The following is a 72,089-nucleotide window of genomic DNA, read 5'->3' as shown; positions in this document are numbered from 1 at the left end:
TGGCAAAATTTATTCAGAGAGAAAGTCTTTCTCTTCCTCTGAGGCTGAGAGAGCATCACTTTCCCAAGGTTTCCCCATGGGTTTCCTTGGCTGAGTAGGGATTTGAACCCTGGGATTTGAAAATCAGGGATGTGAGAAATGTTGCTATGCTCTCATTCTTGGCTAAGGCAGGCGGTCTCCAGATAGTAGGACAGCCAAGAACTCTCTTATCCCCACTAGGCACCTCTCAAAATGTTGTGGTTTATGCAATTTGCACATACACAAAAAAAAAGTATCTGGTATATTTTCTCTTTCAGAATCTAAGCATAAAAATAGAGCAGGCACAAAAGGATAGACAGCTTCCAAAAGCACAAACAATGCAACTCCATTTGAGTATTCCACGCAACAAAGCAGCAATTAACTTTTATGCATTCACAGAAATGTGCAAAAATCAATCTCACAAATGTCCAAATTCTCTCTGAGATCATCATCAACAGTAACAACAAATCTGCATCTAATAGACAAGGAGAATCTTTGCATGTAAGAATAAGATAAGAGAGCATTTACACTCCACATTGAAATATAGGGAACTAGGGAAACAAGGACCTGGGACAGACCTCCGAGAAATGGTGGCCTGCCGGCTCCCGTTTTTCCTCCACAGGGATGGCACAGCCCCCAAATGGAGCACCGTCACCTTGGAATTAAAAAGAACCTGGTATTTCCTAATGGACAAGTGAGAAGAGGGAGTAGAGAGACCCCCAACCGCATGGCTGGCACTGGAGGGCAGTCTATACATGGGCAAGCATGTTGAGTGTCCTGCTCCTGTAGATAAGGAAGTGGCAGTATAACTCAGGGAAGAGGTTACCTCCTTTCCCGGTGCTGCTTAGGGAAAGCACATGGGGAAGGGGGATGATGTGATGCCTGGTGTGTGAACATCTGGCTTGGCCTGACTTGCATGCCACAAAATTCCACACTCACCCTAGGATTTGGGTAAAATGCCAGGGATTTCCTTGGCTTTTCCAGCTCCAGGGCAATGTTGGATTAATGGGGAAAACCCACAGTATTCTGCTGAAAGTTGGTGAGCATCATCCAAACAGGTGGCACTGGCCTTGATATGAGGACACATTTTTTTTACCCATGCAAACAACCCCTTTATTTTTATCTGTGAAATGCTGAAAGCTCAGCTAATCTGTATGAACCTTCACTACACAATATGATGCACATCATCACTAGGAAAATTAACTTTAGTAACTTCAAATAACAACAACAACGATACATGATCCCTGTATATGGATCATGTTGAGCTCCAGGTGATTCTTTTTCTGAAGGCATTGTTACAGTCTGGTTTTATCATTAAAAACAAAACAAAATAAAAATAGCTTGACACGTTTTCAGTTTTGGAGTAAGCACATTTTACCGATATTTGCTTTTCCCTCTCCAGCCTTTTCCAGAGGAAAGGATTTTTTTAAAAAAAGATATGATAGAAAACACAAAGAAGAAATTCTTATGGCAGGGGTAGAGCATACTCCCTCTGCAAATGATTTTTACCCAGCATTTTCATGTTATGTACTAGATATTCTCTGCTCCAAGTATTTATCCATGGTTAACTCATGTTTCCCTCTGGCTATACAGCAAAATGGTGAGGACTGGGGATTTCTTTAACAAAAATATAACAGGAAAGTAAACCATTATCCTATACTGATGAATTTTCCTGCAGCAAAATACAAATGTAATGTCCTTGAAAAGATTATATTTTGTACTCTTGCACTACAGATGATATGTTGTCAGACACCTATGATTCAAGGGGGAGCATTTGGTACAGTTCCCCTGAGATAACAGATCTTCAGAACCCAGACCTAAAATTACATGATTTTTGCCTCTTTCTTGGCATTTTCAAAAATACTAGAGATAATATGTAAAAGGATAAAATAAATACAATACCTCATTCAGCATCAATTGAACATTATCCAGCACTGTGTGTATATGTATGGGCCTTAATTCAACATTAAAATTAAATCTTGACAATGAATACGTCAGAAACCTAAAAACTTTTTTAAAGGAAGAAGGTAGAAGCAGTAGACAAAAACCAAGAAGTCTGATGTAAGGAATAATGAAGAAATAGCTAATTAAATATTGTATGGCATGGTTTCCACCATTCCCTGGCAGGTTTCCTAAATTAAAAAGAATCTATTGGCCAGAAACCACATCATATATATAAGAGTTTGCTGCCATAATTTGAGGAGAAAGCAAGTAAAATTATTAGGATAAAGTACGAAAAAGTACTAAAGGTGTAAGGGTAGAGTGGTGTAATGGTTTGAATGTTGAACCTATTATTATTATTATTATTATTATTATTATTATTATTATTATTATTCCCACCTCTCCTCAAGGTCCAAGGCTCAATACAGTTTTTTTGTGGTTTTTTTGGGCTATGTGGCCATGTTCTAGAAGGGTTTATTCCTGATGTTTCACCAGCACCTGTGCTGGAGAAACGTCAGGAATAAACTCTTCTAGAACATGGTCACATAGCCCAAAAAAACCACAAAAAATATGGATGCCAACCATGAAAGCCTTCGCCTTCTCAATACAGATTGCTAGAATGCAAAATACAATTTAGAAATGATAAAACAGTTAAAATACAATATTATAAAACTAGTATAAAACAATAGTATTAGACTAGGATACTGGGAGACAAGGGTTTGAATACTGTCTCAGCCATGGAAATCCACTGGGTGACCCTGGGCAAGTCACACCCTTTCAGCCTTAGAGGATGGCAGTGGCAACCCTCTCTGAAGAAACCTGACAAGGAAACCCAATGATAGGTCCACCTTAAGGTCATTGTAAGTTGGAAATGACTTGAAGGCACTCAACAACAAAACAAAAAACTAAAGGTGTATACTGCCCCAAGACCATTTTGAGACATCCAGGCCTCCTAAAGTCCTCCCAAGATGAATTTCTGTTCACTTCCTCATTACAAACATTTCCCCTTGGACAAGAATGCCCAGTGGATCCCAACATGTAGACAGGGGAGAAGTTTTCTTCACATTTCCCTCCAAAAATAAACAAAAATCAAGAGCAGAGAGTCATGGGGGAATGTTGCCCTCTGGGGTCATAGGGGTGTGTGTGTGTCAATGTAGCTGTCAATGCAAGGCCATTTCCCACTGTTTCTGTATACCAACAAATGTTAACAAAAATCAAGGAATAGCCAAAAACACTAATGTCCTGGTTAGATAATATAATCACAACTAAAATGGTCTTTTTCCAAAGTGAATGATTCTTTTACGGATACTAATTATTGCAATACTAAAAGCTTTCCTTTAAAGAAAGGTAAAATAATATATTTGTGGACCTTATATGTGGAAGTAAAAACCCTGACTGAAGTCTGTTGGCATTATATAGATATTAAACAAAGGGAGCATGGAAATTCCTCATCTTATACCTCCAGTAAAACTCCTTTTATTGTACTCTGTTTCTAACATTCTCTGAGCAGAGCAATGTATCAGCTACACCCCAGCTTGGTACAGTCCTCTGGAAAAGTATACCAGATGTTCCTGATGCCCTAGACATTTCACATAGATGTGTCAAAAATTAACTTCTAGGGATGTGATGAAGTCTTGTTACTGTATGTTAAAAATATGGGCTATTGATACCTTGATGCTTCAATAAAATCTTTAACAAACTGTGAAACTTAGCAGCTTCTCGATCAAGGTGTGAAAATTTTAATTTTGCATCATTTGCAAATGACGTGACTTTCTAGATGAGAATTTGATTGCAGAGTTATGTACTTTACATAAACAACTTTTCAGACAGAGTCTTACCAGGAGGTACAGACTAACTGGTTATTTCCTGTTGCTTTGTTATTATGATGGCTCTGCTGCTGGCCACCAGGAAGGCTCTGGTTTTGGCTTGCATATAAAGACAGCCTTTTTCTCCAACAACTAACAAGCAGTTAGTTTAAACTATAAGAGCACTTGGCTCATGCTAAGCACATCTACATCAAAAAGGTGGGAAATGAATCATTAGGTTATACAGATGCTGATCAACTACAACACCCAGGAGCCACAGCTAGCATTGTCCTTAAGCCAGGAATGCTGGGAGCAGGAGTCCAACATCTGGAGTAGTACACCCTAAACAACTACATTGATATGAGTTGTAGTAGGTTTTTTGGATGTGCTATATCTCCAAGAATCCCCGGCCAGTACAGCCACTAAGCTGTGCATATATGTGTTGGTGCCAGGCAGTCAGGGGGTATTGGTGGCTTAACATGCTTCATGACAGGTTAAATATTGCAGATGTCATTTTCCAGGACCTTGACTTGCAGCATTTCAGAAGCCCTTCAAGCAGGGCAGGTGGAAAAGGTAGGTTTGTGAGGTCACATTTGGTTATTAACATCCATAAATGTCAGTCCTTATCAGTTTTAAAACTGTAAGTCTAGTTCACAATCTTGTACCAACTGAATAGGATGGCAGCCAGAATGTGTAGGGTCCAGTTTCATGACTTGGCCTCCAACCATTGCTTTTCTGTAGGCTTTTCAGTTAGTATGTATTCTTCAGTTTTTAAACAATTGTCTGTAATTTAAGGAAACCAAGATTTTTGCTTGTATGTTTTTACCTGAGATCACTTGGGTTTTGCAGACTTAAAGCATAAAACCAGAGATCAAATTATTTTAATGAGAAAGGATTACTAAAGAACAGGCTTTTCTTTTCCCTCTACAAGTGCAGCCAATTTAATACAGACAGAGAGGAATTGATAACTTTCAAATAAAGCACTTCAGCATCCCGAAGGATCTAGTTTGTGATTTAATACAGCTGCAGTGATTACGTAATAGTTTTATCTTTACTACCTTGAGCAATCTGAGATTTGTTCATAATTTGTTTGCCCTAAATAGAACTAGCTATTACATCTGCTCCTCCCAGTGATAATATTTGGTAAATGAAACAAGAACGTGCCCTTTCCATTGCTGCATTCTGTACAAGGGAACAGTATTACCATCATACCAAAGATTATTTTTAGTCCAAAACAGGTAATGCTTTGTCTTCATCAGATGAGGAAATTATAGTGGCAATAACACAGCACAGCAATTTTCCAAATTATAGATGGAAGATACTAGATTTGAATACTTGTGGCTTCTGTGTCATAGCACATCATTGCAAGGCCTCAGTCTTGTCCTTTGTGCATTAGTTTCAGAGTTATGAGCATCACTGAACTCAAGTTTATTTTCAGGGTCAGGACTACTATTAGGCAGAACTATATTCTCTGGCAGATTATCAGTATCATAAAAGGGCAGAAAACACTGAATTATTTACTTTGTTATTATCGTATTTCTGTTTCAACAAAGGGGGAGAGATGTATGTGAGATTTTTTCCCCCGACAGAAGAATTCATTAGACTTTGGATACTATAGCCTTGGAGTGTTGTGTGTGGATGTGAGTAGGCAAGACCCCAATTCTGCCTCTGCCAACAGAATATCTGAGCCTAGCTCTGTATGGCTGCAGCTCATAAAGTGTTCTGCCTACCCAGTACTGAACTAAACATAGGAAAAGAAAATATTACAATCCAATATAAAGATGTAAAGATGCTAGCCATATTGGTGCACTATCCCATCCCCCACATTATTTACATGCTTCAAAACTACTTTCTTGAATCATATGGGGGGGGGGGACATAATCCATGCTAATTTTAAAGGACAACTGAAATCTTTCTAGGCCCTATGGCCCTTTTCAGACTGGTCATTAAGTCCAGCCTGGGGACAGAGTTGGGGCATCGAGTCCAGATGATGCACATCCCGACTCTGCCCTCAGGGTGTCATGATACTACACGCCACTCCATACAGCACACGGCATCATGGAGCTCCCCTGGCACTGCATCCATATGATGCAGTGCCGAAGGAGTGCTGCATATCTACAGCAATGCAGCTATGGAGCCCTTTTAAGGGTGCAAAAGGGAGCCACTTTTTGCAGCTCCTTTTCATGCCCTTGTAGGGCCGCATTGGGGCTGCAGCATGCAGTTGCTGCGGCCCCAATCTGGTGCATCTGGGAGCGGCTGCAAGCCATCCCGTGGGGCAGTCCGTACAGCCCCTATGAACACATTAAGCATGTCTACACTGGAGCAACTTAACTTGCTTCTAAAACAGATGTAAAGGTGTTAAATTCTTGCTAGATTGTTCATGATTTTTTTTTTTGGGGGGGGTGGCATTCTAAGGTGAAGAATACATCACTTTAAACACTTTCACTGTTGAAAAGCCACCATCTTCAACTAAGGACCATACAAACTTTAGTGGACGCTGTTGGGTCCAATGTCAGTGATACAGTGAATTCACTGTAGGTTTTAGTGTGAAATTTAAAATGAATATGCTGTACCTGTGCATGAGACCAATTGAATGAACCTCTCTTATTTAATTGGCACCTGATTAGTAAGAAAAGTAGTAAATAAAGAAAAAAACAAATTATTGCACAGTCTGAAGCTATGTGGAAGATGTATCTCTTAAAATGATTATTTCCCTGCTTGTTTTTCTACCTGTGATCTAATGAGTCATTTTTTCATTATATTTTCATATTATAATCATTTCCCATAGCCCCACCTCAACATACATCACCCTATTCTCTCTTTAATTATCTTGTAAGGGACTGACACTTGCTTTTCAGCAATTGTTATATGACTGTAATTAACAGGCTGAATTTAGCACTACATAGATATAAGCCCATTGTAAGCCATAGATTTACGACAGATTGAAAAGTAGGTTTTTGTGGGGTTTTCAGGCTATGTGGCCATGTTCTAGAAGAGTTTCTTCCTGATGTTTCACCAGCATTCTCTGAAGATGCCACCCACAGATGCTGGCAAAACGTCAGGAAGAAACTCTTCTAGAACATGGCCACATAGCCTGAAAACCCCACAAAAAATATGGATGCCATCCATGAAAGCCTTCAACTCCAGATTTGAGTGTGAAGAATATTATACCATTTATTTTAAAATAAAACAAGTATATTTCATTTTGGAATCTAAAATATTTTCCCAAAAAAGAATTGTTATGAAACCATGATTAGAATTCCTACTCAGTTTCATAACTACTTATAAACATGTTATCCTTTCAGACGTAAACAGCAAGATACACCATGGTCCTTAGATTAATTAAATTTATAGACAAAGAAAGGTGAACAGAACTATCCAGTTACATGGAACTGTATGGCCACAAGAAACAAATTGATTGAGTCATTCCCTAAAGGAAAAACAACAGGCATCACCTCCCAGGAGTGTATTTCTTAGTTTTCAGAAGGGTGAGGGAGAAAATATAAAATGAAAGGATTTATTTTTTTTCCCTTTGCTGTGTTTGTTGCCCTTCAGTCTTTTCGCAAGGAGAAAAAAAATCCTAAATTGAAATAAGGCTTCAAAGTCCTTTTTTTTTGGAAGCCATTCAGTTCTACCTTCTGCTGAAGGCTATGTCATTCAAGAACAAAAAGGAATAATTATAAGTAAATGACACTCCATTGAAACGTCCTACTTTTTGCTAATGATTTCACAGTAGGGATACATATCTTCCTTTCTTTCGTTCTCTGTTCTTGAGTCAGCATGGTGTTGTGACTTGAATGTTGGACTAGGAATGAGAAGTTGTGGTATGTGAAGTTATTGTATTTTATGTCTTTTTGAAAGCTGCTTGAATCCAAGAATAAGAGAAAGGCAGATATAGAGAAACTGATGTGATATTTTGCTGTGATGGAAAAAGCCTGAGACAATAGGTTTGCAACTCAAGAATGAACACCATGATGGCTCCTTTATTACACATTGGTTTCTATTTATTATTATTATTTTTTGAATGAAAATAAAGATAATTCTGATCTACTCATTTCTCATGGTGGTGCTTTGGAATGATAACGCAAAGACTACAAAAACAAGTGTATATACTGTGGTATTAAATGTTTTGCTAAGGACAAAACATATAATTTGTTGTTGTAGTTGTTGAGTGCTTTCAAGTTGTTTCTGACTTATGGCAACCCTAAGAAATCATGGGATTTTCTTGGCAAAATTTGTTCAGAGGAGGTTTGCCATTGTCCATCCTTGAGGCTGAGAGCATGTGACTTGTCACAGATCACCCAGTGTATTTAATCATGGCTGAGCTGGGAATCGAACCCTGGTCTCCAGAATCATAGTCCAGCACTTAAACTGCTATACAACACTGAATCCTATCAAGTTGCAACTTTTACATTGTTCTGCTGAATTTTGTAATATTACTGTCAGTAAACCTTTTAAAAAAGTAATCTCTTTTGAAAGTAGAAATTATGTTCAGCCTTATCTTAGAACATTGGCCCAAAACATCTGTAGGGTCACAGCTGCCCATCTGTAATCTATTCCATACATACATACTCATTTCCACAATCTCTTCCGAAATAATTAAAGAAAATCATGGGGATAGCAAAACTATTTCCTTCCTTTGCTCCTCATGATTCTAACTAGGCTGCATCTTCCAATGGCCATATGTTTCAAATTGCCTTTTACTCCAAATAGGAGTGCTCCATTTCTAATACCTGTAGCAAATTTAATTTTCATCGAGAGGCTATTTGTTCACAGATGTGAGAATGAGAACATTTTCAAAGCCATTATTTTATTTTCTTAACAAGAGTTTTGTTATTATTTTAATAAATATTTTCTGTAACGTATAAAGGAGGGCAGTAAGAAAGAATCCACAGAGAACATCTGCAAGAGAAAGATGCATTTTAAATGGTTTTGTGAATATATGCCCTGCAGTCTAACAGAACTGCTGAATTCTCTTCTGAAAGAAACCTGCAGTGACAGCTGAAGGAGCAAACTAATTTAATAACAGTTGATGAATTAAGAAACTGTATTACTTTTTAAAATCACTTAGGAAGTTTCCTCTCAATCCCCTTGTTTCCCTGCTTGATTCTTCCAGACAGCATGTCAAAAAGATTTTGAGGCACACAGCCTGTGCAAACTACTGTGTCTGGTTAAACCTCTTTTTTCCACTTTTTAATGTGAGTTACATCAAAGCTTTAGAATTCTGTTCAGATATATGCTGTCCATTGAAGATGAAATCCCTTGTAGGGGAAAATGTTGGAAACATCAGCTGACTCTGCAAAATGTCTAATTTCAGCTGCATTCCTAGTCTCAACTGTAACTTTGAACCTAGTGCCATTTTATTGGTCTATCTATCTATCTATCTATCTAGCTAGCTATCCACCCATCATTATGCCCTACTCTCCCATAATTCATTTCACACTTCTGTTGTTACAACCAAGAAATAAGATGGGTCTAACCTCTGAAAGGAGGAGAAGAGGGCAGCAAGAAAGACAAAAGAGGAAGGAATGATAAATAGGTCACCTTCAGAGGGCTGCAGTTGTGAAAGCCAGCTCAGAAATGTATTAAATATGTCTGTGCTATCAATAAGACTATTTAGACAAAGTTTTATGTAGAGTTATCTATAAACCTAAGACATGCAGACAACATAATACTACTAGTATAAACAAACAAAAACTTGGAGCAATTATTGAACAAGGTCAAGGAGGAAAGTGCCATGGTAGGCTTGATGCTGAACATTAAGAAAACAAAAATAATGACTATGGAAGATATACAACAGTTCATCCTAGAAAATGAGAAAATTGAAATAGTCAAAGGGTTCCCATACCTAGGTTCAAACATTAACCAGAATGATGACTGCAGTCAAGAAATTAGAAGGCTAGGATTGGGAAGGGCATCCATGAATGAACAATAGAATAATAGGATTATAGAGTTTGAAGAGACCACACAGGCCATCGTGTCCAACGCCCTGCCATGCAGAAACAGAGAATCAAAGCACCCCTGACAGATAGCCATCCAGCTTCTGTTTAAAAATCTCCAAAGAAGGAGACACCACCACTCTCTGAGGAGGAAGAAATGGACAAGATCCTAAAGAGCAATAACTCTGAATATTAAAGTGAAAATTGTCCAAGCCATCATATTCCCCATCACCATGTACAGATGTGAGAGCTGGACAGTGAAGAAAGCCAACAGAAAGAAAATAATACCATTTGAGACATGATGCTGGAGAAGAGTGCTGAGGATACTGTGGACAGCCAAGAAGACAAACAAATGGTTTCTTGAACAGATCAAGTCCAAACTTTCCCTGGAAGCCAGGATGACTAAACTGAAGCTGTTGCATTTTGCATATAATGAGAAGGAATGAATCATTAGAAGAAACAATAATGCTAGGGAAGGTGGAGGGAATCAAAAAGACTGAATCAGAGAGGCCACTGGCCTGAGAGTGCAAAGTCTGAGCAAAGCAGTGGATGACAGGAAATCTTGGAGAAGTCTCATCCACAGAGTCAACATGATTCAAGGTTAACTCAAAGGCATTTAACAACAATATCTTCTGAAGAAACAATTAGATGTTCTCTTCTGGCACACATTGAACACTCACTCCAGTAATATTCTACAGTGAAGACTAGGTGGTCAGAAATGTGTTGTTCCTTCATTAGCATTTTCATCTATCTAGTATCTACAAAAGCTGGAATGAAGAAGCAACTTGAAGCACAATTAGAGTTTTCTTTTGGTTGTGAAGATATGAAAAAAATAACTGAAGCTATTTGCTCCTACCAACCTACTTCATAAGACACAGAGAAAGGTCTTTGCTAAGACATCAGTCTTCCATAGCATTAAACAAAGTTTCATGAATAATTATCTTAAATGGAAAAGGTTGGTTAACCTAGTGTTTTTGATTTGCTAAATTATACAGCCTGAAGACAAAGACATCTGTTTCAGCCAATGTTATTCTATTAACAACTTGAGAGAGGGAAATTGTTACGGGTTATAGCCAACTCCTGAAAAGAGATGAATTGGAACAAAGAGTAAGCAACATAATTCTCCACCAATTAACTACTAGTACAGCCAGTTAACAAAACATGAACATCATTCTGAAAGAATTCTAATTGAGAACATAACCAAAACAAGAACAACCTGACAGGCTCAGATAAAAGTCCTAATGTCACATAAAACAATAAAAAAGAACTGTGTACATTGTCAAAGAACCTAGAACAAGAATATATATATATATATATATATATATATATATATATATATATATATATATATATATAGTTTTTCCTTCAAATTGACAATATATTGAATACATTCATCAAATCAAATCATGTACAAATAATAACTTAACCATTTTTCTACAGAAGTAAGTAGAATAATAATGAAAGTAATTCCATCCCTTCTTATTCTCTCCATTTTCTAGCAAAATGCTATACAGGAGAATAAATGTAATGGGTTTGTTTGTTGTTGTTAAGTGCTGTCAAGTTGACTTAGATTTATGGTGATCCTATGAATGCGAGACCTCCAGTCTCAGAACCATGTCTTCCCTGATTGTGGCTATCCATTTGTAATGTAGTCTTCTTCTTTTCCTACTACCAAGCATTATTGTCTTTTCTAATGAATTGTGAGTTTATAGCCACAAAATTTTATGCTTCTCATGATATGCTCAATATACATCAGTCTCAGTTTAGTTGTTTTGGCTTCTAGGGAGAATTTAGGCTTGATTTTTCCTAAGATTCATTGTGACCGGGTGGAGGAGGGAAGTTGGGTTGGTCAGGCTGATGAAGCAGATGAAGAAGGGAGGAGGAGACAAGAGAAGGAGTGGAAGACCGGGTGAAACTCTGGGCATTGGAAGAAGAGGGGCATCAGGATCTGGGGAAGGAGAAGGAAGGGAGGCGGGTCCAGGGAGGGAAGGTATAAAAGTGAAGGGACAGGTGGACACAGAGGAGAAGTGGAAGAAAAAAGCAATGACACAGTGAGGTGTACATGAGAGGGGAAGCCAGGATATCCAGAAGTCTGTGAAGAACAGGCTGGCCGGTCGTCTTACAAAGAGGGAAGGGATAGCCCTAAGTGGCACCACATAAAGAAGTATGGGATTCTCACTGGGTAGGAGAGCTAGCTTCTTGGGCAACTGCAGGGCCAGCAGACTTGGGTGAGATAAGAGGACCCAGCTTGGAAGGGATGTGGTGGGATATAAAGAGCCAAAGGTGGGAACACGGCCCAGGTCCTAAGATTATAGAAAAGGCTGACCGGGAGATGGCGGAGAAGTGTTTCCAAGTGGCTACTGATTTCTGTAAAGACAGTGGAGGACTGAGTGGATAAGATATTTGTACTTCATAGTCTGAAGAAATACTTTTGTTTCTGTTATATTTAAATTTGGTGGAGATTAACGTTATTGCAGCATATTTTGGACCACATGTGTTTGTGGAGGATGGAAGCATGGACCCGAGAGGAGCCGCACCCACCCAGGGAAAGAGGGCCATGCCCACACCCATTTATTTGTCTTCATATTTTCTTACAAAAATACAGATAATATATATTCTGCATAAATACACTGGAACAGGTGGTGAAAGCAAGAAGAAATATGGCACTGATGCTTTGTCTATGACAAGCCATCAGGGGACAAAACAGATTGCTCAGAGCTAACAGTTTTGTCTGTTTTTCCTCACCTTTATTGAATGACCCTAGAAAAAAGTGCTGACACTAACAAAGTGCACCAACATGATTTTGGCTTTAATATATGCTTCACATGTTCCATTATTCACATAGCACTGGCTTATAAAAAGCTCTAACAAATACACAGTTTTCTATCAAATGTGAATCTTTCAATTGATCATCAAAGAAACTGTTGGATGTATTTGTCCCTTATCCCAAGTTGCTAACCATCAGCTTCCGCTCCCAGTAGTGGATGTCATGTTCCCTATGAATGTAGTTTAAAACAAATGACTGCCCCCTGTTATTTATATGTACGATTACCTCTGGATTTCTGTCTCGTACGTTTGCAACATTGTAAGGGAAAATGGAGACCACACTGGAAGTCATGTACCCATCAAGACAAATATGAAAGGGGAGAGGTGTGGAAACATAGGAGATTATCACATGGGCAAAAGTTACTGAAAAAAGTGATGGGAGAGAAGCAGGATGCTCTCGTCACTATTGCATGGTTGGAGAACGATTATCACATGTCACACTCATCTTGTCCTTCTCCCATCAGTGAAATTGAATGGTCTTGTCACTTTTCTGTATTCTGTTTCCGTTAATACAAAAGAGAAGGATAGGATGAGTGTGATGTCACAGAACATTGTGTGATGATCTTCCTCCAATTGTGTGATAGTGATGTGAGTGTCCCACGTCTCTCCCATCACTTTCACCCATGTGATAATCTCAAGAAAGAATCAGGCAAAGGTTTAAAGATCTAGCCAAGATAGTTTAAGGACGCTGTTGCTGAACATGTGGTAGGTTGAGCATATGTCATGTTGTGAGACTCATTATTTATGCCTTTAATTCTCATCACATTGCTTTCCAGCAGATCACAGAATGGAAGATTTGCTCTTCTGTGTACTGAGCCAATCTGTTCAATAGATATGGACCAGTCAGGACTCCCATTCTGTAGTCTTGAATCAGACTGTTCATCCATCTAACCTAGTACTGTTTTAATGAATTTCAGCCTGTCAATAAACACACTGTCCTGCCACTTAAGATTTCTTAATTATGTGATTAATTTTTTTTTTTGATTACAATTCCCTGTTGTGATGGCTGAGTGATACTGGGATTCTGTTATTCAGGGAATAAATCAGATGGTTTAGACACACTAAAAGGAATGGGATTGGTTAAAGTCCCCTATCTGAGCCTTGCTGACTTCAGTGGATCTGCTACCTCAGTTTGGTCTACTGTGGGATCTAGTCCACAAAATATTGCTTCACAAAATTCTGGTATTAGGAATTGAACCCAAAACTTGCATCCCATGTCACAACTTTCATGACCACTGTTCATGCGAGCTGGGTCTTATGGAAGCGGAAGTCAGCTGAGACAAAAGAGTTTCACATAAACCTTTGGAATTTAGGTTCTTTTTGTCTCATCTTTATCCACTTGACACAGTGGCCAGAAAAGGGTATATCTTTTAAACGTTTTACTGATGTGTCATAGATTATCTCATTAGCTTCACTGCTCAGATAGACCCAGGATGTAACTTTCTTAAGGCAGATCTTATCGCATTCACCCATCACCGGAGCAATGTGCAGCCCATGTGCAACCCAGGCTTCTCTGGGCTTGTCCCACATCATTTCAGGAATGGGAAAATCCCATTCTTGAAAAGCTGCGAGAGAAGCCCAGGTTGTATACAGGCTGCATACTTCCCAGTGATGGATGAATAAGATAAAATCTACCTTAAGAAAGTTATATCCCGGGTCTATCCTGGCAGCGAAGCTAATGCGATAATCTCCTTAAACACTGGCATACCAGCTGGCTCATGCACCCCAACAGACTTTGTCCTCAGTATGATTGATGAACTTTCATGCAAAAACTGCTGGGGTGTAATAGTTTGCTGTCCAGCATACCATGAACATCAGCAAGATTAATGCTTGAATGAATAGACAAACACAGAGAGATATGGAACAGGAAGCCATTCCTTGCCTCAATCCCTCCTTTCCAGCTGTGCTTTACATGTGGATGATTTGTTGCTCAACCATAGTAAATATGCTGTAGAATTAAGGCTTGACACATTGCAAGAAACTAACAAGGGGAGAGAAAATGACATTAATATATAATTATGTAAAGAATAAAAAGGAGGATGGAAGTGGGAGAAAAATGGAATGTGTCTGGTCTGAATTTTAGCATAAACGTTTGTGGCTATAAACTCACTTCTTTAGATGCAGTACAGAGTGATATTAAATCCTCAGGTTATGAAGCATATTTATAGTTGTGGGCGTGAGATAGGAAGTAAAAGGATTCATTATGTTTGTCATTTGTATTAGGATCCAAAATTATGTGGATAATCATTGCTGTCTTTATGACTGTAAACCAGTCAAGGTATACCCTCCTGACCCTCTGTAGAAAAAAATCACCCCAAATATATATCTACCTCAGTTCGGTCTCTTTTTTAAATTGTATTGTGATTTGCGTGTTTTTAAGGGATGTGTTTTATATGTGCTGATTTTATCTAACTGTAATTGTGATGTATTGTAAATTGATACTGGCTGTAATCCCGCCTTGATCCGTAGAGAGAGGCGGGAAAATATAAATAAAATTTTTATTATTATTTATTATTATACGTTAGAAGTGCATGTTTATAACTTGTGTTTCTAGTTAATGCTATAAACAATTAACCAAGCCTAGGCAAGTCCTAAAGAAACAATCTTGGTCATTAGAATTTCACTATATTAGAACAAAGATGAGTCAGTGGGCCTTCAGGTAGCACTGAACTGTAACTCCCATCATCTCTGACTGGGATAGTTTATGGAAATTGGAATCCAGCAAAACCATGCAGGTTACTTATTTATGAAGATTTTTTTATGAAGATTTTCATATGAAGATGAGCTTCAACTTACCTTTCACATTCACATGGTCATTTGCCTCTCTCTAATAAGTGAAGGGAGAATATTTGATCACTTCCAAGGATTGTGACAAATCATAAATTTGGAGCAGAGGAGAAGCTTGCCATCCCAATGTGCTTCCTCTCTTTTTTTTCATACAGTTTTGCAGTGTCTCAGAGCAACAGCCTGAGAAACACCAGAACTTTCCTTTGTATTTTCAAAATATACTAATATCACTAATATTGGGTTATGATGCTGTGTCATTCCCAGAAGCTTACAGAGTGGGAGAAAGCTGCTGTGAACTCAACAGCCAGTCCACAAGCCCAGAGTTCCAAGTCACTTCCATAGCAATGTGAATAATTTAATACAGCATGGGGAAAAGTTGTGTGAATCCAGCTCAAATTGAACAGACTTCAAACGCAAGCCTAATGGAACAAAGAAATTTAAAATGCCAAATGGGGAGGAAGAGGAAGGTGTTTCAAATTAGTTTTATACCTAAGCATCTTTATAGGATAAATAATGGGACCACCTTTGTTATTTAAAAAAGTATTCTGTTTCTAAAATGATAGCGTAAGCACCAGTCTATTTTTCTTCTTGGAAAAAGTTGCTAACTCTTTGCTTATGTATGTATTTAACCCTGTGGAACAGATGTTTCATTAACTTTTTATGAGTTGACTCTCTGTGTTTATTTTAACTATTTGAATGCTGGCTTTTTTGACATCCAGCCAATAGCTTCTGTGCTTGTTGACTCAAAAACAGCCCATTCAAAAAACCACTGACCTTTTCAAATGTAAGCTTGGCCTCCCTATATAAGCAAAACAGATGTTTCCAGGTCAGTTTGTGAACTCATCTTGGTACAGAGCATTTATTGGACCAACGAAAAAGTGCAGTGTTGATGTTCACAAATAAGGATACTGAAAGTTTTAGGTTACTAGAGAAAGACATATGACTGCTTTCTCCTATCCTTCAGTGACACACAAATCTTTGGGTTTTTTTTTTTTTTTTGGGGGGGGGTCATTTACATGAAGCATAAATTTACAGAGATTATTTATCATACATTGAGGAAAAGGGTAGACAAATAGACTATTGAAACAGTGAGGTATGGACATTTCAGTCACTGCCTATTAGGGGTCTGTTCACACTATAGAAATAAATTGGTTTGGAACCAGTTTATTTCTGTGACATTTATACTTGCACCAACTGCAATCAAGGCAGTTTGGGGTAGGGTGAAAGAGCCCATTTATACTGGTTCATTTTGCACCGATTCCCTTAGCATTTTTTCCCCCAGAGCCACAGTGATTTGCAGCTTCAGTAGTGTCAATGTTCTGTTGAATCTGTTTGGTGCACTCTGAACTGATTCCTCACAAACAGGAAGGGAGGGTTTTTTCATGCACAGGACAGAACACATCCCACCTGGTCATGCCCTCCACTACCTGTGGATCCTCGCCTCCTTTGCTGGCAAAGCACCATCTTCTTATTTACTTCTCGGTTGCCCACACGGTTTTGTTGGTGATGAAAGCTGACTCCTTACATTCCTGCAAGTATTTTCTGCACTGCTTCCATTTCCCTCAATTTTGCATTGATAGGTTTGTAGACGTTTTCCCTGTTGCTTGTGCTCAATATGATATTCTGGCACAGTGGTAAGCTGTCTTTTTGTGTGTGTGTGTGTGTGTGTGTGTGTGTGTGTGTGTGTGTGTTGATAAAGTAGCTCCCTTTTATTTATTTTTCTGCTCCAATGGCTGATTCCTCTGAGATCTCACAAAAAACGGGAAGGGGGATTTCTTGGAAACATAATGAGACTGTGGATTTAATTGCCTACTGGGGCCATGACACAGTGGAAATGGAGCTCCGAGAGAATAACTGTAACATAGATGTTTATGAAAACACAGCACAGTAGATGAGGGCGAAAGGCCATGATAGAACTGCACAGGTATGCAGGACAAAATGTAAAGCTTTAAAAAGGAAGTTTAAAAAGGTGAACCAGGCACTTCCTAGAAGTGGAAGTAGAGCAGTCTCTGTGCTCTTTTACCAAGAGATGAAAGACATTTTGGATGGTGAGGCCAGCATTGAAGCTAAATGACTAACAAAGGCAATGGAAATCATCCACATTTTACCCATTTCACATTTCACCTACAGTGATGGTCCTTATCCCAGAATTAATAGAAGAATCCCAAGAACTCTTCACTGGGTAAGTGTCTTTGAAATAACAGCCTTCACGCAGTATCAAATTCTAATGCTCCTTTGTACCACACCAAACAAGCAAGTTAAAGCACACATCAAATTATAGCTAGTAGCTACACATTGGACACTATTGGCCCCCAAAGTTTAGTTTGCAAAGGCACATGCTATAGTATTTAATTTTTTTTAAGAAAAGTGACAGAAAATGTGGACTGTTGTTTCTCAGTTGCTACAGTTCCCTAACATAATTGCATGAAAATACATTTACATGATCCAAATGGGCATTATACAAATGTGGAATAATTTTTTTCTTTTTCTTTTCTTTTCTTTTTTTACAGTTAAAGGGATAAAATGTAAATTAGTAGCATAGAAATAGTAGGCTTTGTGTGTATCCTATCTCCAAACATGCATATTCATCTGCTGTATTATATACTGTTACTATACAGAAATCTTTCTAATTCTTTTATATCTTTCCTTGATTTAATTGTGGAAGGGGGTGATAGCATACTGCTGATATTATCCACAGTTGATCCACACCAGGACAGAACATCAGACCATTGACTGAGAATCCAGTAAACAACTCAGAAGATGCTCAACTATATGGGCCCACTGGTTTTGCTTCTGAGCCCATTGTCATCAAAGAAAATGGCAGGCTTAACAGTATCTTATCACTTTGTTGTGCCCTTTTTGCGGATGGAAGGCTGTGTGACATAACATATCTGCATGTGTTAGTTATGTTGATTGTTGTGTTACTTTAGGACTCCAGCTATGCAGTAGTTTAGCCATCACAAACATAAGGTTAGTAGAACTCATATTGGAAATGGAGTCAATGGAAGTTCTGAGTAAACACTGATGAGATCAGACTCCAAATAACTGTGAAGTTATATTTCTCCACTGTACTTCTTTTCTGTATGTTGCAGTTTCCATGCTTTCAAAAGAAAAGGCAGCCATGACATCAGCTGAACGCTTGCAATGATTCACAGGAAGAAACAGAGGAATACTATAACTGAGACTGCTGAAAAGCTGTTGAACCGTACATCCAGGCAGATGGACACCCTCCTAGAACATCTGTGAAACCAAGGGCAAGAGCTCAAGGAAAGGGAAAAAATTGTCTATGATAAAAAGATGCAAGCTAGGGATTTCCTTATAACCAAATTTGCAGAGAAAAATGTTGTGTCTAGAAGGGAGTTTGCAGACCTGAATAATTCTTTGAAGGAGAAAACACAGGTTATAAGAGAAATGTTTACATTGTTCTGCAGCCAAGGTAATTGCATGGTGAGAGCCATGCCAGTGAAAATTAAGTCCACCACATGCCTCTAATATTGTGCCCCTTGGAAGTGTTTCTGATGGTGGAGATGCAGCGGTAGAGATGCCCTCCACTTCTGCCAATACTAACACTGGAATTTGGGTTACCAGCAACAGTAGTAGGCCTGCCCAAAAATCCAATGTCACCTTGAATGTATAGGGGAAAAAATTGGTGACCAATGCCTATAACTCTCAAGCCCAACTCATGTAATGTTGCAACTCAGTTACTTCCTACACTGAATGTGTAGCTTAAACTGTACTTTGCACATATGAAATGTAATTTGGAAAAGTGCAATGCAAAATAAGTAACTGCAACTTTGATATAGTTAATAAAGCTGTTTATTTTTCAAGCAAGAATTGAAAGAAAAATTGTTCCACAACTATTTACAAAAGCTAAAAGAGAGCACAAAAGCAGTGTCTTGTGGCACATTCGGCAGCTGCACCTGATCCAGTGCAGACAGGCAGCTTTCAATGTTTCCAAGATGCTCTAGGATGGGATTCCCTGCAATAGAGCACAGTAAAAACAATACATGTAGATGCAGAGCTGCAGGATTAGAGGAAACTCTAACTAGAATGGTTTGTTCCAATATAGTAATTATGCATACATACAGTATTTCTGGTAGGGGTTGTGGTAGAGGCTGAACAGGTAGTCCAGCCACTGGTTGGGGTAGGGGCAGGACAGGTGGTCCAGCCACTGGCCCTTCAACTGCTATGTGTTCTGCAGAAAGAAGGAAATGTTAAGTTTAAATTAATAAAAATAGATACTTTATATACTCATGTATACTGTAAGTCTAGAAATTTTAGTCAAAAAATTGACCCCAAAAACCTAGGTCAACGTATCCACAGGTCAATGTAAATACCATACTTTAACTCTTATTGAAAAGAGAACTATCCCTGGTAAAAGGCAAGAGTGGTATCTGTCTTGGAAGCACTGACATCTCTGCTCTCTCTTCCATCCATCCATCCTTTAGTGTGAGCCAAAACCATATGCCTGCCAGAATTTTGTAGGTCTTTGGCAATGTTTTCCTTTGCTTCATCATTTGGATCCTTTGTTGCATGTCCCTAAGTTTTACCTTCGACCTATCCAAGGGTCTTATCAAAATCCAAAATTTTGCCCCCAAAACCTGCCCTCAACTTATACATGAGGTCAATTTATAGTTGAGTATATATGGTAATTGTTATTTCACAAAACATTCCTAGCATATGCATATAACAGATAAATACTATTCATTAAAATATTGGTATCATGTTACTGCTGTCCATTTACTTAAAATCTTGCTATGCATGTATTCTTGCACCATTTCACACCAGTACTCATTTATCAAGATTCAAGTTATGTGCAAACCATCCACTCTACAAATGGCATACATCAGCACCTTTATTTTCTGGGTGGTGGCAACACAGAAAGAGGTACATAACCCAATACAAACTACCATAAATAATACCAAAAACAGATATAAGGGCATAGTTTTTGTTCTTACCCTGTGTCTGTCCCTCCAAAGTGGGAACATTCCCACCTTTGAATGCCTCTCCTGGGGAGGACTCTAAGGAGGAAGACTCCTCAACCTGCCTTGCCCTGTGCCTGGCACCTAATAATTAAAACAGAAATATGAAATTACCACTGTGCTGGAAATTAGAAAAAGTCTGCTCATGGTGCCAAGTGATAGTGGACATATCTCGCCTGTGGGTCTTCTCTCTCTCCACAGGAGATGCCCCACAGAGACTCAGAGTTCCCCCATTTTCTTGTAAAATGGGGACTTTCTAGCAGGGGGGTTTCCCCGCGATAGACCTCCTGTGCCCCAAATAACATTGCCTTCAGGGATTTCAGTTTTGTATGATCAGCTGACCTGATAAATCCCTGGTGGGCTAGGGACCTGAAGGCACAATGAAAGTAATGGAGGTTCTTGCAATTGAAGGATCAGAGGACTTCATCAAGTGCTCTGGGGCACCAGCATGCTGGGTGATGTTGTCATTCAGCAGGTTGGTTTCCCTGGTGCACCAATATTCAATCCTAAAAGGAACCTGTCACACCTCCATGATTCCCAACTGATGAGAGAAGTGCACCACAGGGTTTATAATAGGAGTGGATGCTTTTAAATTTTAACACCACCCCCCCCCCCCAAAAAAAAAAAGCTGTCCAATGATGTAATAGTAATTTGACTATTGACATGTTTGTGGTTACACTGTTAAACTATTTCTGATTGCTACCATTCAGAGACAGGGGGAGAATGGGCAATTCCCATTGGACAGTGGGCCAGAGGATGGTGGCTGACAAAAGAGCGGAGTTGTGACTTTACCCATTTAGATATCTTCAAGGCTGCAAAACACAATTGTGGATGTATTCTCATAATAGCAAGATGGATATCTTCATGGGGCCACAGCAAGTACATAAAAGACATATGGCAAGTCTTCATACTCTTCTTTAGATTTGCACCAGGAGAGAACAGACACTTTTTCACCTTTGTAGCACCTCACCTTCTCATGAGGCTGAGAGCCTGTGACTAGCTGGGTTTTTGAAGGGCTGAACAATGATCCCTCTTTTCACCTTTGCAGCACTTCACCTTCCATTGAGGCTGAGAGCCTGTGATTTGCTGCAGGCCACCAAGTGGGTTGAACAGGAATCCCTACCCTGCTCTCACCTTCATCAGAAGGTGAGAGACTGGTAAAAGCAACAACGGAAGCAGATTAACATCACCAACACTGACAGTGGAAGCAGAATGACAAAAATGTGATTCCAATGACTAACATTTTAAAAAAAGAAAAGTCCTGATAAAGATTGAACACATTCAAAGACACAACTCCATTTTGATCTGAATTGCTGGCAAATGTGAGTGGCAACAGGGTTAAAATGGCATAGAGAAATTCAATCATGTTAAATGTAGTGGGAAGCATGAACTGATTCTGAATCAGTTCTTAATCAGGGCAGAGATGAGAATCTCCTTGTTCAATTTGGTAAGTGTAAATGACACCCAAAATGCATTGTATGCTATTCTCTCTCTCTCTCTCTCTCTCTCTCTCTCTCCTTGATTAATTTTGTGTGTTTGTAGTATAGAGAAAAAATAAAGAAGTGACAGGAAAACAGAAGAGTTTTACAAATATTAAACTATTCTATCTGTTCATTTTATAATCTAGAGGTGGATGGATCGGGTGAGCCGAGTGGGTGGCAAATGCTAACTATCTGTTGCCTTGAAAGAAGCACTAGTGTGCCATATCCTGAAGAGAACTGAAGTAGGCATGGCTCCCCACCTCTTTCTTTAGACTCAAGGTTGTTTGTCATTTGTCAGCTAAACTAGATCTGATTAGAAGTCTCTATTTCACTATCTGGTTGCCTGGAATCCAAAATCATTATCACAACAGGCAGATTTAGCATCAGCTCTCAATGTAAGCACTCTTAAGCCTTGGGATCCTAAGATTTTTTTTAATGTGGAACAATGAGCTAGCAGTTTAGTAATCTTTTGGGATTTTTATTAAAATGGGCAAAGTAGTAAATATGAATATTAACACTCCCACTTGGGATAAACATAGACTTTTCAATGTCTAGGCATATAGTTTACTGTTAGCATTACATTACGTGTAAAACATTAAATATCTTATAGCATATGAGCACCAGCATCAAATTCTTTCCTATTCATCCTAGTAAACATTATTAAGATACATTACATGTTTGTAAGGAACAGAAACTTTGTATCATCTGCTTTCTTTCTAGCAGGCATTTTTATACACAAGTCATAGAGGGATTTAAATATCTGTGGATAAAAAGTCATTGCTGTAGCTAGCAACATCTCTTTTATATATCAGGCATTTATCTGTTCAGAATATGTGTATTTAGTTAAGTTTGCAAATTAATATATCTTGGTAACTGTTCTGTATTGACAATCACTACATAGTCATGGGCAAGTTGGTTTTGTGTGTGTGTGTGTGTGTGTGTGTGTGTGTGTGTGTGGTGTTTGGCAATTTCAGGTATTAGAGAAAACTAACTCTTTTGACCTATTTCAATCTAGGTTTGTGGCTAAGGCACAGCACTGAAGTGGCCTTAGTCATTCTACTCAAGGTTAAAGACCAGGAGGTTGCTACCCTATTGATCTTCCTTGATCTCTCAGTGTTTTTTTTTTATATATATATATATATCATGGTCTCTGACTAAGCTGGCTCTGCAGGATTGGGATAGTAGGCACTGTGTTATGGTGCTTGTGGTCCTGTTAAATTGTGGGGAGCCACAGAGTTCCATTTGGAATATGAAGTTGCTCAAGGGGATCATAAGAGGTTTGGGGTTGGGATGCTATCAGTATGCTCCTGGCATTCATTTCTGCTTTTCCTTGTCATTGAAGCCAATTGAGGCTATGCAAATTCTGGACCAATGCTTGGATGCTGTGATAAGAATGAGGGTCAATAAATTGAAGTTGAACCCTGACAAGATAGGGACTCTGTGGATTGGTGGTTCTCAGGTCTGCAAATTAAGTAAGCAACCTGCCCTTATAATCATTTATGCCACTGGAGACCCACATGGACACTCTGTTTCAAAGTGATTGGGGTCAGCTTTGACCAGACCACTAGCTATGGCCTTATCTGAGCAATGATAACTTAGCCTCAATGCCTCAAAGCACTGGTAACTTCAGACTACTGCAATACACTGTATAAGAGGCTCTTCTTGAAGACTACACAGGGCAGTACAGATGGGTGGCTGGAAGCCACACCTTCCTGGCCCGGGTTGGTGCTGCAGCAGCCACACACTGTGGCACCGTCTCGCTCCCTAAAAGAAGCTGCTCTGAACAGCTTCCTGAAAGGGCCATAATAGGCATGCTCATACGCCATGATGACACCCCTTCCAACCAGCATTGTTTGAGCACTGCATGCCACGGACGTCATCATGGCACATGCTGTGTGGATGGGTGTGCATCATGATGGCATCAGGGTGGTGGAACTAGGGCTCAGAGCACGTACATGCTCTGTCCTAGTTCAGCCCTAGTACACGGTCAGGCCGCCACAAAGTGCTGGTTTGTACTGCCTCTCAGAAACTAAAACTAATACAAAATGCAGCAGTTAGACTGCTGATTGGAACATAATGCAAATACCATAAAAGCAGTTTTAAAGGAATTCTATTTGTTACCCATACATTTCCAATCTGCGTTCAAGGTGCTGGTAATGAAGTTAAAGCCTAAGCAGCTTAGAACTTCAATACTTGAAGGAAAGCTTCTCCATATTAACTGTATATGTAAACTGACCTTGTGTATAAACCAAGAAGATTTGAGGCCAAAAATATGGATTTTGATATGGCCCGTGGCTGTTGAGGCAAAAATTAGTGGCATGTAACAACAGATGTAAAGGATAAAGCAAAGGGAAGTGATGCTAAAGAAAGTATAACATTCTGTTCTGACCCTAAGGCTGCATGGATAAAGAGGGAACTTGGGTAAGTGGTGATTGTGAGATGTGTGAGTGTTAGCATATTATCCTATCACCCCTCAAGTTTTCATAATTATTATCTAGTATGGAGCAGCGCTGGAAATCATGATGAGCTAATACATGTTTTGGGGATCATATTGGTCCAAAGAAATTGAAAGGCACCAATGTTGGGGTTGACCTAAGGTATGCCCAGTAAAGACAAGACACAAAATGAAAGAGACCATATTCTGTTCTCCCTCTTTGAATTTCTTGTCTGCTTTCCCTACCTGCCCATCATCAAAGGTTTGTTTCAGATCACATTAGTGCATTAACATCTTGGTGCTAAAAATCATTAAGTTTTCTGGACCATTTTGTCCATTCCTTGGGGAAATCATCAAGGCTTTTTTCACACTTTCTAGGTACAAAGTACATGCCCTGAGGGAAGAAAAAGGTATAACCCCCCCACCCAAATTTTCAATAGTTTTTATTCTCTTCTCCTTGTTCACCCTTGAATGCTGTCCCAGGTTTTCAGTGTTTACCCTCTGAAGCAGCCCAAGCCTTGATCAGACCTCTTTTTCTTAACCCTCAGTCTTTTGCTATCCAATTTTTCAACTTTCCTTTCTGTAGAATAGTGTGAATCTAATTGCTGAATCAGGTCCAGTCCAGACTGGCACTATGCGCTGGCCTAGGGCCTAAATTAGGGCTTGGCAGAGCAGAGCATCTGCATGCTCCCGAACACTACTGCGCTGTCCAGGCACCATTTTAACGCACACATTCAGACACCGCACGTGCCGATGACGTGCCTCATGCACCACGTCCAAATGGTGCGGTGCACAAGGGACGTCACCACACCACTTCAGGGCGCTAATAACGACAGGAGCAGAGGAGAAAGGAACCACGTTTTGTGGTTTTTTATGGTGCATCGTTGCCTCACCATTTGGTTGGTGCGGCCACAATCCAGGGGAGAAAAGGGCGGCCTCTTTCTGCCCCTTTCCTCCATCTGTACAAGCCCTCAGTTCTTGCATATTTGAGTGTTCCCTTGCACATTTCTTAATAAAAACTCATTATTTACTAAGAACTAGAGTCTCTTGTAGTTAGTTATGATATAAATAAGTGTTCCACCCCCCTCCTATTGACAGTTTGGCTTCTGAATATGAAACTAACTTATCACAGCTGTGCCCCCCTGCAGCTCATTCTGACAGCCTCTATAGTGATTCACAGGAGGAGCAGGAGGAAGTGATAGAAGAAATAGTCTTACATACTCAAGAAAGGTGACAGCTGTGGCCTTTGGAACAGACCCAGCCCCCCCCCCCCCCTTGCAGGATAAGTGAGAGGCTGTGTGCACACAGCAGGAAATGCTCTCTTGAAAAATGTTCTGCAAGTTGGGTGGGGCTAAGTCAGTGTACTTTATAAGTGAAGGGCTTTTCCCCTTCTGGTTGCTGGAAACCAACTAGATTCCTTCCCTAAGCTTGTGTCAACAATGCGACCTGACCCTATGATTTATGACCCTGGTCTGTTTCTGGAACTTGTTATTTGCTACCTGTGGACTTTTCTGAAGATTTACTGCTGCTGACCCTAGACTGTTTGGTTAATTGGATACTGGTTGCTTCTTCAATTTCTGAACTTCCTGCACCCTGCCTGATAGTGCAGCAGGAGAACTGAATTTAGGACAAAATTGGTTGTACTGTATGCTGCCCTGAGGTCATTGGTCCCTGAAGTTATCTACCTCTCACATGCCTCCTTTTGAGCTAATTAATTCCTCAACATTCAAAGGAGATGCTGATACTGCTGGTGGTGACCTCAAGTTCCCACCAACATTTTGGGTAACATGGGAGAGACTAAGAAAGTGTGTCCATCTCAAAAAGGATGTAAAAGCAAGCGTAAAGATACAGTATTAACTATTACCAAAGAAGGAACCATCCCCTTCTTTGAGCACAGTGGTGAAAAGTAAGAGCTTCGTCCAGCCAGGAAGAAACTAAAAGAAGTACTGCCCCCCCCCCCCCACACTCTCTTGGTGCTTCTATGTGGGGAAATGCCAAAAAGCCACTGCTGTCACTATTTGCCTACCCAGGCATTCAAAAAGTTTCTACGGCATAGAAAGTAGAAACAGTGATGCTTCTTTTACGTTCTCCTGGGAGAGACTAAGTTCTAACCTTTTACCACTTGATTCCAAGAAGGGAGTTGTATTTTTTTAAAAAAGAGTTAAGGTATAGTACTTACACTGACTCATGGATAAGTCAGCCCAGGGTTAATAAAATTTCTAGACTTACACATGAATATATACACTAAGCCTGCCTGAGGTTTAAGGCCTGCAGGACAGTCTCTCCTCTGTGTTCTATCAAGTCAAGGCAATATGATCTGCAAAGATGTTGGGGAGCAACTTCTCTGCTAGAGCACCACAGTTTTCAAACAACCTCCCCTTGAAGGCCCAGATGGCACCAACAGTGCTGTCATTCCAGAATGAAATGAAAACATGGTTATTCAATAAACCTTTTGGAGCTTAATTGGCTTTACACAAAGCTTCACAGGTACATGGTTGTAAATTGTTTTCGACTATTATTTCTAGTTTTAAAGTGGTCTCATTTGTTGTACTGTATGCTGCCCTGAGGTCACTGGACAGAGATTGGGGTATGGATATTTTAATAAATCAATATAATAAATAATACTATATATTCCATCTGACTGGCTGTTGGATTTTCCAGCTTTGGTTACTTATCTCTGTAGGCCCTTACCTTTTATTCTTAGGGGCTATAGAGACCAACCCAAAGGGGTGGTCTGCAGCCTCACCTTTCCTGGCCAGATCAGGGGTGCAGCAACCTCATGACATGGTCCCAATCCAGCCTCTGGAAGGTGCAAAAAGGAACCACAAAAAGTGGCTCCTTTTTGCGCCCTCCAAAGGGTGCCATAGCTGGAGCAGCACGGCTGTATGCCGCCCCTTTGGCACTGCATCACCTGGATGCAGCACTGGAGGTGCACCATGATGCCGCATGCTCTCTGGAACGGTGTGCGGCATCATGATGCCCTGGGGGCAGAGTCAGGGCATCCAGTGTCAGGGCATCCAGCGCCTTAACTCCACCCACAGTCTGGCACAAAGTGCCAGTCTGTACAGGGCCTTAGTTAGTGAAGCCATGGTGTGACCAAAGAATATCTACACTGTTTGCCTTTTCTTGGATTTTCATTGGTCTCCACAGCCTCAATGTCTTCTCAGACAAACTGAAAGAATAAGCAAGTATGCAATCGATTGTCACAGGAAAACATGGGGTTTCTTTGCTGGTTGCAAGCATTCCACTAATCTCTTTTGGATTTAGACACAAAAGACCAAGGGAAAGAGCAAGGAGGGTAAATTTTATGCAAGCCCTATTTGCAACATTGTGTAATATTTTCCCCAGTGCTTGTTGTTATGCTATTCATTATAACTAGTCCATAGCAGCTGGGGGATTCTGGCAACTATAGTCCAAAAATATAATTTTTCAAAGCTATGATTATTCTGGCTCACAAAATACAATATACTTGTTAAGACTGAACTTCTGTCCCCTGGTTTCATGGAGCTTAAGTTGAAACCCAATAGCCTTAACTAGGTTTTTAAAACATTATGTTTTTAAAATCATTGAATAAACTCTGTGTGGAAAAGTATGGATATTTTTTTTTCATTTTCTTTTCTTTTTTTTTAATGAACAAAATGGTATGCAGTCTCTACCCACAACGTGATTGAAATTTGGTTCCTCTGCCAGGTGCCAGATATTTTGATCTATATCCTGTTGCCTGCCAATTGTTGAGATTGCCTTACAGTGTTTAATCTTTTTGCTTACCCTTTCTGGATTAATACAGGCAGTGCTTGCATTAAACACGCACACACCTCTGTGAGAGTTTTGTTTAAGTTTCACTGGGTGTGGTCTGAAAGTTACTTTCTTTACATAGAGATGAAAACTGTGGTGAAATTTGAGAAGTTCATGTCCAACTGTGGTATGCTCTCAGCTTTAATCATCATTCAGTACTGATTTGCTGGGATATAACTCATTCCCTGAAAACAGAAATACATTTTGTCTGTCATATCACATATACACAGATGCATAATTTATAAATAAAAACAAGAAACCAACTTTTTTATGTATGTGATTGGATATATTCAACTTCCTTTCTGACAGAACTGGGAGGACATTGATGTAATGTGATTAGACCCAGACATTACAAAAAAAATCTTGTTTACAAATGTCTAACAAAATATTCTTCCTTTTCTACATTATCACCAACACATAAGATGTTTTTCCTTTCTCCTGCCTTAACCCTGTCAAGCACACAACTTGTCTTGAAAAGTAATCTTTTTTTATTTTAGGAAATAATACTGAACTCAAGATTCACTGGCTGGGAATCCACAGTACAATTCCATTATACTGACAGAACATGGAGATGAAGTTACATGGCAGATACATTTGCAAAACCTTCTGTCACTAGAGCTGATCTGCTGGTGGAACAGTTATGTGGTATCATTGTGGGTTTGACAACAGGGTGGTTTTGCCAGAAATGGAAATGTTAGAGGGGTACATTTTTCTTGATTCTCCATATAGGGCATGAACACATGTCTGATGGTTCCCAGCACTCTGACCTAAGCAGTAAGCCAATGGAAGATGCTCCTGTCATCATGTGTTAGTGACTTCCTTTGTTGCTTTCCTTTTGGCTAGCAATGTTTGTTCCAGGGAGCTATGTGGGTGTAGTGTTGTGTGCGCTATTTGTTGTTGCTGTTGCTGTGTGTCTCCATGTCATTTTTGACTTATGACAACTCTAAAGTGAACCTGTCATGGAGTTTTCTTGGCAAGATTTGTTCAGAGGGGCTTTGCCGTTTCTTCCTCTGAGGCTGAGAAAGTGTGATTTACCCAAGGTCAGCCAATATGGTTCCATGACCAATTAGGGATGTGATGCCCGGTCTCCAGAGTTGTACTCCAGTGCTCAAACCATTTAAACACTCTGGCTCTGTGTATATTCTGCATTTTTCAATGTTAGTATTAAATTGCTAATTTATTCACATACATGAATAAATTCTATAAATTTTAATTCTATTAAATCATGGATGGGGGAATGTAAAAAGGATATTTTATTCACATGAAAACAAGGACTCTTTCATACTAAAAATTGTAACACCTTGAGTCCACTTTAACTATCATGTGTACACTCTATGGAATTAAGGGGTTTGGTAGTTTGTTCAGAGGTATTAAAGGAGCTTTCTGACTGAGAATTCTAAATACTCTTCTCAAAACTGCAAAACCTAGGCTACCACGAGAAGCAGACATGACTATTAAAAAAGAAACATAGTGCTATAATTATGTAGTGTGAAAGTGCCCTAAGTTTGATTTGCTAGTCATTTGCTGGCAGGGGGAAGGGCGCAAGTTGAGGATATTTTTATTTGGTACATTGTTTAGCTGCCCTTTCACTCTTTGGGAAGAGACCCAAAGGGGCCAGCTGCAAGGAGTGCAACATCTAGGGCAGAAAAGAAAACAAATGAGGAAATGACAGAAAGAAGAGGAGGAAGAGTCCATGGGCCTGAACAGACAGGCCAAAATAAAGCTGCTTCAGGTCACTTTGGAGGTATGCTGTTTAAATGATGCATGTGTCCTAAAAGGCCAGAAGCCGCACAAAAGCCATGCCTCAATCCTAAGGACTGGAGCCCAGCTTTAGTGCCGCTTCTGTCCTTTTCAGATGCATGTGTCATTTAAACAGCATACCTCCAAAGTGACCCGAAGCAGCTTTATTTTGGCCTGTCTGTTCAGGCCCCATGGCACCTGCCTTGTGGCTTAGCATACCCACAGAAAAAGAAATACAGAATATGTCTTCTAAAACAGTGGGAGTAAATAAACAAGAGAAGGACAAAACATAAGTATAATGGACAGGGACATGAAAAGAAAGAGACCTATGAGAGCTTGGTTGACATTCTGGGTGAGGAATGGGGAGAAAGAGAGGAATTTAACAGTGTAGGGGGTAAATGTGATCATGATAGTTTACCAGCAGCAGGAGGAGGGGGGAGGGGGAGGTAGAAGAGGAGGAAGAGGAGGAGGAGGAGGAGGAGACGACAACAGCAAGTTTACAAGAAGTGGATAATGTCAAAAAGAGGAAAGCAGGAAAACCGTGAAAGATGTAAGGGCCATGAGAGGGCAGCTGGGAATTTAGGAAACTTGCACAAAATACAGCAAAAACATTTTGTGGTTAATAAAATTACTCATGTGCACAACTGACTGCTTTTGTTGGAGCAATAGGAGAGTTCCAAAAAAAACACACCTTGAATACCATTGTGGGAGAAAAGCTGGATATAAATCCTTGAAATAAATAAACAAACAAACAAACAAACAAACAAACAAGTGTGTATGACATACAGATTTGTAGTGGCAAGATCATGTTGCTTGTTCTGCCACTGGGGCTGATGTATTGGGGAAACTGGCATGTCATTTTGCATGTGGTGGATGATGTGATGCAGGTCTCCTGGAACCACATCCATCAGAATGAATTCATTTTATCTCTCAATTTGTGGCCAGCATATGAGAATCATAGAAATAGGAGTTACATTTCTATTCCACTTCATAATGAACTGAACACTCTCTAAGTGGTTTACAATGTGTTAGCCAATTGCTCCCAACAAGTTGGGTACTCATTTTACTGGCCTATGAAAGGGTGGAAGATGAGCTACCCTGGAGTCCTGCAGGATCAACTCAAAATGTTTTGGCTGCAGTGCCAGCATTTAACCACTGCATCACCAGGGCTCCTTGTAGTTCACGCATTTGGCCATCCTTATCCATGGATCTGGCATCCGTGGAATCAGCCATCCATGACTTAAAAATATTCCAAATAAATAACTAAATAAAAACAATCCACAAACCAAACTTGTTTTTGCCACTTTATATAAAGGACACCATTTTACTATGCCACTGAATATAATGGGACTTGAGCATCCACAGATGTTGGTATCCATGGGGGCTCCTGGAACAAAACCTCAGAAGATTCTGAGTGCCTACTATACTACCATCCCATCCAATGAGTGTGATGTAGAAGGTTGACTTTGGGGAAACTGTTTTTTAAAAAAACTTTCAAAACTCCTAAAATGTGTGTTTTGTTTTCTTATTATTTTTTAATTATTATTTTATGATTGTTTCCCACTTACTGGAGCTGCAAAATACACAATAAATAGAGTAAATACATTATGTGAAGCATATTAAGAACCCTTTTAAAAGTCAGATCTAAAGGTCAATTTTGGAAATCAAAGACCACATGGAACAACAGTCTCAGCTACATGCCAAGAGTTGAACAAGCATGGAGCTTCCTTGACTTGTCTTTGGAAGTAATTCCCCAGTTTAGGTACAGGGAAAAAAAATCCTTTCTCATCAATTCAGCAACCTAACTTATCACTGTGATATATATCAGTGGTATTCACAATGATCTGTGAAGCAAGGCTAGTCCACCTATCATAGGCTGCTGGTCTCCAGAGTTTTCAGGACAAAAATAGTTATAGCTAATGGGTACATATATGTTACCAGTCCTTGACACAGAGGAAAACTTCCTTCCACCACCAGATAGCCTGAAAAGCTATCTAACCTTCTCAGAGAATGATATGTTCGCTGTTCTAACAGTGCAGTAGTAGCATATATCCCCTTGCACTCCACTCCTGTACTGCAACTGGATATGATTCCTCAACCCATATCTAAATGCTATTAAATGTTAAGATTATTACAGCAGAGCCACTGGAAGTGACATGAAATTTGCCTCATGGAGTCAAATTTCAGTTTGAGTGAGTAAATAAAGATTGTTATTTTATCCAGTTTATTTCTGTAGTTTATTCTGGAAATACCATTTTTATATTAATTGTTTGCCTGGAAAACCTACATATGCTGCATCATATTTCATGTCTTTGCATGGAATCTGTAAAGTTAGAAATGGAGGAAAATGTTACAAAAGAATTGGCCATGGATCTCACTACTCTAAAATTATCCTACAATGGATTTTTGACACTTGTGATCTTTCTATCATCCTCTTTTATCAGGAAATGAAAGGGTAAGTATGAAGATTTGTGCTATCCAATCAATATCATTTATTGATTTACAGGAGAGCTAGTCTATCCTGAGTGAAACTTTTGGTTTATAAAAAGAACAGAAAGAAGAGTCTAATTATCCATTTTGTTGGGGGTTATCGGCTTACACATTGTAAACTGCTTAGGGAGTGCTAGTTCCCTGGTAAGCAGTATAGAAATTTACGTGCTATTGCTATTGTGTGTATCAGAGCTCAGTAAAGTAATTTTGAGGACTATATCCTCCTGAATCCCCCAGAAATGTGATCCAAAGGAGTTTCTCTCCCAAATTATGGCATGGATGTAAGCTGACATGCTTCCCCAATGTTAGACGTGCTGTGCTTTCATTTCCCAGCAGCATTATTAGTTTATTTTTACTTTTGACAACCTTCTCTTAACACACACACACACACACACACACACACACACACACACACACACGTTCACAAATAACAAGAATTTCTCAAGTGTTCTGCAAACTCGGAAGGCTTATTGATGTCTGTAAGCTTATTGTAATTTCTTTAAATTTAATTCCTTGTTCTAAACTTCTTACATTTCTGCTACCAGATTTGTATTCATCTTCCAACAAACATAGCAAATGGCATGTATGTGCATTATTCACGACAAGTCCAGGAAAAAAAAGAGTGTCAGAGGAATGGAGGGTTTCCATTCTCTCAAATCAAGCATATTTTCAAATATGGGGTCTGGTGAATATTGCCTGGCAAATTAATTTGGCAGCAGAAAAAGATGTGTGCACTGAACATAAGAAGAGATTGCCATATGCAATAGTGCAAATATACTGTTGGTGCATACCTTGGGGGAATAAAAATTCTGATGACCATGATTCAGTTTTAAGCTGATTTCATAAGGTTACACATATATACCTATCATCAGCCTAGACATTTTTCCTTAGGGTTTTCTTATGCATCAGTGGTTAGTTGAGGATCAGTAGCTGGAGTGCGGGGTGAGCAAAAGTATTAGATAAGACTATACATGGAGTTGATCAGACAAGTGGTTGTAAGAAAAAGGACAAAACAGGGTATATGCACACCTACACACATGAATCCAACAGAACAAAGGCAATCAAGTTCTGTCAGAAGAAAGTTATTCTATACTCAATCACTTACTTCTCAGTCAGCATATTCAAATTCTCACCACCATACAATATTATGGAAGTGATTCACTCTGAATTATATAGATTTACTCTAAGGAAGTTGCATGACTGAAAATTATTATGACCATAACTTTTTGTTGTTTCTGCAATTGCAAAAATTAATTTGCTTTAATTTAACTATTTCTATTTTACTAAGCTGACAACTTGACCAAATCTCACATCTGCTATAAATAATACCTGAAAGATCACCACATCAAAGTTCTCAATTCACTTGTGAATATGTTTTAAATTGCTTATTAGGTATGGTGCTTTGGACTGGCTTTTATGATTCTAGTTGGCCACTGTTCTAACCAGTTCTGGGTATACCATTACAACAGTCTTCCATGACCAAAGATGTATAGAGACTCAAATTCCAGAGGGTTGTAGTTCAGTGACACAATTATGGTTGATGTAGTATGTGTTGTGAACTAACGTATATCACATCCTCATGGAAGGGATCACAGCTTAAATTATTCTGATATCTTCATATTCTCCTTTGTGTCATTTTCACTTTCATTTAGATTTTCATAATGCACATTTCAAGAAAGGATTTCAGATAAACAGCAACATAGTTATAAGGGAAGGGTCTCAGCCTGTGTACAATATTTTTGTATTGTCCCAACATGCATAAAATATCTAATACAAATATTTCCTCTTCTTGGCTCCCAGAGAAGCTATTTCTTTATAAATTCAAGAAGTTGTAAGGAAATTATACCTAAGCCATTCACTGTGAAAGACCTATATTGCAGGCAGACATGTAGAAGTTTCATTAAAATGTTTTATTACTTGATAACAAAAGAATTGGGTCAGTATTTTGTAGGTTCAATGCTTATATCTCACATGCATTGTTAAATCAGTTGAGGTTTAAATAGCTGTAGCCATTTAAGAACAGAACTGCATCTATCACGTCGTGACAGTTTACAAAAGATTGGCTCAAACAGGAGGGGAAATGCAGGTCAGAGTAACAATTTAGCACTGTGTAAGTCATGCATGGGTATTAAACTGCCTACTTGCACCCAGAACAAGATGCTTCTGTATGCATGATGATGGACAAAAGCCTCCCATTTGATTCCTGAACAGATCTGAACTTGTGTGTTCAGGTCTTGCCAACGGCTTTCTTATTTAAAATGGGAACTTTTCAGAAAGAAAAGCATTTAAAGAAACACCCTTTATTGTCATCTTTTTATTTATAGTGAGAATTTCTTTGATTTGCTTAAAAGGCACCCAAGAATAATAACAGTTATTGTGAACTGAAAAAAAATACAAACTGTACATAAGAAATAATTCTTATAAACGTAACTAGGATTTGTAGTAAAATTTCATTGTCCTGCTATGTATCACCCTGTTCCTTGACATCTTGTTTAGCAGTATGTCTTGATTATTTTTACAGAACATTTATTGAGCAGCTTTTTGTCATTTTTAAAGTGGATACTTAAAGTTTTTAACAATATTGCTGTTTTTAAATGGACTGCTAAAAATGCAAATTGTGAGTGGAATAAATGTGTATCTGAAATAATAATGGATGAATCTCTGTTTTGCTTTCTCTCACTTTTAAACCCTCTTGTTTTCTCCAGCCAGTTTCTGTGGATATCTTTTTCTGATTAGCTATTGTAAAAAGAACCAATGAAATTTGTAACTGTGCACATTGGGCAAATTAAATGAATATTGCTATTGTCAATATAGAGAGAAAGTGTGTAGTACCTGACTACTATGTAACTGCTAAAGATGATAAAGCCATCAGAAAAAAAAGTTGACAACCAAATTCATTGCCAGAAAGATTACTGAATACACAGTCATGCAAATCCAGACTATTAAGAACTAAGCAAAGCCCTCTGCCTGGTTGAGCACATCTGCCATTTTCCCTTTCTTCCATATTGGATTTTTTAAGACAGAGTGGGTTTCCCCCATTGAATTTATGAAAAATTATGGGAACTTTGGAAAAGTCTTATAAAAAAAATAAACCAATGAAATTATTAACCAGTCCATTTTCAAAACACATGTGCATTACAAAAATCTGTAACGTAAACCTCCTCTGAACAACTTGTGCCAAGAAAACCTCTTGATAGGTTCACCTTAGGGTCTCCATAAGTCAGCAATGACTAGAAGGCACACAGGAATAACCTGCTTGACTGCAAATCTGGGTCTGACGCACTGCAATTATTGTAGCAATGCCATAGAAACGATACTTAGTATATTGGAATAGGGAGCCTCTGCAGTCCAGGTCTTGTCTGCACTGACCTTAAGTGCAGGGCAAGTCCACAGGAATATACTCCAGAACTGGCCCTGGATTGGCCACAATGGAAGCTGCATGCACCACATTATACCCAGTAAGGGTTTCCATAATTGTCCACTAAAACCAGGGACAAAACAAGGACAAATTCTAGACCTAACTGTAGGACAAAAGTCAGCCCAAAATGTAGGACATGTAAGGTCCTCCATTTTTCTTAAATGTCCTACATTTTGGGCTGAGTTTTGTCCTGCAGTTGTCCTACAGTTTGGTCTAGAATTTGTTCCACATTTTGTCCCTGGACAATTATGGCAACCCTATAACTCGGTGTGATGGAACAGCAGTTTGCATGGACCAGGTGGGTCAACACTGTATCAGCACGACTGGTCCAGTCTGTTCCTGCAGGCATGGCTGCTGCTTTCATACCTACAAGAGCTCCTGCCTGGTGTATTACTGCTTCTCCTAAGGGTGGGATAACCTGTACAACCAATGAAAAGAGATGTGATGTGTGGGGTACCTTCACCGTCTCTTCTTGTTGGTTGCATAGGTGAGCCCACCCTCAGAAAAAGTGGTGGCATGCCAGGCAGGTGCTTCTGCAGGTACAGAAGTGAAGGTCACAGCTCCAGGAACAGGCCATCTCCTTTCTTTGTGCTGCTCAGTACTGGGAATGGGGATGATGTGACACCTGGTGTGTGAACAGTGGGAAGCCTGATCCAACAGTTTGCAAACCATGAAATCTTATGCTAGCCCCAGGGTTTCCAGCAAAACACTTCTTGTGACTTTGCCAACTGCAGGGTAAAGTCATGGCAACAGGGAAAGCCAGGAGTATTTCTCCAGAAGTCACTGTGCATCATGCAAACAGACAGCACCAGTATCCAGGTGGGAATGGGATTTTCTATCAGTGCAGACAAGGATCCAGTTTAAATATGCCATTGTATATAAAGAAAACAAGGACATCCTAGCATTATGTAATTACCATGTAATCCTAGCTCCAAGAACAATCTATCTGCTGGTTGATCATCTTCCAGATGATCATAAAGAACTCCTGACAAAGAAATCAACTTGCAAAATTGTTCTGCTAGCTAAAATCTACTGACAAAATATCCAGAAGGCTCAGACAAGAGATGGTGCAAGAGAGCAGCCTAGTCACACCAGATCCAAATCTCTTCCAATCCAGGGAAAAGGGGCAGCACAAAGTTAGGCCAGGATGCGGATAACCACAACAAGAAAGCATATAAGGTAGTCCTAAGTAATTTCTAAAAGGATGATAACAGTAATTTCTATTTTCTTAGGTGTACAGTGGTCTGGATTTAGCATGGCTTCAGTTAATCTCGTGTCAACCCAACTGGTACTTGGCCATCTTTGCCAGTTAGGAATGCCTTTCTAATTGCAGTCCTAAACACACTCATGAATGAAACTCAACAAGGCTTATTTCTAAGGAGACATTCACAATTAGTCTCTAGTAGTTACAAGCACACTCTTAACACATTAGCAGGACGTATTTTAGTAATAGATCATAGATCTAATGATACATACATATGTGAACTCAAAGGCTTTCAAAACTGGCATCCATAGTTTTTTGTGGGTTGTTTGGGCTATGTGGCCATGTTTTGAAAGAGTTTATTCCTGACGTTTCACCAGCATCTATGGCTGGCATCTACAGGAAATGCTGGCATGGAAATGAGTGGGGTATATATATTGTGTGACCCTTGGTTGAGAGGAAGTGATTTACATGTTAATCTGTGTGTTGGTCTGTTGTTGAATGGCAAGGCTTCGGTGTGTCAATTTAATTAGTGATCCAGGGGGTTTCCCAGCAGACACTGGATCTCTAATTTAATGGGCACCCTGAGGCCTTGCCTTTCAACAACAGATCAACAGAGATTAACAGTATATATACGCCACTCACTTCCATGCCAGCATTCTCTGATTATGCCAGCCACAGATGCTGACAAAACGTCAAGAATAAACTCTTCTAGAACACAGTCACATAGCCCAAAAATCCCACAAAAAATGATAGATACACAGATTTTGGTAAATTGGTTTATACCAAGATACTAGCTTCAACTCCACACCTGTATGTTTTGTTTTTCAATCCCTGTAGTCATGTATAAGAGAGTCAGTGTGGTGAGAAGCCTGGCTCTTTGTTAAGACTTCATTCAGAAAGACTGTGAAAGAAAGGGTATGGAAACTGCAGTTCTGATGAGGGGGGGGGGGCAGAAAATGAGAGAAATGAGGAAAAGGTGAGCATGGAAGGAAAAAGAAGAAAAAGGTGTGATAAATAACACAGTCTACACCTGGAAACAAGTGTTTATATTTGAAAAGGGTATATAAAAGGGACAGCAGTGTTATATAGTAGTTTGGGCACTGTGACATGACTCTAGGGAGCAGGGTTTGATACCCCACTGAGCCACTGAAACCCTCTGGGTGACCTTGGGCAAGTCTCACACACTCAGCCCCTGAAAACCCCATAATAGGTTCTCTCTAGGGTTTCCATAAGTTACAAAAAATGTGAAGGCACACATCAAGTCACAAATAAACCAGACCTGTTTCTTAGCTTGAGAAATGTTCTTTTGCTGTATAAGTGTGGTTGTGATAGAATATCCACACATGCCCGGTACATACAAGCCCTTTGCCACACCCTCGCAACCCAAGCACATGATGAGGGCATAACAATGGCGGCGCCCTGTATACATGGGTGCCGCCATTGTTACGTAAGCAATATGTGGCGTATGCACAGTGCTGCATGGCACTTACGTAACCAGTGCGCCATTGGCGGTACCCACAATATATGATAATAGCCAATCATGTACATATATATATGTATATAAATCTAGCTGGTTGATTTACAATATCTCTCAGTAGTTATCCCAGTGTTTTTAACAGTATTTTAAACAATGATGCACGGGAATCAATAGCAGAGTTATACTGAAGATTGTACATAATATGACTAAAACCACCAGACAGGATAAATATCAAAAAAGGCTTGTTTTTATGTCTTTTAAATTCCTCAGTAAAACATGTATATAGCTTTTCCCCACCATCCACATATTCTAACAGACGTTCTGATAAATAACATTCCAAATACAAGGTACTTAAATATTATCAGACCTTGGATGCATACAGTTAAATATCTTTTTTTTAAAAAAAATCATTGATTTTTTCTTGTATTTATTACATGGCAATATCATGTGCAATTGGTAGATAGTGTTCATTGATGTAGACTAATCCCTATCCAATATACACTAGCCTTTCATAACTAGGTACACCGGTGCTTTTTAAGAAAACATAGTGTAAATAATGCTGAAAAAAGAAGGGCATTGAAATAATGAATATTTTAACCTTGCTTTAAGGAAACAGATGATGGATCACCATGCAAGTCTAGGGAACTATGGCGAAGGAAACTGAATTTCCTCCCAAAATCCAGTCACACAAAGTTCACATTTAATGTGGGGGGTGGGTGGGGGAGTGAGACATACAGCCTGCAAACTTTCCCATGGCTTCACACAGTTATCCCTGAGAGTTTTTTTTCACTCGGATTACTGCTGTGCTTAAAAGTTCTGATTGATGACACATTATTATAAGGCACTTTTATTTACAAAGTTCCAGGTTGAGATAGAACCAGCCTGTTCTAAATCATTCTGATTTAATCCCTCAAAAATTGTTTTCTCTCTTTTTTTTTTTACGTTTGCTGTTCCAAGACTTCCAGGTAATCAGGTTCAGCATGCAGGTTGGCCTTTAGTTCAAAATATTCATTTTTAGTCTGTTCTAGTAAAACTTTTCTTGGCCTGGAATACATGAGTGTCTCCATCAGTTTGAGCTCCTCATGAGCTCCTGGATAGTGTACATCCATGTCAGGATGCAGCTGGGCAATGTTTTTCCGCAAATACTCTGTTATTCCCAGTTGCTGGAGTTCTCTTTCTTTCTCAAGAATGTTCCTGTACAAGGAGCTTGCATCCTGAAAAGACAGGAATTCAGCTGATTGGTCCATAGCTTTGTATTTAACATTTGACCCTGTCAAGGGTGAGGAATGCTCCCTTTCTAAGAGACCTCTGCGAAGGTGTTTGGAATCATTCATTTCCTTGTCATTCCTCTCTCCATGATGATCTGCAAATTTGGGACTGAAAGATGGGCTTCGGTAAACTTGAACCATAGGACTGATCATGCGCTGTTCATATAAGGTTGCTGCAGGCTGCTCAGTGGTGTGGTGTGTTGTTTTGTGACCATACATGCTGTACTGAAGCTGTACTGGGCTGGCATCCCTCATCTGTTCATCCACCTGCTTCTTTTTGTATCTTCTCCGTCGGTGTAGAACGAGAACAACAATACCAGCTGCACAAAAAATGAAGGTGATAAATACAATCAAAAGCCCCAGGATTAGAACAGAAAGAGGGATGGCACCAGTCAGTGATTGCAGAATTGTGTCTGCTGTATTGGTGGTGGTTGATGGTGTTGTGATGATTATGAAGCTAGCTTGAGTTGGGAGGGCTGGACTGTTCATTAAACCAGGACATAGCATGTCACTATTCAGAGATCTCAGTTCCTTTTTAGCCAGATGCCTTGGAGAGGTACAGAAAATTTCACCCATCATTGTATTTCTATTTAGCTTTTGTATCCATTGCTGTAGCCCAACTGAGTCACAAGTACAATCCCAAGGGTTGTCTTCTAGCTCAATTTGTACGAGTAGATCCAGATCATCTAAGACATTCCCTACAGGCAAATGTGCAAACTGGTTCGTTTTTAGATTTAGTCTGGCTAGAGGAACTCCAGAAAAAATATGGGGTGGCAAAGTATGAAGAAGGTTATTATTTAAATAGAGAACCTTAAGTTTAGGCATTGGATTAAATGTTCCTGGTAAAACCTCTTTGATGGCATTATATTCAAGATACAAATATTCAAGACGCTGTAAGCCTAAAAACAAATTGCGATTTAGCTGGGTGAGATGATTGCCATTGAGATATAATTTCTGCAATCTGGTGAGATTTATAAAGGACCCTTCCTCTAGGATTTCAATACGATTGTTTCCCAAGTGAAGCATTTCTAGACTTCCATAATCCACAAGGTCTGATTTCAGTAACGTCTGGATTATATTTCCAGCTAGAATAAGCTTTTTAGGATTGGGGGGAGGAGGCCCTAAATCTGATAAACTTTCAATGTTTTGTTCCTGGCATTGCATTAAAATCCCTGAAAGGATATGGCTAGTGCACTGACATGGGATAGGGCAATATATTCCTGGAAGCAGGGTAGCTGGCTTTGATACATGAAGTAATAAACTAGATTCCTTGGTAGAAGCTTTCAAAATAGGTATCACCCTTGTTGCATACTGGCTATCGCTGATTGAAGTGGTGACCACCAAGGGCAATGATCCTGATGGAGCGTCAAGGTCATTAGTAGGGTGAGTGGGACAGAGCGATTCCTTCTTTAACCTGCTCAAAATGAAATCTTTCAAAATGGGAGGGCTGTGGCATACAACGTCGCCTATTATAGACTGAGGAGGCATGTTTTCTAACCAACTTTTCAACTCCAGCAGGTCACAGTTGCAGACCCATTTATTATCTTCCAACTGAAGGTCTAGAATTCTGCCAATATGTTCTAAAAAGCCAACGTAAGGAAGAGTCTGCAGCTGGTTCCCACGAAGATCCAAGTGAGTTAATGGCACAAAGCGAAATACATTGGGAGGAAGAAACTCAATGGCATTATCATTTAAAATGAGCACCTTAAGCCTGTTGAGCTTGCTGAAGGCACTTGATTCAATTATTGTGATGAAATTATTGTCGGCTTGAAGGAATTCCAGGTTTTCCAGCCCATGAAAGGTGTCCTCTTTAAGTATTTCTAAAGAATTGTGATTGATATGAAGTTGCTTAAGGAGACTTAGTCCATTAAATGCACCTGGTTCAATGTCTACAATATAGTTAAATCCAAGGTGAAGAGTGAGAGCATTGATAAAGCTAGAGAAATCATTCACATGTAACATGGTCAAACTGTTGTTTAGAAGACTAAGGTGGAAAGGCCGGGACGGTGGAACATGCACTTGAGATAACTCCCTGATGCCTCTGTCTTCACAGTTTATAATGAAGGTGCCGTCCTTTTCTTCACAAGAACACAACATCTCACAAGAGCCAATGGATGAAGGAAAAGCTGGTCCATACTGGAGTATATCACAGGCAACTCCCATCAGACTTAATGTAATTATCCAGAGCTTCATGGTCATCCAACTGCTTCTGAAATATATGATAAAGAGACAGACAGATAGAGACTTTAATAATATCATATTTGGCATTGAAGAGAGACTTAATTCTTCAGTTACATGAAATGAGCCAGTAGAGGGAAGAAGTGCTAACTATTGAAAAGTTCCAGTAATTCTCATGTGTAAAAGTGACCAAGTATTGGATCAGGAAGGATATCCAGTCCTTAAAATAATTTGTCCAATACTTGAAGAGGAACATTTGGGGGTATTACTAGTTAGCTCCATTATGTAGAAGTCGCTTTTTTCTGCATAGGAGTGGTTAAGATCTATTTCTTTATTCCACGTATACAGTAGAAAATCTTTCCTTAAGACCTATATGCATAGGAATATTTATTTTGTCCAGGCTCAAGAAATTGGCCACCTTTATTTAATTTATAATCCACTTTTCTCCTTTATGGACCCCACTCTAATCTATGGAATATGGTGTGTGTTTTTGCCACAAAATATAACAAAAGATTCTAAAGACAGAGGAGATCCTGCAGTATAAATAAGCCACATAACTGCTACATTCTTTATTTATTCAGTGCCCAAAGCTTGGAAATTGGCATGAAAGGGTAAGGGAAGAATGCTATCCCAAGCAATATCAGAGTGACCTCATACTTTTTTTAATAAATATTTTAACTTTTAGAAAAGCAACAGCAGAATAGCAATAGTGTATTAAAGAAAATTAAGGCAAAGGGGAGAGCATAAACAAAGAAGCTTTTATATAAGCACTTTGGGCTGGCATAGATTATACAATTCCTTTGTCCACTTCAAAGTGGCATATTTTGCTGCCTCGGTGGAGATTTACCAAGATTTACAATGATGAAACAAGCACTATACATGTATTATATATTCATCTATTGCTCCGCTATGTAGCTGGCAAGACTGTAATAGTCCTTAGGGCATTAACTTTGTGGCATGAGGACTATTCCAGCATGTGTTAATAACATCACAAGTTAGTTACATGGGTCGGGGGGGTGCAGGGAGCACAACTTGATTCTTTGCCAGATCTGCAGTGCTCCAGCTTCTAGGAGTGACAGTATTGGTGTAAAGGGAAGTTGAATCATAAGCTCCTCCCATGTGATCCCAAGCTTCTGACATTTTTGGAGCAGCACAAGAAAAGCACACACTGCAGTAGGCCTCATGCTGAGAATCATGCTCTCTACCATGTGTTATACAGGAATCCAGGTTTCCCAGCTGTCCCGCTGATACAAGCTGACAACAAAAATTGCTCTCAATTCTGGTTTACAGAATTGGTTTTGTGTACTGATTTGAATGTGTTAGCCAATGTTGGGTAAAGGAGGCTTTTCTATTATGATGAATTGTGTAGTTTGGAGATTCTTTGGAGATCCTTGCATAATCTGAATTTTCTGTGTGTGCATGTACACACACAAACAGACCACTTAAAAGACAATTTTGTTTTAAATTGCCAATTATTTGGCAAAAACAATATATTTTGTATATGCCCATTCTGGACTTGAAGCTCAGCTAAATTCAGGCTCAACTAAATTCATTAGGACTTATTGCTAGGGAAGTGTATATAAATTTACAGCCTCAGTGTCTTATTGCAATCATTCCTTCTATATGTACATGTACGGCATTTCTGTTGGATTACTGTAAACCTCCTTGAACCCCATTTTTGGGGTGGGATACAAAACAAACAAACAAACAAACAAACAAACAAACACAGTTTGGGATAGAAGTATGAACATGTTGCATTTAGACACCATCCCATGCAAAATGAGGGTCAATATGCAGAGGGCAAGTGCAGAGTTTCGGTCAGGGAGGGCTAAGAAAAGGATGGACAATCCATGAAGAATGCACATTCTTAGTAGCCAGAAAATGTCAATCTGTTGGGAAATAATATCAGAAAGAAGAATGAAACCAGCTAGCTGGCTGAGAGTGTTTAATGGGAGGGGGGGAATGGCTAGGTTGCACCAGATCACAAGGTTTCAAGCCATGTGATTGTTGCTGGGTGCCTTGTTTCGACATCAGTGGCAGTGATCCATGATAGACCAGAGGAAGTAGGAGGCAGCACAGATGGACATCCATGCAAATAGGTGCCCAGCATGGCAAGAGAGGGACACTGGGGTGGTTTTGTAGCAAGAATATTCCAGGCTGCATCTGCAATATTCTGGCCTGTGCAGACAGGTCCCATGATGAGTGTTCAGAAACTTCAGCTGGTCCAAAGATCTGCAAACAAGCGGTTATCTGGGGCTGGCTACAGAAAGCACACAACTCCCTTGTGGCCACAGTTCACCCCACAGTGGTATTGTTTCCAGAATCAATTCAAAGTGCTGGTTATGACCTTCAAAGCCCTATACAGCTCAGGTCTAGGTTATCTGAAGGACCATATCTCCCTATATGAGCCTGCCTGGATCTTGGGATCTTCTGGGAAAGACCTTCTCTCTGTGCCATCACCCTCACAACAACACCAGGTGGGGACACAGGGGAAAGCCTTCTTGGTAGTTCTTGCAGGTTCTGGAATTCCCTTCCCACTGATCTCCTTGCTTCTCATTTCATAGGCAGGTTTAACAGACCTTTGAAGGCTGATTGCTTGGTTGAAAGGGTCTTTCATAGGTGATTTTTTTAATATTTGTTGTTCTTTCTAATGGTCTCTTTTGAACTGCTTTTAATTTTATTGTTCTTTTAATTGTATTTTAATGTTGTGTGATATAATTTTTTAGCTTTGTAAGTTGCCTTGAGTCCCAGACTGGGGAAAAGGTAGGGTTGTGGTTGTGATGATAATAGTGGTGATGAAGATGATGAGGATGCATCTTGGTTTAAATATCCAAGAGGCACTAGATCCCATCTGATCTTGGATGCTAAGCAGGGTTAGCCCAGGTTATTACTTGTTTGGCAGACCATCAATGAAAACTAAGTGTTGTGGGCTATATTGCAGAGGAAGGCAATAGCAAAATCATCACCCTTTGCCTTAAAAAAGCCTATGAAATTAATGAGGGTTGTCATAAGTCAAATGATGACTGGAAGGCATAAACACACAAACACACCTTAGACAGCTCCTTTAAAATTTGGAATTCTGAGTACCCCACTGACTCAGGTCTAATCTGCACTGCAGAAATAATGCAGTTTGACACCACTTTAACTGCCATGGCTTGATGCTACAGGATTCTGGGATTTGTAGTTTTGTGAGATACTCTCTTTCAGAGAGCTGTAGTGCCACAACAAACTCCATTAATTCTGCAGTGCAGATTAGACCTCAGACTCTGCAACTTGTTGACATGGAAGCCACCAGCCACTGCTGAATTTGCTTTAACACTCAAAGATATTTCATACTCCTCAGGCTGTACTATAGATCAATCTATTGAATTTCCCCCCTCAGACATTTTCCCAGGCCAAGTGCCACACTCAGTTCTTTGCAGAAGACACATGCCCCATCCACTCACTTACTGACTAGTTGCACATGCAGATTTTGCAAAACATATAGTTAAATTTGTATCTCTTTATGGAGAGATACATTTGAATATTTAATAAGATCCAGTTTGCAGCAAAGCTGGTTCCATTTCCCCCCCAGCTTTCCTCCCCTCCAGTCCCAGGATAAATGAACAAACAGACACCAAGAATAAGCTGCAACATTTTGTTGCAGGAACTCACTTGTTCTTTCTTGCTTTAAAGTCTCATACCTCTCTGCTATGACTATGTCAGTATGGGTGACATTGTCTGTATAATGCAAAATAAACAATCTTGTATTCACTTACTGGGAAGTAAACCCTGGCCTAATGGATATAATTTCATTAATTTTCAGGGATCATGTGACTGCTCTGCTGAAATAGCTCCACTAGCTACATGTCCATTTGCAGGGAGAATTTAAATGTGCCGGCTATGACCTTTAAAGTATTAGGTTCACATTATGTAAAAGACTATGGAGCAGAATAGATGGTCAGTGCCATGGCCCCAAATGGGAGCGGAAAAGATCAGATCTCTTTGGGGCTGGTTTTGGGTTGCCTTGGGCAGCCCCAGCATGGCTTCTGAGCCCTTTGGGGGCATGCACCATGTACAACACCTTGCCCCCAGAGTGGCTGGAAGCTGCCCCTGTTTGCCTCTTTGTCTTGGTTCTATATCTCTCTATATAAGCTGATCTGAGTTTTAAGACCCTCAGAGAACAGCTTTCTATTGGTCCCACCACCATCACAGAGCCTTCTCAGTGGCTGCTCTCAGGCCATTGAACACCCTTCAGTAGAAAGTCTGGTTAGCCTCCTCCATGTTCTATTTCCACCAGAGGTTAATCCCAAGGCCTATTTAGGCAGGCCTGTTTGTGTGTGTGTTTAAATCATATAATGGAATAGTGCTGATAGTTGTGTGCTGAGTGTTTTGAACCTGTATGCATTTAATTGTTTTAAATGTATTTTAAAATGGCTTTCACTATCTGCTTTTAATCATAGTGTCATTTAATTATTTTCTTTTAATTTTACAATATAACATTTTACTCATCATCTGTTTAAATTACTGCAAGACACCCTGGGGCCCTTGGTGGAAGAAAGGCAGGGTATAAACTGCATATGTAAATATATTAAACCAAGAGAACATACTTCAGAGTAGGCACATACACATTTGTACCACAAAGGATCTTGTTTTAGAACTGAACATGGGTGAGCAAAGTGTCTGGACAGATTAACATATTTAAATACAGTTAGTTAACTGCAGTTAGTTAAGCACTAAAACAATATGTTTATCTATATGTGGAAATAGTAAATTCATTGCTGATTCATATGTCTTTTCACTGTCATGCTTGAATGTCTTTCTGTTTCACAAGAGAGCACTGTCTTCCTGCTACCAATTTACAAAAGAAAATGTCTTTATAGGAAGAATTCCTGCTTTTTGAAAAAAATGATCAGAAATTAATTTTCTAAAAATAATGGGGAAAGAGGTAGCATATTTATTATAGTGGGGGCACCACCAGTCAACAGGAGTGCCATCTTGCATATTTCTACTCAGAATTCAGTTTCTCCCTCTCCTTTCGCCCAAGTTCAGTAGGGTTTCCTCCAAAGTACATGTATAAAGTACAAAGGAATGGGGTCCTTATTACTGAATAGATGCGATTGAGGTCAGTGAAGGTAATTCATTAGAAGGGCCTAAACCTTTATAGATTCACTGAACATATCCAATTTGTTTGTTTTTTTCTTAAAGAATTTTTTTATATGTAACCAGATGGAAAGGTGCTTTGGGTGGAAGTTTACTTGCTCCCCTGTGTTCACTTTCATGGAGCAAGTACACAGAGTCAGTGTGGTGTACTGCTTAGAATTGTGTATTTGATTTGTAAGATCTATTTGAGAGATCTGTATTGAAATCTCCACTGAGCCACAAAATTTAATGGGTAACCTTGGATCAGTCTCTCTGCTTCTCTGTTCCTCACTCTCCGCCTGATCTACAACACAGGGGTGTTGTGAGGATGAAGTGTTAACAACAACCAAGCATGCCCCCTTGAGCATATAGGAGGTAAAGCAGGGTATAATCATAATTAATTGATTAATTATTTTACCCAAGTGCAGACCCCAGATACAAATGGCCTTGTGCCTTTTGTTGCTTATCTGCATTTATTTAAGTCAGGCATCCCATTTGTCTAGGAAATTTTGCAACAGGATTTAAAGAAATGGGTGGATGGTGCAGTAAACTTATACTAAAGCACTAAAGGATTCTCAGGCAACAACAATGGCACAAGGTGACAGCTCTGAAGCACTTTCTTATGGTTTTCTTACACCTATATGGGAAGCCATCGTGGGAAACATGATACTAGATGAGAGAAATACTTCTGAGCCAACACAGCTTTTCTCTGGTTTTTGCACCAGGCTACAATCTTTGTACATTCATGTCTGAAGAAATCCTGTTGAATTCTATTGGGGTTACATCTGAGTAAATATGCAAAGGATCAGGCTTTTAATATGCTAGCAATAGCTGTGATCTTAAGTTGAAGTTGACTTGATGGCACATAACAACTGATGACGATCACTCATAACAAGAGCCAGAAAAACAGACTGCTATTCCTCATGAGGGCCAGCTCCATACGAAGTTTTTTATTCAAAGAAGGTGAGAGTGGGTCAGATTGGTTCCATATTATCAGCAACACTCATGGTGTAATCTTTTACATGTCTACTCAGACGTTAGTCCCACAGAATTCAGAGGGGCTTAGTCCTAGGTAAGTGAACCCAATACTGCAGCTTCTGTTGGCTTACATATGTTTCGTTTCTTGCCAATCTTTTAGAATAGGCTGACAAGACTGGCTTTAAAACCTCATGTGGAATAAATCACTTGCCTTGGTGTAGAATCTGAAATGGCTTCAAATAATATACATAACTGGGGGGGGGGGGGGGGGAGAATCCCTCCCCTGCAGACTGATAGGCAAGACACAGCATGTTTCCAAAGAACTTCCCTTAATGCCAGTCATTAAAGCACAACACATTAACTTTCAATACCCAAGACTTTGTGTTTGATCATCTAGTTTAAAAATAAAGCTTCTTGTAAACACTTGTCTTTGGTAAAGTGACTAGGCTCATTAATTCCACTTTTATTTTCCTTCAACAGCTCCTATGGTAAGCAAAGAGAGCATTCCAAGTGTACTTATTACAATGTCCTTGGGCAAAATTCAGAGAACTAAATTAACTTGCCTTAATTTAAATTGCATGGTGCGTGGCAGGGCACTTTGGCATACACACGCAAACACACACACACATATATATTCTGAACAAGAAAGTCTTCTGTACTCAAACAGTTCTAAAGCATGTGCAGCCAGCTAAAAAGCATTCCCATTTTAATAATTGTATATATCCCTGTAATGTACCTAGGAATCAGTTAGTCTCTCCTACACACACATTCTGTACCTCCTTCTCTGCAGAAAAAAAGATGCTTGGATCGATTTAGTCCTAGACCACAATTCACTCTCTTTTGGCGTTTCTGCTCCTGCACACCTTGCCCAAGCTTCTTTGACCATTAATACCACAACTCTTTTCTTAAGGGAGCCTATCGGAAGATTAAAAAGCTATTATTTCTCTGTTGTAAAACTTCTGTCTCAGTGTACATGGCTCCCCAACCCCTTCCATGAGAACCAACCAGGTCTTATTAAAATGATGAAAAACAGCACTAAGGAGATCACAATATATGTGACATTTCCCTGTCTTCTGCTTAGGCGTTCTTTTGCATTCGGAGCTGAAGCACTGCATGCAGGCTGTTTTATTTCATAGCAAAATACTTCCCCAAACTACCTCCAGTTCTGAACATGGAAGGAAGCAAGGAAGGAGTAGGGAGATCAGGAGTGAGACCCCCAACAGTTTGTTCTATTTGGTGGGACAGTTTGCTCCAAAGATTGGTGAGATGTTTGCTCCACTACCAAAAAGTGCTCTCTCTCTAACTCCTTGTCCCTAAGGCAAAGTTGGCATGCAAAGGAAAGGGACCGATCCTCTCTTGCAAGCCAAAATCAAACACTTTTCTTGCTTCCTACCGCTGTTAGAAACAGGATCCAGAGCCTCTGGTGAAGATCTATCTAAGAGGTCTTCTCCTCAGGTGTCAAGATTTGTCAGGCAACATGAGTTGAGCTTCAGGGGGAGAAAAAAAATCCACAATCTATCCTTTAAAGGAGCAAAATCCTTTCCATGCCTGTCTTTCCAAAAAACCCTGCACCCAGTCCTAGCTTCACCTGCCAGGTTATTTCTTCCCAAAGGCTTGGGTGCAAAAGAGGCGACCGCCTGGGTGTCCAAGCAGTCAAGCTCTGCGATCGGGGAGCTGGGCAAAGATTGTAGGGTGCCAGGGGAGGGGAGGGGTATGGATGGGACCCTAATTGCCAAATAAAATAATAATAATAATAATAATTGATGATGATGATAATGGAGAAGGGGCTGGAGAGGTTCAAGTTCCAACTGCTTACCTGTCCAGCAGCTGCAACCACAGACCCAACTGGGAAGGCACCCAAGGAGCTGCGCAAGTCCAAGTTCTTCTCCACTTTTTTTTAGGGGGGGGGGAGGCTTTTAATAAAATAATAATAATAATAATAATAATAATAATAGTCCCCCCACCTTCCTCTGAGATGAGTCTTTCTCTCTTTGCCAGAAGCTCAAGTGCAGGGAGCTGCAGTTCCTGGAAGTTGAAAATCCTGGCTCAGAGACCATCAGAGAGAAAGAGAGAGGGAGGGAGGGAAGGAGGGAGGGAAAGGAAAAGAAGAGAAGAAAAGACAAGAAAAGGAGCCCTCCTAGACCATCCTGGGAAGAGGGATCCCTTCCCAATTAAGATTCAGGGCAGGCTGCCCTCCGGAGGGGAGCTTAACCATTGGAGAGCTGGAGGATGCTGCAAAGGAAAGCCAGCCGCAGAGAGGAAGGGGGGATCACTCCTTTTGCAAGAAACGTCTTTCTCTCCTCCTCTCCTATTCTTCCTTTTCTTTGAAAGGTTCCAAGCTGCTGCCAGGCTGAGGCTCCCCCACCCCTTTGGAGCCTGCCTTGGGAGCTCACTTTGGGTTCTTCTTAGTCAGAGGGGCTGGGAGGGAGGAGAGAGCCTGCTTGGCTTTTGACTCACAGCCTTTAAGCCCTGCCCCAGCCCTGCCTTTTGATCCGACAGCCCCATTGAAAGGGAAGAAAGAAGCAGCTCCACCTTAGGAAAAGGAAAGAGAGAAAGAAGAAGAAAAAGCTCAGCTCCTCCTCTTCTGGCCAAGCCTCTCACCTCCTCTGCCTCCTCCTTCCCACCCTGACACCCTCCCTCTCTCCCTCCTCAAACAGAAAACCACCTGAGGCTGAAGGTCTCTTCTTTTTCTTTACCTTTCTCAGTCCCTCCAGTGTGGCATTTGGGATCATAGTACTTTGCCCTCATGGAGCCCTTGCTTTGCTTTGGAAAGAAATGGGTGCATTCTGTGGGGTTCTCACCCTCATTTCTCAAGGCTTTCTCAGATATACTGCAAACCAAAACACATAAATACAAAGGATCCCCATATATATATATATATATATATATATATATATATATATACGCACATGCACACACTCATCCCTCCATATCTGCAGCTTTGATTTTCCACAGATTTGGTTAATATGTTCTCTCTAGGAATATCTAGGTCCTCCAGTGCAACTCTAAGGTCAAATTTAACTAAAAGTTGCACTGAAAGAGGTTCGTAGAGAGAGCACGCCACTAGGCCCCCAGTGCAATTCTATAGCCAGTGTCTGTCGGATGTTGACCACAGAGTTGCGCTGGAGGACTTAGAGATTCCTAGAGAGGTGTCCTTTCAGGTAAAAGCATGGTGCTTTTGTTATTTGCGTTTTTTTTCATATTCACAGGGGTCTTGTGCCCCTAGCCCTAGCAAATATGGCGGGACAGGTGTATATCATTTGCAGTCCCGGATTAAAAGCCGAGCCGTTTTTATTATCTTGCCTACCACCGGGAAACACCTGAATTAAAAGGGGAAAAAATTACCCAGAACTCTTTCAAAACTTTTTTTAAGAACTTTGCTAAAAACACACACACGTGTGTGTTGCACATGTGTGTTTTTAGCAAGGTTCTTTAAAAAACAACTTTTGAAAGAGTTCCAGACTATTTTCTTCTTTTTAATTCAGACGCTTCCCAGTGGTGGGCAGGATAATAAAAGTGGCTTAGCTTTTCATATGCTTAAATGTTTTTTTTTTAAATTGCTCAGTATAGAATTGCTCTTTTTTAATTTTAAGAAACCGCTTTCAGCGCAATATGAATATCAAGACTATGTGCAATGTTGAAGCTTCCATTCAAGAACCTTTTCAGTGAGACAATGGACATCAAGTAACAATTTATTTCTTTCTTTGTATCTTTTTTTAAGGAGGATAAAAAGAAGGCGGCCTTGCTTTCCAGTACTTAGAGTCATAGAATGGTAGAGTTGGAAGAGACCACCACAAGGGCCATCCAGTCCAACCTCATTCTGCCATGCAGGAACTCTCAATCAAAGCATCCCAGACAGATGGCCATCCAGCCTCTGCTTAAAGACCTCCAAGGAGGGAGATTCCACAACTCTCCGAGGGAGTGTGTTCCACTGTTGAACAGCCGTTACTTCCAGGAAGTTCCTCCTAATGTTGAGGTGGAATCTCTTTTCCTGTAGCTTGCATCCATTATTCCGGGTCCTGTTCTCTGGAGCACCAGAAAACGAGCTTGCTCCTTCCTCAGTATGACATCCCTTCAAATATTTAAACAAGGCTAGTTCACAATAAATGAAACAGACTCATTCCATTACAGGACATAAGGATGAATGCACACAAGAAAGGAAGCTGCTATCAACATTTGTGGGGCCTTAGAAATCACAAATGTGCCCTTTTCATGATATCATAGAATTATAGAGTTGGATGAGACCACAAGGGCAGACCATTCCAACTCCCTGCAGGAATGCCAATCAAAGACCACCAACAGATGGCCATCCAGCCTCTGTTTAAAGATCCAAAGAAGGAGACTCCACCATTCTCTGAGTGAGTGTGTCCCACTGTCAAACAGCTCTGACTGTCAGGAAGTTCCTCCTGAGATTTAAGCAGAATGTCTTTTCCTGTAGTTTGAATCCATTTTTCCTTGTCCTCTCTGGAACCATGGAAAACAAGCCTCTTCCCTCTTCAATATGACATCCCTTCAAATATCATGCCCCCTCTTAACCTTCTTTTCATCAAACTAAGCATTCCCTTCTCCCTAAGCCACTCTTCATAAGGCATGGCTTCCAGACCTTTCACCATTTCCCCCCAGGGTCTGTGGTAATCATCAAGAACCAAAACCCATAGTTTTCATGGGCTGGAGGGCACTGAAAGAGCATTTTTGGAGGATTCCCCCATCCCAGCTCTTTGGAAATAATTTTTGCCAGTAGAAAGAAGAGATTTGCCACACCGTGACACTATTGATGCTTCCCTTAGGCTTCCTCATTCTGGCTTTCCCTAGTGCAAAGATGTGTGTGCTTGTGCATTATAATGCCTTCATGTTTCAAACCAAAGCAAAGTCACGTTTGCTACAGGCAGAATGAATGCAGTAAATGTTATCCAGACTGCCCCCCCCCCCCCCATGTCCTGAACCAGAGATAAAATATCAGTGAGATTTCTAATTGTTTTTTCTTTTCCAATCTTAGCAAAAACCGGCTTGCTTTGATGCTCACAGTGGAAACAGAGGTCTGCTATGAAGGTTTTCGCTTTTTTAATCAAAACAATAATTGGCTCTTTAATTTTCCTTGCAGTTTCCTCTCTGATAGGCATGTGCCTGAGCTGTGGTGTTAGGCCTCTGAGTTTTACCAAGGACATTTATTTCTCATCAAAGAATGCATGTCTTATCTGAAGCCTTTCCTAGGGGTAGGCTGGCATTGCATATGACCATGACAAGATAATGCAGTCTAGCCCTCCCCCCAATAGAGCAGAGTATGCTGCAAAATGAATAAATAAAATAGATGCAACAACACAGTGAGTTCTACTTATACCAACATGAGTTGCAGCCTATTCCAGAGAAAAGATACAGGCAAATAACTCAGCAGTGAAATCAACAAGAAATTGAACTCTTTCACAGTTCTATATATGAAACTTCAGATTGAAGACAGGGTTCACTCATTGGGGAAGGAACACCACTTGAATTCTTATTGCTCTGCTGCACCTTTTCTGTTCTTTTGGTCTTCTCTTACAAAACTGTGAGTAACACCACACTGCTTGAGACTGAGGGTACATCTACACTGCAGAAATAAGTGTATCCTAATTTGACATCACTTCACCTGTGGTGGCTCCATCCTACAGTATCTTGGGATTTGTGGTTTTGTGACACACCAACATTCTTTGTCAGAGAAGGCAAAAGACCTTGTAAACCCCCAAATCTCAGGATTCCATAGGATGGATCTACACCACTAAAGTGGTATCAAACTGTATTATTTCTACAGTGCAGATGCACCCTGAGGAGCTGATGTTTTGCTTCTTCCCCACTCCAGTTTCATCATCCCCCCAGAAAGAACAGTATCACTTGTGGTGGCTGATGGCTTCCATGCCTGTGGGACAGAAAGTGCCCTTGGGGTTGTAGTCCACATTGGCTTGAACTTATTTTGAAAGGGGAGTCAAGCACAAAACATCCCATTGGCCACCCAGCTGCACTATTTTGGTACTCAGTAAGATTGCTGGTATTCTGTAACATTTCTGTGGGTAGGAATGACACAAATCACACTAGCATGGCACAGCAACCTGCTGTCCATGTCAGAGGAAGTATTTGCAACACTAGCTGAGTAGAGATATCAGTCCTGGTGTAATTGGTAGGAATAGATGGCCATATTTATCAACTACATGTCCATGAATTTCTTTCTTTTCCATCTCCAAATCTATTCCATGCCAGTTCTGTATGGATTTTTTCATCTTTACTTAAAAAAAAAAACCAGATAAATAACACCAAATGACAATTATACAAATACTAAAAGTCAATACATATATTCATGTCACATTATCCATTGTGAAAAATGTGAAATTAAAGATTTTATGAAATTCATTAATTTCCACTTGATTTTTTGTCTTCCATATGACTCTCGTGAGCTATGTACCATTGAGAAATTGTAATCTTTTTTTACTTCTATAACCTTATTTATTTCTTTGACACTCCAGTCTGTTGTTCTCTCCTGTACTAGTTTGTGGGAAAGATAGCTACACCATAACCTAAATATTAGGTTATATTTAACCCAACTGAGACTCACTTAATATATTTATCTGTTTGTGCCTCTCCAATTATTATCAACCATTTTTTTACTTCCATTTTTTCTTAAAAACGTCTAACAAAGGTTTCCATTCTAACTGTACTTTCTCTGTTGATTTTCCATTTAACATTTGTATGAGTTTATCCATTTTGATGACCTTGAGGTTTTTTTTGGTGCGATGTATCAATATCTGGCATAGAACTTTCTTTCCATTTCTGTGCATATGTGATTCTTGCAGCTGAAATCAAGTATAGCACCTGTCTCCAATTGTTCCTTACATTCCTGTTTGAAATTTTGTCATGTTAAGGAAATAAATTTCTGCTAACATGTGAATTTTTTCTCCTGTTATCTTACATATTGTATTATGTATCCTTTTCCAGTAGGTTCTTGCATATGGACAGTTTCACAAAAGGTGGAACTAAGATCCAATGGTGTTTCTACATTTCCAGCAATTTATTTGTCCAGTATTGCATATGATGTTAATTTTTACTGGGATCAGATGCCAGCATGTTTCAATTTTGAGAACGTTTTCTTTCATAATCTGGTTCTTAATAAATTTTTGCGTTCTTTCCTTGGCATTATGTCTAGATCTATCTAACTTCCAATGTCTTTCACCCATTTAATCATGGTATCTTTTAGAGTGTTCTTTTTAGTTTTCTCTCTATCAGGTTCCTGTACAATTTTGATGTTAATTTTTTTCTTTTCACCTTCTAATATTTTATCCAATTTGTTTTGTGTTGTGTAGAAGCTTTTGTTTTTAAGATCTTCCTTAAACCTTTCCAAGAGTTATCTGTATCAGAACCAGCATTCTCTGTTTCATCTACTGCTTTGATTTCATAAATATTTTGAGTGGTCTTTTTAATTAAGTCTTTGTATTTTATCCTATATTTCCCTGTACCAGATCTTCCTCGGAAAGCTTCTTGTGGGGAAGCCCAGCCTGAGAGTCCTCTATAAAATAAATTTTTGATCTTTTTCCAATTATTCAGTATTGCTTGATGGATGAAGTGTTGTTTGAAATGTCCATGGATTTTCACTATGTCATACCTTAGATATGTGTTCCATCCATAACATAGATTGACTCCTTCTAACAGAAAACATGCAGAGGTAGTTGTGTTGGCCATTTAACAAATGCAAACAAATATCCATCTGTGATACTTTTACTGGCCAACCAAAATGCACAATATAATTGTTGCAAGCTTTCGAAGCTCCATGGGCTTCTTCATCAGACAAGATTAAAACAAAACAATTGGAGATGTTAGTCAGATGCCTGCATGTTGTTTCAGTCCTTAGTAAAGGTGTTATGCTGGGGTGGATATCTTTTGCAGGCAGGCTCCTCCTCCTTCTGGCCATGCGGCAATAGGGAAATTTTCAAAGTCTAGGTAATTTAAAGTCCATTTGCATCTCAACAGGGACCCCTCTTTTGCAATCCAATATGTCTCCATTCCAGTGAGGTCAGGGAACAATAAATTCCTCAAGAAGTCTCCATGTTTTTGCATCAGGGACATTTTTGTGGTGTAAAGGTAAAACGTGAATTCAGTCCAAATTTAAGAAGAAAAATGTTTTACCTGTCCACAGGCTACTCTTCATGTTTCCCCTGTTGCAGTAACAATACAGAATCTCACAATATAGAAAACATTCAGGGGTAGCTGTGTTGGCCTTTTAACAAATACAAACAAAAATCCATCAGTGATACCTTTATTGGCCAACCAAAATACACAGATACTTGTTGCAAGCTTTCAAAGCTCCATGGGCTTCTTCATCAGGCAAGATGAGACAAGCCAAGAATCCTTCTAAGTTCAATAAGTTCTGTATGGGTTTTTTTTAACAGGAAAAAATGATGTATAGTTTTGCATACATTTCTTTCAGATGGATATATTTGTTGTCACATGAATGGTGACATGAATGGTGACACCAAAGCATGCTTGAGAACATTTTAGAAATGTATGCATTGTTTTGTTTTTGTTTGTCTTTTTACACATTTTCCTAATGTGTATATGTTGCTGAATACTCCCCCCCTTCTTTCTTTCACAAAATATACCAAAGGCCCAGAAATATACAGATTTCTATCTCAAATTGTTTTTTCCCCATCTTTGGCTTTGGAAGTGGATAATAAAATAAATCCATTAAAAAAAGAGAAAGAGTCAACAGTGTAGATTTCTCATGCATCTCTAGTAATCAACGTTTTCTTCAACACACTTGCTGGAGCAGTGGGTTTTGCACTGCAAAAGGATTTACATTCTAGTGTGTGTGCTTAGGAATGCAGACTTCAGCTCAGTAAGTCAGAAATATTAATCATCACAGTGATTTTGATCTCAAACATGGCCCCATGATCAGAAGCTAGGGAATATACTGTGTTTGATGGTGTACTATAGGCTCAAATCTTTGATTGTTTTCAGGGGGAAAAAACATAGTACTTTGGTTCAAAGAGAGATTTGAACATAGCTGCTTCCCTATTAGATACGGAAAAATCAACCAGTCAGATACTATAGCAAATACATTTCCTCTCCTTTCTCTCTACCTTTAGAGTCTTAATACATAAATGTGAAGTCTTTTACACCTGTTGTGAGCTTCCAGACGAGCATGAATGTAAATTATTAAATTTTCTTTGGTTATGACTGACCCCCAAGAAGTGCTGTATTAAGAATGGATGAAATCAAATCTCCATCATATCCAATTGGACTTTGGATATGATAGGAAGTATGATAGGAAGGCTGTACATCAATTTGGTTATGATGCCAGCATTTTTAGACTCCCAGTCCCAGAAGGTTTTGGCATTAAAAGGTGGATCCCATGGCATTGATATAACATTTGATGGATTTAGCTTGCTTTTTTACTGACTAGGCATGTAAAAACATTATTGAAAATTTGTTGTCTTTGGCCATTCTCATTACTGGTTCCAGGTTTTTGGGAGTCTTTAGGAAGTCAGAAAGATACCCTCTCAAATGTCCACATCCCCTCAGCATAGTTGTCACAGTCACACTTGGCATTGTTTTCCTTTCAGGGTCAAAATTACCACTACCAGAAGGACTGGAAAATATATGTGGATGTTACTCTTCTTCTTACTTCTCAGTAAGGAAAAGCCAGTGAACAAGATGCTGCAGCAAGCAAGAGATACAGCATGGCCAGAAAGCATCAGTGATTAGCCATGGACCTCCTTAGTGTGGCATGGGCTTCAGTAAAAGTTTGCTAATGATGATTCCTCATGCCAGACCTCAGTTGCCTGGCAATCCTTACGTCTATCATTTTGTGAAGTTCAAGAAATTCAGGATACTATCAACTGGTGAGTGTGAAGGAATAAAACTGCCGAGCCATTGTGTCTTGTTCTTAAGTTACATAAAATTCAATTCTCATTTACATATTGAGCTGCTGGAATTCAGAGGCTGCTCTTGCAGGTGATCAAATAGGTTATAGAGATGCAATGAGTCAGTGTGTCTATGAAACTAAAATCTAAATATTTTGTGTATCCAAAACTAGATCTGGGGGGCAATAAAAATATCATCATCTTAAAGAATTCTGGGAGTGTGACTTGCAGTTTTGGTGATGAACATTTTTAGGGTGAAGGAAGACATGAACGTTAGAAAGGCTGTCTGGCTGGAGGGAAAACAAAAAATGGGCCCAAGATCTTCAGAAGATGTCCATCCCTGCTTTATAGGGATACATTTTTCAAATTATTTTCATAGCTGAATTATTCTTATGATTAACTGCTAGAAAAATGTAAAAGCTCCCAACCTTGGGCTGGGGGGGGGGGGGGGGAGGGGAAGAGAACCTATAGTAACTAATTACTAGTTTTCAGTTCTTTGTGGCTTAACCTTGTCTGATATCTTGCTTTTCACCCCACAACTAATTGCTTAAAAAGGATAACAGGGTGTTTTATCAGAGCCAGATAGGAAAAAATAAGAATGTTTGTCATGGCAACAATGAGGACCATAATAAGAGCAGAACATATTGGGGTAGGGAGTAAGTTAGTTGGTTTCCCTACCTTCCCTCCCACTATTTAGTAATCAGTTTACTGCTTCAGTGATGTAATAGGACACAGTATATCTGAGAAACGCCTTCCTGCTAGGAATTCCTGTTTAAGTTTAGCAATTCCATTCTTGCAACCTTTCTTCATTGTAATTGCCAGTGGCATTGTTTACAAAATCATAATGAAGAAATGGACATTTTTTTGATGAGGCTGTCATGATGAATGCCATCCTGTGAAATGATATGGCACTATACTGGTTGAGAAACAAATCCATATGGATGTCAGCAGTTAAACAAAGATGAATGTCTCTCAGCAGGACCTAAGCGAGGGCTTTTTCATATGACATAATGATTCCATTTTAACTGCCAGATGGAATCCTGCATTTAGCAGTTTGGTGAAGTACCAGAGAAGCTCTTTGATAAGGAATTTTAAAGTCCCCTCCCTAAAATGCAAACCATGGGATGCCATAGGTTGAAACCATGATGGTTGATGAGGAGGGATCATAACACTATATCTGTGTGGTGTGAAAGATCCCCAAGACATTCTGCTACCTAGCCCTTAACTCGAATGTAATGTACTGAGTCAAGTTATTTGCTAAAAAAGGAGATCTATCTATCTATGGTGTCTGCAGAAGGACTGCTTATCTCACTTTCAGTAACTAGAAACACTTTCATAATAAATAAAATAATTGGCAATCTGTTGACCTTTAATAATGCATCCACATTCTGCTGCCTGAGTTGGATTCTGACTGATGGTAGGGCTGTTGCTATCCTACAACTTCCAGAATGGAAGAGAGTAAATATCCACCAAGATACTGTACCTGGGGGTGGGGGTTAGAGAAACAAATGGGGAGCAGAACAGTAAACAACTGATTTTCATAGCTTCCTAGAGGTATTAAAATATAAAAATAATATAACTAATATTAGTTACATGTTGGTACCATCAGGACAGTAATATATAATATATAATATTACTTATAACTAATATAACGAATGCATGGTTTATGTCCTACTGTTCTCAAACAATCAAGAAACCAGTGTTTTAACAGAGGGGCACTAAGGGTGTTTTAGATTTTGAATTCCATGCTCTGATAGGGCTTCTTCTATTTAGACAGCAACGTATACTATTTATTTATGGCAAAACATGGCAAGATCCACTAAACTGAGAGCCTCATTCTGTAAAGAGGTGTCTAGGAAGATTATCACACCGGGGTTAAAACGTTCCCTGGTGCGTTCTAACATGCACGTGCGGGGGCGTGCATGGAGTGTGATGGGAACCCGATGGGGCCCAGAATGCTATTTTACCGCACAGCGGAATGCTGCCGTCACCGCCGGGCGTTCCCATCGCGTTCCCATTGAGTTCCAGGGGACGCCATTTCTGGGGATACTTTGAAACAGTTCCCAGAAATGGTGTCCCCTGGAACTCAATGGGAATGCGATGGGAACGCCCGGTGGCGACGGCGGCATTCCACTGTGTGGTAAAATAGCGTTCTGGGCCCCATTGGGTTCCCATCATGCTCTGTGCACCCCCCCGTGCGCGCACATTAGGACGCACCGGGGAATGTTTTAACCCCGGTGCGATAATCTTGTAGATGTCCACCCACAAATCCTGCCCTAATAGTACAATACCAACATATTTTAATCCTATCTTAAAGAAGAAAAGAATTTCAAGAGACTGGGGAAGGCCTCATTCATTAGTTTACTTAAAAGACGTTTTTTGGAAACCAAAAGATTTCTGCAAGGTGCTGGATCAAATTTTGGAGATCTAGGTCTGCCAAGACTTTTCATCCAAATGTAAATGGAGAAGCTATATAATGTAACCCATTTGTTATGTTAATTATTTCCTTTATGATAAATTATAAACATAATGTGGAATAAAGTTTCTGCATGGCTGCAGGAAGTTCTCTTCCTATTTTCCAAACTGAGATCAACAAATAAACATGCGGGGATGTTTAGTGGTCAAGTCTTGAAGCCAATTTAATATATAAAATAACTTTCTTCCCAGTTCAAAAGATCACCAATAATACTGTTCATAGAGAAGGCCAGAGGCTGTAAGGAAAATGCCACATGTGTGTCCCATAATAAGTGTGGCGAAACAGGGGAAAGTTTTCAATCAATCACAATCTACCCAGAGAGGTTGCTGGAGAAGTCATTACTATTCTCGGCAAGCTAAGGTTATCAGAGGTCTCCCCCAATGCTGGGAGTGAGAAATTTAGATTCATTATTTTATTCCCTCAAGATGAAAAGAAGAAAACATTACAATGTCAGAATCGGTTTCAAATTAATTAGGTGTTCCACCCTCACTCTGCAGGGATGCATGTTTGCCAACGCCCAAAGGGTAGGGATGAAATGGAGCTGAGGGAAAGAGCAAAGCACTCTCAACAGAGCTCTGTGCTTGGAGAAACACAAAGGAAGATGTTTAAATTACTACATTCATGAAAAAGGCAGAAGGAGAAACCCCTCCCTTCACCATACAATTCGCTTTTGAAAGCTTTTAGTGTCAGCATAAAATAATTTATAATTGCTGTAGCTCTAGTTATGAGCGAAATAACAACAGGGGAAACAACCACCATCACAACAAGAACACTCTTCCACATTGAGCAAAAATAGCATGGTAGTTCTGAATGCTGGTGAACCAGCCTGATTCACTATAAGCGGTTGTGTTTTTAAAATTGTGAGCATTAGAGATATCTTTCAAAAGATCAAGATAGAGCATCTGTGTGTCCATAATAAGACTGGGAAGAGCTGTGGTCTTTTCTCTTTCTCAAGAATGTAAGATCAAATAAGTGTCTTACTTTTCAAGGACAGTGCAGTCCATTTCATGGATAAGGTAAATGGTGTACCTTGGTTCAACATGTTCTGCTTGTATTGTGTTTTATTCTTGTTGTACAGTGCTTTGTAATATTCAGATGTGTTTATAACTATAGGTTGGTAAATAAATAAATAAATAAATAAATAAATAACCATTTGTTATTCCAACCAAGGGAACATAATTCCAGTGACTACCTCTGACTGTCATCTTGTAGCTTTAGGCAGTTACAATCAGAATTGGCCTTTAGGTGAATATCCTGAGGCAAGCTAGACCACATGACAATTTCTCAATGACAGCTCACAGTATATGCTTTACCCAGCCCTTCTTCAAGGTGTCTGCAGAAGGACTTGGTATATATGTGGAAAGGCTACATGAAGGCCATGTCTCCCTTTTCCAAGAAGGCAGAAAGACTGCTGAATCCAGGTACCGCTATTTCTACAGCATATGAGAGGAACTGTTTGCCTGTGCCAGAAATTAGATGAAATTTCATAGCTATTATGTCTATTTTTGTTTATTTGAACTGAACACAATACTTATCTTCTGCATACATTGCTAGTAAATGAAATTGCTTGTGTAGTTCAGTCTAACAAGATTTATAGCCAAGCATCAGGAGACTAGGGGATCATGTGGATGGTCAATAGAAGTGGCCACAGGTACCTGGGCCCAATGTGACTACTACCACAGTCTCCAACCTGGCTGCCGGCAAGGAGCAACTTTTCGCCACTCCTTTTTGTGCCAGCTATTCCGGGTTGGGGCAGGCTTGGCATGGCTTTTGGCTGTGTTCAGGGTTTGTGTCATGTAAACACCATGCCCCTAACGTAGCCTGAAGCTGGCACTTTTGGCCCATCTGCTTTGGATCATTGTTGGAATAATTGTGTCTTAAACAAAAGAAAAATACTTTGAGTGAAAGGTGACATAGAGTGACATGTGTTCTATGTGACAAACACAGACAGCTGAACCTTGGGCACAGGACATGAGGCTATGTTGCAGTAAGCTATGTGATGCAGAATAATGACCCAGAACCACCCCCCTGTATAAGTGTGCCAAGAGACTGTATGTGTTAGTGTGGAGTTGTGGTTGGTGTAACAGTATATAGTAGTTGGTTGGAAGTTGAAGTGAAGTGTGTATACATGCTCTATTGAACACAGTGTAACCGAAAAGAAAGCCTCCATAACTTTGGATGAATCACTATATCTCTGGGTCTTATTTTGTGTGTGAAAAATGTGTCAGAGCATTACCAATACCGACAGTTGGTATTTCACTTTCATGGTTTCTGTTTTTCTTTTTCACTGCTACAATATTGTTTGGCTGAATCTGGGTTGGTTTGTCCCCAGACTGTGCCAGTAGTTGGCTTTTCCCCTCACCAACAGACATTTCTAAGGAACTGCAATATCTCTCTACTGTCCACTCCCATAGGACTCACCTTTCTCCTGTGGAGTCCACCATTCCATGGGCATTTAGTTGCCAATGAAGAGTAGGGGACATCAGAGATGCATATTCCTATAATCAGATGCACAATGGCAATACATCATCTGGACCTCTGGAAGACACTGCAAAGGTCCAGAAGGATGCCTTTGTTGTTTCTATAAATTGTCTAATACTCCCATGGTCACTATGTTGTCATGGAAGGGGAGACCCCAGAGCAGAAAATGAGTCTCACGGGAGTGAGTAGTGACTTCCTTCCTCTATACGTAACAATAAAAAAAGCTCAGTACTCAGATGTACCCTTCAGTTATGTCCATATTTGTCACTAACAGCCTTCTTAGTGGCTGGTCCCAGCTTGTACAACTGTCTTCTATGGAGGCCCAGTTGGCTGATTCTCTGTTCTCTTTCCATTAGCAGATAAGGAATTGTCTTTATTTATCAGGTCTTTGATTATAAAGTCATATGGCAGAAAGGAGTTTGCAAGTGATGTACTAGATATGCTTCTATATTTTAACTTTTTGATTATAGCCCAAAGCAAATGGGCCAAATAAAGTGGCTTCTGGCCACTTTGCGGGCATGGTGTTTATACAACCCTCCCCCCCCCCCCCGAAGCGGCTGGAAGCTACTCTGAGACTGGCTAACGTGGCCTGAAACCACTGGAAAAAGGAGCAGTGAAAAGCCAGTCTTGCCGGCAGCCCATTCAGGACTGTGATAGCATAATCTGGTGTGGAGTGAGGAATTATGGAGTACATGAAGACCAATTTCCCTTGTATCCATCATTGATTGGCTGCAAATCTCAAAATTGGCTGATGATCAGCTGAGAATGCACAACTGCAGTATATTTCCAATTTGGTTTTCGGAATTTTAAAGTTTTTACACTCTTCACCACTTCTGCAAGTGTTTGATTCTAGCTAGATTTGGGATTACATCTAGGTAGGTTCTGAAGGTGAGAATTCTGGGCAGCAGCTCCTGTTGTCTGAAGAGATAAATGGGAAGAACAGCTTTCTGCATCTACTGGATCAGAATAATGCAGAGCTTTCAGAATTTTGTATTCTTAACAGAGTCAGTTGAGGATATCAATTTAGCAACTACATCCTTACTAGGATAGACTAAAGATAAAGATAGACTAGGATAAGACTAAAGAACCTAGTATTCCACTGGCACACATTGACAGACTGGTTATTTGCAGTTGCAACTATGTTATTGTTTGCTATTGTTTGATTATTTCAATAACAATTCTGGCTTTTATTCTAGTCATATTTTATTTATGTGTACATGGACAGGGAGTGGACATCTACCTGGACATCCTAATTCAGGGCCTAGACATTTACTGAATGGGGGATTTAATCCAGAAAAGGGCATATATGAAAGGGGAAACAACAATCTTTACAGTTACAGAAAGCCTTCACTAGATAGATGGTGGTGGCTTTTCATTGCCATTCATGCCCTCGACTCTGAAATGCAGTCCTGTCTTCAGACTCAAGGATTAAACATAACAAGGACTGTTTTTTTCTTGTTCCATGTAAGACCATATCTTGTTCCACTTGGGTCATTATGAATGAAAGAGCTCCTACTGTATTTGGATCAGCTCAGTGGAAGCTGAATATGCCTCTGTTTTAGGGAAGTATGGTAGCAATTTCTAACATAGCAATATGGTTTCTATATGCTGATGAAGTTCAATGGGTAAGAGAAAAGCTTAAAACAAATATTTGGAAATTCTTGCCAATAATAAGAACATTTGAAGCAACAAAACAAATTGATGTAAATTTTCTGTTCCTAAATTTGCTTGCGTGAAGGTTTTGTATATAATGTTTCTATTCTCAGAGGAGAAGAGTAGATGACTCTTTGAATGACCTGCAATTTACTTTTCTGGAATTCATCCTAACAATCACATTGGCTTCTACCATAATTCTAATAACACCCAGAACTGCCAGACTTACCTATTTTCCAAAGGATCTGAAGTTTTGTATCATTTTTCTTCACCTCTATCATGAAGAAAGGCATATTACTGGAATTCTACCTCAGAGGAAACTACTATAGTTGTAGTTGTTACTCAACTTTTCTTACACAGGAAGGGGAGGACACACTGTCAGTAGTTTTTATTCATAGAAAAGAAACCTAAAACTAATCTCAAACATAATGCACCCGCTGAATCAATGGGAGCTTCACAAGACAACACTTTTATAAAAAGCATTGATTAATTTGGTCTGCTCTAGTTGGAACTAACAATCAGATTTAGTCCAGGGATAGACAGAGATATATAGTGCCAAATTATCTTAAGCTAATTATTGTGTTTCAATAATGTCTGGTTTAAATCAAGTATAATGAAATTTGCAGTTATGGTGTTTTTGTTCACTTGCTCAGTTCAGTGTAGGTATGTTAATTAGCACATGTTAGATTATGCATTGATTACTGTTTTGTTCAAGCAATTAAAACAAGCTACGGGAGGGAAGCACATTAGCTTTTATTTCCCTAGGGGTCTGATTTCTAATAAGACAAAGGTTCCGTGGTTCACTATAAAATGAATTACATTTTTAACACACAGACCTGTATCTCAATGGTACTGGCTTCCAGGTGAAAGTGCCTAAGGATTATAGCCCAAACGAGGCCATGCTTATTATTAGATAGAGCGAGGCTGCCATCAGTGGCTGGAATTCAGTTTATTCACCATGCTGGTGTAGGTGATGGCAGCAAGGCATTTAAGAAATAGGCTGCTAGGAGCTGGGAAATTTTGTTTGCTTTCACTTACCTCCACTGAACAACCCTGGAAAAGGTTCACCTGCCTGTGTCATTTGCCTGAACAATATAACAGCCCTCAAGACTGCTCAGAGATAGGCTGTCCGACATTCTCTCCATGGCTTTACATTTCCACTGAGCCTTCCATCTATCAGTAAGCTCTAGCTGGGACAGAACTTACATTTCCAGGTTTCTGCTCTTGGGTGTTTTTTTTAACCATGTGGATACCTTGTAACTTCCCTGGAAAATTCTGAAACAGCTTCACACCTTGTGAAATACTGCTCTATTCTAACAGAATCCATTTCAACAGGATTGCCCACCCATGCTAGAACCTTGATTTCTTGTCAAAGAGATATAGGTAGATATGCAGTTCTGCCAAGTTGCAACAGGTTACCACCCCATGCTTTTGCGGGGAGCCTTATCACACAGCGGGTTTTGCAACTCTGTTCCGACGCGACTGCGGGTCTAACCATGCAAATTCATGCTAAAACATGATGTATTTTCTCATGTGATTGCTTTCTATGGGGGGTTGTTCCAAGCCGCTTCCACAGTCAATCCAAAGTGACTCTTGATTTTGGTGAATTCGGTAACAAGCGAATTCACAAAAATTGCTTCTAAGCTCACTTCGATTTCACTCCAAATTGGTCTGGTGTGGAATGCAACTTTGCTTCCATCCTGGGAGGTTTGGGGGTACACCCCCCAAACCTCCCAGGCCCCACATTTCCCATGATGCTGCGCTGCAATTTTGCCCCATTTGCTTCTGGTGCTTGGAGGGGTAGATTTAGATGTAGATGACAGGGATGAAGGGAATGAAACAGGAGGCTGGGGGAGAGATGGGAGCAAGGAAGGGGGCCATTGGAGGCTGGGGGAGCAACAATCTCCAACTCCCAGAATTCCATAGCCTCGAGCCAAGGACCCCACAACAAACTCCAACTCCCAGAATTCCATAGCCTCGAGCCAAGGACCCCACAACAAACTCCAACTCCCAGAATTCCATAGCCTCAAGCCAAGGACCCCACAACAAACTCCAACTCCCAAAATTCCATAGCCTCGAGCCAAGGACCCCACAACAATCTCCAACTCCCAGAATTCCATAGCCTCGAGCCATGGACCCCACAACAAACTCCAACTCCCAGAATTCCATAGCTTTGAGCCAAGGACCCCACAACAAACTCCAACTTTCAGAATTCCATAGCACTGAGCTAGAACAGTGAAAGTGGAGTCAAACCAGATTATTTCCCCAGTGCGGATGCAACCAGGGACTCTGGCCCCAGTTGGTTAACTATTGTCTTCATCCCACAAAACAGGACTCAAGGATTCAGAGGACTTTTCCCAGCTTGTCTAGCATTACTCTGGCTTGGCTCTCCCTTTATCTCAGCCTGGGATTCAGTGAGGGTTCCTTGTCTATATACATCTCTGGACTCTTCTCTAGATCAGTAAAAGTTCTACCCACTTGATTTCCCACCACCAAAAGGTATAGGGATGGGGGTGGGGGTGCTGACATGGAAAGAAAGCTCTCTCCCACTAAAAAAATAAACTTTCCACAAGATCCCATAAAATTTTCAAGGCTAGTTGCTGGGTGGTGAAGTGATCATTGAAGAAATTATAGCACACGAGATAATAATCCTGCCAGCTCTATGGTGGTGTTGATGGGAATGAGGACAGGCAAAGACCAATTTCCTCAGATCTCTCTCATACATGAAGCCACTACTGTGTGGTTCTCTACACAAAGATAATTAAAATAGTACGAGGGCTTTTTGGCAAAACGTCAATGCACCAACCAGTCTCAATAATTTCCAATTCAAATGTGTTTTACTTGCAGGCAGTACTGTTTTTAGGCTAAGCTCCACACCACAGCTTTAGATAGTGATTTCGTTGTTGCTGTTGCTCAGTGAATTCTTGCCTTTCAAAGAGAAACAAGGGGATAAGGACAAGAAATCAATCACAGCCATAATTGGTTTCTCAATTAAGAAACGTAATTGCTGCTAAAGTGCATTTACGGTCTCTGAGGAAGCATCGAAACCTCTCCCATTATAGCTCAATGACACCTATCAATATCTTTTTTAAAGGAGTCGTTTATAGACCCAAACTGTCCTTTAAACCAAATCGTCTGTGCAGGTAAATCTACAGTTGTCTTTTTTTCGCATTTGTACTATTCTGAAGGAGAATGGTTCATTTCTTGTGGGATAAAGCATCAGGAGATTGATTTGACAGATGCTAGTCTTTGAGCACTGTGAGTGACATGGGGCCACAGGTGCTGGCCCTGACCTCTGTGTCTGTAGGCGGCTTTTATTTTTGTATGGATGAGCATGAGTAGAAGGCACCGTATAACAGAGAACTCTATTTTATCAGTTTTCCTGGTCTTCTACTTGCACATTCTGATCTCTCTATTCCATATCGAGGGGCAGGAAAACAAAGGACAGTGATGCGGGTGGGACTGGTGCACAGGTTCCTACCACTATTCAGGGGTAACATTTTAATAGGGCTTCTGGCCTGTCGTGAGGGCTGGGAATAATTCTGGAAATTATAGTGCAAAAAAAAAAAATTCCTTGCAGGCAAGAGCAGTTTGAAAATGTACACTGGAAATTTGCAAGCTTTTTTCTAGAAGCAATTTTTCAATATTAGTTAGTAGCATTACTCCCTTGTGTCAATTTTTAGGCCATTGTGGGTGACCCTTTTCAAAAGACATTGTCCTTCTATGTGCCACTGTTATGAGTTCCTAAGGCAGCATGGCCTCTTACAGCCTCATGTGCAAAGGTCATGCTTTGCTTCTATTTCAAAAGCAATAGATATGCATAACCTATGGCTATTATTTTCTCTGAGTTCAGTAATTCATTCATTTCAATGTTTGATTTTCATGATCTATGTTGAAAGCCACTATTCTGAAAAATGGCCTGAAAGCTTTGTCAAAGTTACGTGGGTTGAGGTTGTGCTTTGTTTCTCTTGCAGTACATATATTACAACCACAGAAAAGTATAATCTCTTCTGCTTAACGGAAGAGATGAAGATGCTGTTAATGCTTGTGGCACACATCTTGTTATAATCAATACAGTTCCATGAACAGAGGAATGTAGAAGAAATCTCTGAACCTTACCTTGAAATCTCAGGCTCTTAGCTTGGGCAGACCCTTGAATTAGTCCCTGAACCTGGATGCCCAGGTTTCAGCAATGACCAGGCATGTGTTTGTAAAGTTAAAACTAGTGTGACATCTGTGCCTGTTTCTTGAGAAGCCAGGTCTGGCCATGGTAACACATGCCTTGATTATATCGAGGATAGATTACTGTAACACACTCTACATAGAGCTGCCTTTGAAAACTGTTCAGAAACTTCAGCAGGTTCAAATTGCTGTTCCAAGACTGCAGTCAGGGGCTTGTTATAGAGAAAATATAACTGAATCAGCTTCACTGGCTACTGCTACATTTCCAAATGCTCATATCTCCACATCTGAGCCTATCCAAGTCTTATGATCTTAGGGGGTGGGCTTTCTCTCCATCCCACCATCCTCGCTGGCTCTATTGGTGGGGACAAGGGAGAGCCCTTTTTGTGGCTGCTCCTAGTTTTTGGAACTCCCTTCCAAGGGAAATTCAACCTGCCATTTTTCTGTTGTTGTTTTTAACTGGCAGACAAAAATCTTCTTGTTTAAATAAGTCTGCAGCCTTAGCTCACCATAGGGAAGTGATGTGTAGCAGGATGTGCTATTTTAATATGCATTGTGCTTTTGAAATTGATTTAATTTTTAATGTTTTAAAAATAGTGTTTTAACTGACTGTACTTTTTAATGTTATTTATACTTTTGTACTTCATATTATTTTAACTGCTTTGTTTTAATTTATACTGTAATCTGCTTTGGGAGAAAAGTGGGCTATAAAATAAAGAAATGGATAAATGAACAGAGGAAAGGACATATCCACACAATATGGTGGATGGATATGAAAAGAGAACTCCAAGTAACATGTGGTGAGTAACATATGATTCTCCAGACGTTCTATTGCTCCTGTGATCCCTTGTTATTGGGCATATTTTTTAATGCTCAGGGAAGTTGGCCAAAATGGCTAAAAGGCCAACGTTCCTCAATATCAGTGTTGATAAACTTCAGAAGTACCAGCACACTACAATTCCTAGATTCATTAGGAGAAGTGAGGAGAAGAGAAGTGGATGTAAAGAAGTACTGAGATAGATTTGTTATATTATAGACAGATGCAGAGGACATGAAAGGAGATACATATCAGATCAGTTACAAAAGAAGAATTTCCACCATTGTTTGTATAGACTTAAAACAGTAGAATTCTAATTTGGTGCACTTCAAATTAAAAAAAAAAAGCAATTTCCAGCCTGAAATGGAATATCAAGTGGTCTTTCTCCCACCTTCAACCCGACACTTCAGATCAAGGGTGCACATTATCCAAAGTTTGTAAGGTATTTTGGAAAGTAAGGAATAAAACCCCAAGTGCCTGTCCCCATCCTTGAGAGTAGAAATAAAATTATAACATACCAAAAAACTAACAATTTGTTGTCCTTTTGTGAAACAAACAAAACTTGTTCCCCAAGGCAGCCACCTTATTCTGCCTAATGATAAAGCAAGCCCTGTTCATACTCATTTCTACTTAGTTTTGAAACTCACCTGTCAAGAAACAATTCAATATTAGAAAATATTACCTGTGTTACATATTAAACTAAAGCACTTTTAATATTCTTGCAAATGTATCATTTGCTTGCAGTTTCAACATTTTCCTTCTTTATTTTGGAATATTCTAGGTGAATCCTATTTTTTTCTATATGTGTATGATTATTCAGCTACCAATAGAGTGGAAAGATGTAGTGTAAAAGGGCAAATTTCCCTGAAAATGTTTACATCTGTAGACGGCCAAGGCTGCTAATTTAAAACTTTTCTGAGCTTTTTGCTGATGCATTTCATTTTTAGCACCCCGTGTTGCAAAAGATTCACATGGAAAGAAAACCAGTCTATTTTAATTCTTTGGATGGAAAGCACAGCACCATCCAATAGAACGCTAAAGATTAATTAACATCACTGTATGGAAAACTGCATGTTTAATACATAATTATCTTTCTCTATGCTCTCGGCTGGCAATGAAACTAATGCAGAGCTGTCACTGGCAGCACTGAATACTGAATCTAAACATGGATCTTATAAGATTTAAGTGACAGGCCTTGCTGAATAATTTCCATGTATCTGCTAAGAAATGGCTTGCTGAAGAATTTTGAGTACCGAGGCATGTATTATTGAAATTGCTGTGTAAAACACTTTGTTTTTTTGCTCAGTAAATCTTATGTTACTTTTCAGCTATGAATAATGCAGGGATAGTTTGGGTAGAAGAGCTTCCCTTTTTTATTGGATTCAAATTAGTAGCTATCCTGTATTCTCGAGTATAGTCATAACACAGCAAACCTGTGCAGCAGCTAATTGGTCACTGAAAGTTTACTGCTATTGCGCAGAACTCTAGGTTGCATTTCTCAACCACTAAAAGCAATTTTAAAGTAAAAACTAATATTATGACTATTATGATCTGAGGCATGATCAGATAAGTTTTTTAGGCTTGCTTTACTGCATTGCTTAAAATGAAGGGTTAAACCAACAATTGTTTTTTGGTTATTGTTGACTTAACCAACAATAGTTCTGCAGTGTAGGAAAGCAGGGGGACTTAAATTACTTGTTCCCCATTCCTTTCACTGTGTCTGTTCTTGATAACACTAACATTGAATTTAGCCTTGAGCAACCCAATATGATTTTGATTTGAACAGACCTAAGGTGAAACTTGTTTCATTTAAGTCCCAGAAGCATTAGTATTTTCAGAAAGCTGAAATGAATCAGATCATCTCACAATGGGAACATGTTTTTGCCCCCCCCCCCCCATAATTGCATAACACAACGACTATTGGGAACTCTGCAGGTCAGATCTGACATTTTGTGTGATCCCATGTACAATCACACTTCTCAAGATAATAGATTAACAGACAATAGCAGTAAAGACATCTTTGATTTGAAGTACAGTTTAAGAGCAGACTCTGAATTCTGGCAGAATCATGTAAACCCATTGGATGAATTTGGGCAAGTCGTATTTTCTCAGCTTCAGAGGATGGCAATGGCAAACTCCATCTGAAGAAACTTGCCAAGACAACCCTTGGGTTGTCTTAGGGTTTCCATAAGTTGGAAATGACTTGAAGGAACACTATCATCACTACCACCAAGTCCTAGTAACCCAGTCAGATTTCTTGCAATTGGAACTAGGATTGTAGTGAATATGATAACATAAAGACAAAAAAAAAAAAAAAAAAAAAAAAAAAAAAATACTTGAATATGATCTTACAAAACAATAACCAGTTCTATGCATGTACTCAGTGATCTGCATTTCTTCCCAGGCTGAACAACTTATGCCTCCTCTTATTTTCTCAATCATCATCTTCTTGTTCTTTCTCTTCCTTCTTTTTTCTGATCCTCCTTATTCTTTCTCCTCCTTACTTTGTTTACATTATCAGTGCAATGAAGTGAAAATATTTAGTCCTCACCTTTTAAAAATAATATTGTTTTAGAATTTAATCTCCTGTAAATAGAAAATTTATGGAAAAATAGAATCTAAAATCAAGGCTAAATTCAATATAAGATAATGGGCAGTTATGTTTTTGACTTTGTTTTAGAGTCATACATAGAGTACACCCACTGAAAACAATGGGG

The 72,089-nt window shown here is 39.7% G+C and overlaps 1 protein-coding gene across 1 annotated transcript; it reads right to left on the bottom strand.

Annotated features, from left to right (window-relative positions):
* Positions 1-38,595: 38,595 nt before the first annotated feature.
* SLITRK6 (SLIT and NTRK like family member 6) lies at positions 38,596-49,801 on the bottom strand. The gene is made up of 2 exons (XM_089507980.1): positions 49,699-49,801; positions 38,596-41,814 (listed from the first exon to the last, which is right to left on the bottom strand). The coding sequence occupies exon 2, from the start codon at positions 41,802-41,804 to the stop codon at positions 39,276-39,278; it is 2,529 nt and encodes an 842-aa protein (XP_089364106.1). The 5' UTR covers positions 41,805-41,814; positions 49,699-49,801; the 3' UTR covers positions 38,596-39,275.
* Between the last annotated feature and the right edge of the window lie 22,288 nt (positions 49,802-72,089).

This window comes from Sceloporus occidentalis, unplaced genomic scaffold, assembly GCF_023333645.1.
Source record: "Sceloporus occidentalis isolate IW3139 unplaced genomic scaffold, rSceOcc1.0.p SCAF_2, whole genome shotgun sequence".
NCBI lineage: Eukaryota > Metazoa > Chordata > Lepidosauria > Squamata > Phrynosomatidae > Sceloporus > Sceloporus occidentalis.
This window is presented reverse-complemented; position numbering and strand designations above follow the sequence as displayed.

Bases quoted from the DNA above. Each gene is read 5' to 3' on its own strand.
- SLITRK6 (XM_089507980.1), bottom strand. From the start codon at position 41,804: ATGACCATGAAGCTCTGGATAATTACATTAAGTCTGATGGGAGTTGCC.